The following is a 57522-nucleotide window of genomic DNA, read 5'->3' as shown; positions in this document are numbered from 1 at the left end:
ACTTACTTTGTAACGATCTTTTAAGCTAATGATAGTGCCGTCTGTTTTAAAAAAAAATCGCAAGTAGCACCAAAGTAACATGTCACATTCAGACACTGTCCTATGAGGAGACTTGCATCCTTGTTGAGAGCACAAGTCCTCCAAGGAAATTTCCTTGTACCCACACCCATGTGAAGCTGTGGCCGCCGATAAGCCAGGTACTGCCACTGTCTTCTTCTATGCTACAGGAACTGAAATCCAAGCCCAATGCATCAGTGACACTGGGACATGCCTTAATTGTTATGTCTGGCCATATACACTCTGCATATATCGACAGCTGAGTCTAGTGCCCACTGAGAAGTCATCGGCTCAAGTCAGTCAACTTTGTGGCATTGTCTTCCTGAATGGACAGGACTCTAATCAGCCATGACTCATGACTCTGGGTATGGTTGATCCGTTACACGGTGCTAGCTCGTCTATAGGAGACGATGGGGGTCAAGTGTGTACATACACAAGAAGATGGGCACAGGTGTGGTTCGGATCAAGCAATGACATCAATAACAGGGGCAGTGTTGCAAGTATGTAACACTGAAGTTTCAAGCCTTTAGCAACTTGGCACGTTCTGCTTTCCTTATCACTACTTGCCTGTTAGCCAAAAAAATGGAAGTAAAATGGAGAAGTGATACAGTACATTTTTGGTGCAAGTTTGGATCTTGTGATGGGCCAAGTGCGAATGAAAGAGGAGGATTATGTAAAGGGAAAGCGTTAGCTTTTTGTAGTTGCATGTTAGTTTGGTGTGAAAAGCTTTCTTTTCTTTTTTTTATAAGCTCTAGGAAGATTGGTGGAACAATTGCAAGCACTATCTTTTTTAGTGTTAAAGAATGTGTCCTCAATATCACGACTCACACAAACAACATGCTGCCCATAGGAAACGTTGCTACTCTGCGTAACAAATTAAGAAGGCGTAGAAGCCTTAATTTACCACTTCAATAGGGACTGAAGCACATGAGATATTTAGTTTCTGGCCAATTGACATCGAACCACTTCGTCAATTGTTTGTGCTCTCCGTAGTCCAAACCCATTGGTGGCATTGGGCTGTCATGTATGAATCTCAAGTCTACTGTTTGTGCTCTGCTTTTGGTCCACAGAATAGCATCCACAGAACTTATTATCACTAGTTTTACTTGATTTTTTTCGTGTCCATTTGCATTGTTGCAAGTTTGGAAATGGAGGAAGATGGCCAGGTGGGAGTGATGGATCCGAACAAGTAAAGGTGTGCTACCTTTTGGCACGTCGGAACTATTAATATTTTGTTTTGTTAAGTTGAAGATATCCTTGAATTTCTTTTCATCGGAGTTTGCAGGATTGGTAGTTCAAGATCGCAAGCGCTATTGATTTTCGGAGTGGTGAATGTATCTTCAGTGTCATGACTCATGAACAACCTAACGTATACACAATCGGGCACTAGAACCGGCACATTAGAACCGACAAATCTTCACCCGGTTGTATTGAGGCACCAGAACCGGTTCTTTGCTCCAAAGAGAAAAAAAAGGTTCTGCTACCGGTTGTTATCCTAAAACCCGTTCTGTTGCTAGGGCAACCACCGGTGCTAATAGTCCCACAGTAGAGCCGGTTGCCAAGCAAACGGTACCGGTAGGCCCACAGTAGAACCCGTTGCCAAGCAACCGGTACCGGTGCCCATACCTTCGGCCTGTTCGCTGGTTGGATTCTGGGTTGATTTGGGCTGGCTGGTGCTGGTTTGTTGTGAGAGGAAAACACTGTTGGCTGGCTGGTTTGGGCTGGCTGAAACCAACAAGCGAACAGGCTGCTTATCTCCGGTCTCCACCGTCCTTTGCTCGCCACAGACAACCTTATCTCCTTATCCTCTACTCCTCCGCGCTTGCTCCCTTCGCACCTCCCCTCGCGTGCCTCCTCCCCTCCCCGCACCTCTCCTCTGCGGCGCCTCCTTGCGCTGCCACCTCGCGCCGGCGGGGCCACGCCGCCTCCTCGGGCCGGTGGGCCGCGCCGCCTCCTCGGGCTGGCGTGCCACGCCACCGCGCCTCCTCATCACGCCGGCGGGGCCGCGCCGGTGGGCTGCGCCGCATCCTCGTTCCGGCGGGCCGTGCCGCTGCGCCGCTTCCTCACGCCGGCGGGGCCACGCCACCTCCTCGCGGCGGCGCTCGCAGCTCGCCTCTCGCCGCTCACGCCGCCGCCGCCATGCGTGTCTGCCTTTTTTTTTGTTTTTTTAATGAGCACCACTCCCGATTCCATAACCGACCCCTATAGAACCGGATGCTTACTCCCGGTTGCATATCCGGTTCTAGTGGGGGGTTAGAACCGGGAGTGGTGCTCACTTCTCTGGTAGTGAGAGCTCAGGTCAAATAGTCATTTAGTTTCACAGCTTCCCACAAACAAACTTTATAATTCCAACTAGGATGCACCAAATTAACATTTCATCACGTTCAGCGCGCCACTGTCCTACAGTGAGACTTGGTAGCAAAAGTCCTGCAAGGAAATTTCCTTGTAGCCATGTCCTTGTGAAGCTGTGGCCATTGTCTTCTCTGGTCCCACAAAAACATAAATCCGAGGCCAATGTATCACTGGCGCTGGTATTATATGAACTGTTAGACGTCTGTCCATACACGCTGCATATATCGACCAGCTGCAGTCCTGTGTCCAATCAGAAGGCACCCTCTTAGGTCAGTCAACTCATCACTCCTGATATTGTTTTGTTGCTTCGTATCTATCCACCGACCAGTTTGTGGCAGTGTCTTTCGCCGAGTCTTCTGGAATGGACTCTGATCTGGAGTTTGGTTTTTTTTCATCTGAAACATGGTGCTTGTGAGAGGACTACAGTACAAGTCGTTGGGCAGTCTAATAGGACACTGGAGAAACCTAATGACCGCGTAAATGTGGTTTGTGTACATATTAAAATAAATTGACCGTGCCTCTCCGTTTGCTCAGTGAAAAGAATAATGGGCCACAAAATTCAGAAAAAGACTTCATTTAGCCATTGATTTTGGTGGATCCTGATTAAGGCGTTGCAAATTATTATATCAGGAGAGCGTTGATCAATGCATAAGTAGAACATTCACTTACAGAAAAACCATCTATCATTGCAGTACCAAATTCAATTTAAAACAAATCCCTGCATGCAAAATCTTTTTCTAGTCGGCTACTGTTGGGACGGAGTTTTCGCGAATGCAAAGACATCATTTCATTCCATCCTTTTCGCCTCCCCCCCCCCCCCCCCCCCCCCCACTCTCGGCGGGGAGAGGGTCGCATATTTGTACAGGACGAGGGGTTAGAGGAAAACACCGTAACGCCCTCCTAGAAGTAAGGCATACTGTAACAGCCGAAGGGCAAATTGGTCAATAGGTTCCCCTTGCTAATTCTATATTATTATAGAGGGCCCCGACTAGTGGGGACCATGGCGAAGTGGATATGATCTTCGTCCTTGGTAGGGCGCTCTTGATGTCTTCGCGAGTCGACCCTCGTTGCAGCGCAGTAGTTGAATCCTTCGCCCAGTCTTGGAACTTGGTGTTCGCCTGGGACCCCAACCTCCTCCTTCGAGCAGGAGGCTTCGTCTTCGTGAAGCTCCTACCACGAAGTCTTGCCTCGTCTTTGGTCTGCTTCCCTTGCTTTACGTATGGCACAAAGGGCACAGTCTTTGGGGCTAGCCCCCAACAGCTAAATAATAATTTCCATATCAGCTAGATAACCACAGAGTTTCTTTTGACTGTAGCCGTCATTTCCCTATCGGCTATGGGGCATAGAAAAAAATTATTCCAAGGGTCCCACACCAACAGAATTTTACTTCTTTCCACGGTGATTGCAATAATTTTTTTTTGTCAGTTGAATATCATGTCAAAACAGGACCAGATCCGTCGAAATTGAAATATCATGTTGATTGAATATCAAGTTATCAACACGAAACTATTTTCTGACGATTGCCTGACAAACAAACATTTATTTCCTATCAAGCTAGCGCTATTGGTATTTCCTTTGCGGTCACCCACAGGAAAATAATCTCTGTTCGTTTCCTCTATTTTCCTGTCGGTTTTCCATCGAAATCATGTTCTCCAGTAGCGTGGGGAATTTTGAGGCGCATCGAGAAAAGAGGGTTCTCACAAAAACAAACAGAACAAGCAATTTGTGGTGCTCATGGGTTTTGGGGCAGGGGCTGGGGTGTTGATTATATGAACTAGATGAGTTTAAAACAGTCCTAGACCAAAAAAATTCCAGCAAGAACCAACGGAAATGTCCTCAATCGAAAAGATGCCGTGAACTTAAGAAAACGTGTGTATGTGGTTTTAGCTCATATGGAGGTCCAATCAACCCATGTTTGGGGCATCTCCAGACAAGTCCTAGCTCCAAAAAACACAGTCAAATCGAACCAAGAACTTTGCTCCAAATGAAGAACAAAAAGTTTGCTCCGAATAACAAAGAAACTAGGATGAGGGGAAGATGGAGCAAGGAAAACTTCAGTTAAATTATGAGGAATTCAACTATGCATCATAGGTTTAGTCACTTCCTCCCATCGTTCTACCTCTAACGACCAATACCATAGAACAGGGGATCTGTGCCGGCCCATCACTGCCGGTTCGGTTGGAGTCGGCAGGGACCGAAGCTCACTGCTGGGTCAATAGCCCAGGATCCCAACAATGATTGGGATCTTGTTGACCCGGCAGTGAAGGGGCCCTTTCATTGTCCGTTGGAGCCACCAACCGGCAATGGCCTATCATTGCCAGGCTAAGCCTCCACCCGGCAATGACAAGAGCATATCATTGTCAGTTTGTTTCTTTAACCGGCAATGATATGCGACCACTATAAAACCCCATGAATCTCCTTCTTCTTCCTCCAGCCGGCCCGAGCTAAACCCACCTCTCTCTCCATTGTTGTGGCCATTTTTCACCAAAACACTCATGGAATGGAGGGGCTTGTTTCTTGAAGGGTGGACCTTATCCACTTGCTTTAAGTTGGTTAGATGGTTCTTGATTCTCATTCATGTTGTTTATCTATTTTAGAGACCATTTTTGTGGAATTTTTCTTTGAAGCCAAAGGAATTTCGGTGAGTTTTGTTGTTTGAGGTTAGTACCTATCAACCTATTTAATTTGTAGCTAGTTTGCTTGTGTATATTGCTTAGATTCTCTAGTAAATAGTTGGTTATTTATTTTTCTTCCACTTTAAGTTTAATTTAGCATATATAGAATTGTTAATTAGTGCTAGTAACCCGTTTAATTTGAAGATTTTGTATCCTTGGTATCTTTAAATATTACATTGTTTTGTGACATTTTGATAAATTGGTTAAAATGTTTTATATTTGGTTTTATCTAGCTTTAATTCCACCATTTTAGGGTGCATAGAATTCCACTTTTAATGAAGGATATGTGCATACTTTTTAACAAATTTTTTTTTCTATGACGTGTCATAAATGTTTTATTCCTGTCACAGTGGATGTACGGTCTCGGCCTTTCAAACCTCGAATATGTGATGGGCCTCGAAACCTTTATCCAGGATACCATAGCTTATGGTGGTCGAAATCAACATGATGGAGAATATTTGTATGGCCCATGTGTTGATTGCAAGAACGAGAAGCAGTTTCACAACATCGAGCAGATAAGAAGTCACTTGATTAGAAGAGGCTTCAAGCAAAACTACGTGATATGGACCAAGCACGGGAAGAGGGTGGGAACATACCGGATGACGAATGTGGTGATTTCACGGCCGTGCATGAGGGAGACTCCCATCAGTCAGTCCAGGAAACAAGTGAGAACTGTGACGAGCTGGTGGTCAGCAGCGAAGTATTCAGGAATACGTTAGCTACCGACACCGTTATAGATGGCCTAGATCGGATGTTGCGTGATGTAGAGCCAGGGTTCCTTAGCCCTAGAAATCTTACAAAGCTCGAGCAGATGTGGAAGGATGCAAAAACACCTCTATATCGGATTTGTAAAGTGAGCAAATTGGAAGCTAACCTGAGACGCCTGGATATTAAAGCTGCTAGTGGTTTGTCGGACAAAGGCTTTGAGGACCTATTACATGTAGTGAAGAAACTGCTCCGTATCCCAAACAAGATAGTCGAGACCACTTACCAGGCCAAGCAAATGATCTGCCCACTCGGCCTGGAAGTTGACAAAATCCATGCTTGTCCCAAAGATTGCATATTGTACCATGGACAATACAAAAACCTGGATAAGTGTCCAAGGTGTAAAACTCTGCGGTACAAGTAAGAGAAGCTAGTGGACGGGAGTAGGACCAGAGGTGGCCCCGCTAAGGTCACGTGGTATTTCCCTATTTCCTCGCATTGAGAGGTTGTTTGGAAACGTAAAGATAGCCAAGCCGTTGAGGTGGCATGGGGAAGACTATAAGATTGATAACATGATCAGACACCCAACTGATGCCTCACAGTGGAGGACCATCAATTCTATGTTCAAGAAACATTTTGCCTCCGATGTAAGGAGTTTGAGGTTCAGTCTTAGTACAGACGGGATGAATCCTTTTAACATGGTTACCAACAATCACAGCACTTGGGCCATCACTCTTTGTATATACAACCTCCTGCCATGGCTTTGTATGAAGCGAACGTACATCATGATGCCGATATTGATCCTAGGGCCAAGACAACCCATTATTGACATTGACATTTATCTAGAACCCTGGTGATGATCTTATGACAATGTGGACGAAAGATGTTGAGTTGTGGGACGAGTACAAACGACAGTGCGTCCATGTAAAAGGCATGTCATTCACTACAATCAAGGACTTCCAAGGCCGTGGTAGTTTGGCTGGGCAACCTATGAAAGGATATAGTGGGTGAGTGGAGTGCTAGGACAAGACCGACGTAAGATTTTTGCAGAACAGTAGGAAGATGGTTTACATGGGTCATCATAGGTTCTTACCTATGAGGCACCCATAACGTAGGAACAAGAAATCATTTGATGGGACTATGGAAAATCATCCACCTCCACAGTACAAAGGTGGCAGGTAGATATTCCGGTTGGTAAGCAAACTCAATTTTTTCTATGGAAAGGGGGGAAGGAAGCATCATGGCACCTTCCGGTTTTTTGTTGGGAAGGGGGAGGTTTTATTCTTATTAAATGAGGTGCCACATCAGCAAATATGGTGACTTGATGATGTATTTACGAAGAGAGAGATGAGAGGAGTTTCATGGGGATGAAACTCCTGCTCACTGTTTCCAACACGTTGGAAGCAGCTGATTCGAGCCTACCATATTGGAAGCTACTGATTGTCCGGTACTCATTTGATGTTATGCACCTAACTAAAAGCATCTACGAGACCTTGCTCAGGCTCCTAATGGCACAGAAGGGAAGGGTTTCGGATTCACTTGAAACACGTCTAGACATGCAGGAGATGGGTGTCAGGAAGGAGCTGCATCCCATCCTTCTGGAGGATGGCAAGAAGAAACTCCCGGTCACATCATGGACCTTGGGAAAGGATGAGAAAATGAAGCTTCTTTCTTTCTTCCATGAACTGAAGGTGCCTATTGGTTACTGTGCAAACCCTAAGAGGCTAGTGAATATGAAAGAACAGAAATTCAACATAGGCCCCATGAAGGCCCACGACTGCCATGTCTTGATGACTGAACTGCTCCCGTTGCCCTTAGGGGCGTTCTCTTGGAGAAGGTCCGTGACCGAGTCATAAAGTTGTGCTCGTTCTTAAACGCAATCTCATGCAAGACCATTGATGTGAACATGCTGGCCAAGCTGCAAGAAGCCCTTGTCCATACTATGTGCAGGCTTGAGATGCATTTCCTGCCGACATTCTTCAACATGTCAGTCTATTTGCTCATTCACCTTGTCGACCAGATTAAAGCCATTGGTCCGACTTACCTGCATTAGATGTTTCCTTTTGAGAGGATGATGAGCGTATTGAGGTACATTTAAAACAGATTCAGGCATGAAGGGTGCATGGTTCAAGGATGGGCGACAGAGGAGGCTCTTGAGTTCTACATGTACTATCTAGATATCGATCAGCTCGGTGTCCCTATATCTCGTCACGAGAGAAGGCTACTTGGCAAAGGAACAATCGAGGAGAAATCTGTACTTGTCGCTGACCTTGCCACATTCACACAAGCCCATTTTACGGTTCTCCAACCGTCAACCGTTGTTTCTCCATACTTAGACAAGCACAAGCATGAATTGGAGACATAGCACCCAGGTATGTCAGCAGCTTGGAGCCCCGCCGCCACCCTCCCTTGCCAAGCCCGGAGCACGCCACCCTCGTTTGGAGCATTGTCGCTTGTGCCCTCGCCTAGAGGCCGCCGCCATCGCTCGGATCCTATCGCCCTCGCCCGGAGGTTGCCGCCTGGAGCCCGCCGCTGCCCTCGCCTGAAGCAATACTGCCCTCACCCTTGCCCTCACTCGGGAGCAGCACTGCCCACGCCCTCACCTGGAGCCCGACACCGCCCTCGCCCGGAGCAGCACCGCCCTCGCCCAGGAGCAGCGTTGCCCGCCGTCGCCCGCGCCCGTGCCCGAAGCCTGCCGTTGCCCTCGCCCGGAGCCCGCCGCCGCCCTCGCCTGGAGCAGCGCCACCCTCGCCTGGACCAACGCTGCCCGCCGCCGCCGCCGCCAAGTACTTAAAAATTGTTAGTATTTTTTAGAAATTGTTAGTATTTTTAGAAATGGTTAGTAATCTTGTTTAATATGAAATAGTTAGAAATTGCTAGTATATTTTGTAGAAATTGTTAGAATGTATATGTTAGAAATTGTTAGAATGTATATATTAGAATGTATTTGTTAGAATTTGTATTTAGAATGTATATGTTAGAATGCATATGTTAGAATGCATCTCTTATATGTATTTTGGAATGTATATGTTAGAATGTATATGTTATATGTATTTTGGAATGTATATGTCTTAATGCATCTTTTATATGTATTTTGGAATGTATATGTTAGAATGCATCTATTATATGTATTTTGGAATGTATATGTTACAATGTATCTTTTTAGATAAGGGAACAAAGTTCCAGCCTCTGCCATCCGAAAATGATACACAGCTGAGAGTCGTTGGTACAAAAGAATGCCATGAGGCATACACACCCAAGCATAAAACGAAACAGAGTTCAGCTCATCTAGTGAGCCCGGCGCCAAAACAGAAGCACTAAACACCTATACGGTTTGAGAAGTTCCAACCAAACTTCGCAAAGACGGACATAATCAGCGTCTCCCATCTTCTACAGCCTTCCTTGAATAGTGGACGTTCCTCCTCTTTATGCAGTATGGACCATTGACGGATCCAGTATGTCGCCCTGAAAATTACCTGCATGGAAGTATTAGCTTTAGCCTTGTTAAACTCCATATCATTCCTATTCAACCAAATGGCCCAACAGAGCGCAGTAGCTCCTAACAAGATTTGGTTTCGAAGCTTTAGTTCCAAACCATGTAGCCAAGAACCAAACAAATAAGCAAAGCTAGTAGGTGGTCGAATTCCAAAAGTGATATACACAGTGTTCCAAACAAAGCTCGCAAATTGGCAATCGAAAAACAAATGTTGAATAGTTTCATTAGTGTTATAGAAACAACATTTGATACTTCCTTGCCAGTTCCTCTTTGCTAAGTTATCTTTGGTAAGGGTTACTCCTTTTTTTAGATACCACAAGAAAATCTTAATTTTTAGCGGTATTTTTAGTTTCCAAAGAGGACTCTTGTCAGGGGCGATTCCGTGCCGAATGAAGCTTGTATACATGGACCGAGCCGTGAACAAGCCATTCTTAGTAAGTTCCCATCGAAACACATCTTGCCCGTTTGTGAGGCTGACTTGCACTACCTTTGAGACTAAATTGAACCAAGCAATCCGGTTTGCGTTAATCAAACCTCGTCTAAAAGATACATTAAGTGGTATAATGTATCTTGTGAGAAAATAAATACAAATTACTATAAATTTTGCATTGGGAATATTGATAGGGAAGACTTGATAAACAATGGGATGCTGCTACACCTCGCTTAGGAGGCAGCTGGACGTGAACGCACAAGCGCACACCGAACAGGCTGGTGATGTGCGCGAAGAAGAATGGACTCTGCTACTGGAGTAGAGGCCGAGGGAGAACTAAAAATTAGCTCGAGCACGTTTCTGAACCTCAAACAAGGCAACAAGGTAACCCCTGGTGTCATAAAATTCTCAGGCTTTGGCAAGCCCAGTCATCTGTGACATATATTGTCCTAACATTGCCTCCCAATTTGCAGTAGGAAATCCGGAATAAGGCAGAGACAAGCAGATCGGGCAACAGAACCGTCAAGCGTGGACGCAACATGATGCCAAAGGACTGGGAGCCCATCACGGAGATCGATGACTGCGGGGAGCCCATCCTGCCAATGGATTCCCTTGGCCCGTACAAGACGTCCATCGAGGTGCTCATCAAGGACAACATCCCCATAAAGTACAGGACATGGGTCGGGAAGGAGGAAACAGACGAATGGGTGGTCCCACGTGCACTCAAGGACACTTGCTGTGAAACGTTGTGCGTGAAGTTCATATGGCTCGAGGGTTACAATGAAGAGCCAGTTAAGAAGCGAGTGACGTCGATGTGGCAACTTCTTTCAAGAACTTCAAGGGGTCCTTGTATCGTGAGTACATCCGCAAAGACCGCAAGCCAGATTGAGAACTGTACCCACACCAGCAGCAATACTAGGATGACTTGAGGGCCTGGATGCTCTCACCCCTGGCACATCAGCTGAGTGAGAAGAATATGGTAAAGTCCAGGAAGAACCAGTTTCCCCAGAAGCTCGGCTCGCGTGGGTACGCACGAAAAGTCCCTAAATGGGAATGGAGAGCACATGAGCTGGACGAGAGAGGAGTGCAGGTTCAAACAGTAGCGTGGGACCTCTGATCAGAGCGGTTTGCGCTCGTGAGGGGTACCACCTATGCAAATGATGGATCTTTGTGCACCACTAGTGTAGACACGTAGACACTAAAGGAGGAGAAGGTTACGGCAGCACAAAAAGATGTCGTTGAAGGAAAGTTGAGGCCTCAACGGGAGAAAGATGTCCTCACCCATGCTCTCGGCAACAAGGAGCATCCCGGTCGTACGTGAGGGGCCGGTGTCATCCCCTGGAAGGTGGCATTCGAGGATGATGCAGACTCATACATGCCCCGCGAAAGGCGCAAGAAGGAGGAGCGAGAGGCTATAGCGAGAGAGTTCATAGAGATGGCTGCAAGAGTGACGCAAGAGGTCACCGAAAATCTTCATAGAGTGAGAGTTCAGGGCGTCTCAGGCCGGCGCAACTTAGGTGGGGACGCCAGCCACACGAACCAGCCAGTGTTGAAGGGCAGCAGCTGCGGATCCACGCCCCTGATGGGCGACGACGAGGCGAACACGTTGCACCCGGTGGACGAGATCACTGAGCCAACTCCCTGCAAGTTGTACGTGCAGCAGCAGTACTTCAATCTGAAGATCTGAAGGTGGCGTTAGGCCAAGTATACCCAATTGAAGAGGGGCTATTTTGCACAGATGACCACTACCCCGGGGATACGCCAAGGTCAGCATCAACAGCTTGGTGAAGAACAAATTCAAGATGATAGTGATTGACATGCCACGCTTGTGGCGAACAGGGGATGCTTGTGGCATGGCGCAAACGCTACATCAAGATTGGCGATGCGAGCTCATTAGAGGACGATGACGATGAGAAGGATGGAGGCTAATCATCGACACCTCCTAGGGATCCGACACCTTTCCCGTTGCTGCCACCATTAAGGGATCTGACACCTCTCCTGTCGTCACCACCAGCAAGGGATCGGACTCCATCGCCCCAGCCACCGCGGCCGCCACCACCGCGGCCGCCTGCAGCGCATTCGCAAGGTCTCTCATCAAGGTCAGGCTTGAATAAAAAGGTCGCCACCCTCAGTGAACAATGCTCCTCCAGCTCGTAAGAAAGCTATGGCAACAAAAAAGGCCGGTGGATGCGAGCATCACAATGAAAATGAAGAAGCGACTAGAGTTAGACCCACCGAGTAGGGTGCCCCAGGACAAACTCTATCAGACGCTACGAACCCTTGCCTTGCCACGTGTAGCACTCCAATTAGACTATGTTCGGACGGTGAAAAAGCAAGCACTATCAAAATGGTGGAGTTCACCTAGTGTTTTTAATTAATAATAAAACATTACCACTAGTCATAGCACATGGGAATCGTCACTAGGAGGCATTTGGTAGGGAAAGTTTATACTAAATGTTGAATGCTAAAATACTAGGAGAACCCCACATCATTAAGAGAAGTTGCAGATTCTGGTTGTGAAGTCTATAAGGATGTAAGCAAACAAAAGCATAAGGAAGTAGTAGATTAGCGACAGAACGCCCTAAAGGAAATGGGCTTGACAGAGGAGGAGTTGCTAGAGGTAGAGACTTCCCAAGGGGGCCATCCTATCGCATTCGCACCGCTCGCAAGGTAGTATCACATGGGGCAAGATCTCGTGGCACCAGAAGAGATGGCAAATCTGTCCACACAGATGAGGAACATGCACGAGTGGTACAAGACTCTAAGCGGCCGCGGAAACCTCATGTTCGGGGTCAGAGTACCTCCGGAAGTATACCTCTAGAAAGAAATTACAATGTGGATCGATTGGAAAGAACTCTTCCAAAAGCGCGCCCTCGATATCTGCATCAGCCTGTGGACAATGCAAGTGCCTATTTCACATATACTACGTCTTGTATGAAAGGGTAAACTTATTAACAGCCCCGTCTTTGTGCTTACATAGGTTCTAGTGGCTCCGTGTATCGAAGGTGCCTGATCAGCTAGCAGATGTAGCCTTCTTGGACCCCTATAGGTTTAAGGAAAATGCACTCACAGAAGTTGGTCCTCAGAAAAGACAGGGCCTATTGGAGGACTTGAAGAATATCTTCCTAGAGTATCAAAATAAAAGGTTCATACTTCTGGCCTACAACTGCAAGTATGTGTGCCCCTTTCCCTCGTGTCTTTCTTCCCTTCGCCAAGATATTTTGGTTTTCAATTAGGACTAATTTGGACCAAATGTTCGTCATTGCAGTTTTCATTACGTCGTCTTCGAAATTGTACTAGAATCTTGCCAGCTCTACATTTATGATTCGAAGAAGAAGGATATGAAGTTTGTCCAGCTCTTTATAGACTTTGTAAACGAGTAAGTATCCACAACTTGTATTATTTCGCATACATACGCTGCCTTTAATCTTGTTATGAATTACGTGCTTTATATTTTCATGCAGGGCCTTCCGTGAGTACCGTAAGAAGAGTAAAAGGCATAGACCTTTCAGGGGAGATTTCACAATTCATGAAGGGAGGACGCTACGACTGCTGGTCGCTAATGACCAGTGCGGGTTCTTTGCTATGTGGAAAATACACGAGAGCTCATTGGCACCGACAAAGGGCCTGGAGATAAACTGGTACGTATGCTTGCTATTCACTTTAAATTCGTGCTCAGACACTACTTTTTTGGGCTAATGATTCTTTATTTGCTACCTTTTAATTTATTTGCTACTATGACAGCGTGAACAGCTTGGCACCGACAACATAATGGAGTCGGAGATCATTGCAATACAAGATCAACTAGCAAGCTTCATAATGGATAAGTGCTTAATGGATACCGGAAGGTTCTATCTAATAGGACACTTGTCATCATCCTAATTCGATGTAACTTATTTGTAATACATTATTATTTTTTCATGTGGTGGATATTTGGACTCGATGTAATAAATATTGTAATATGTACTCTCGATGATCGTGAGATATATGTCGAGATATATTAACATTTGTAGTAATAAACGTACAACATTAAACTGTAACCCCAATTAAATAATCAATACAAAATATTACAAATAAAAAATGAAAAATGCATATCATTGTCGGGTGAGGCCTCAAATCGGCAATGACAGGCACACGATCATTGCCGGGTCGTGGGCGGACCCGGCAATGATGTTCAGCCCCTCATTGTTGGATCGTGATTATACCTGGCAATGATCATGTTCTGTCATTGCCGGTTCGCTTGCCCAGTAGTGACAGGCAGGCCTATCGCTGCCTTTTACCCTGTGTCAGAACCGAAACCAACAATATTGCCGGGTTTGGACCCGGCACAGAACCCTGTTCTGGGGTAGTGGATTAAAGACTTGCTTGGCTAACGATTTTTCAATTTCTCATGCCTTATCTCCAGTATAGCTTGGGGGCAGCAATCCCTTTTATTTATAAGGGCTATATTACACCTCCCATGAATACCCCATCACAAGAAACACGTCTACCACCCATCAATGACATATTTGTTCAAAATGCATGAAAGATACATCAAATGGCCATGGACCCTTCATGATATCGTTTTGTGTGATCTCTGTGACGATGCCATGCGCCATCTGCTTTGCCACCCCACTTTTGAGGTCGACACCAGAAAACCCTCGCTCCTGCGGGTTTCAGGCTGAAAGCGCCAAGCCCCACTTGGATACATGCATGAACCCTTTACGCACCCTTCAGAATGTCGACATGTGTCCTCCTAATCCTCAGCTTGGGCGATCACAGAGTTCATGCACTCCATCCCTGATTTGGTCCAAGCCTCGCCTTGACTTCAATCAACACCATCTTCATCATCACCATGGCATGTATTCTTGCTCATCTATGTACCCAAGTGTGAGCCGCCTATAGTCTAACCTTGGCCTTATTGGTACCTTGGGCCCAGGCCTTCGTGTCCATCGATCTTTCACCTCCATTTGTCCATCAGCATGAACACCTTGCTTGACCTTCCCCATCACTATCGACAACCTCGATGCATGCCAGCATCTGCACATTGACAAGCATAGAGACATGTTGCATCAGCACACACAAACAACATGTCTTGGTTAGTCAACAGTCACACAAGCATTGGGGGGATTGTTTCATTCATCAGCTTGAAGCACCATATATGATGTGGCAATCTTGGAAACAACCAAAGGACACTATGTATTGGAGCCTTCTGTTTCATTCACACCTCAAAACACTCACTCTAGACGATATGACACTCTTGGAAATAAAAGGTAAAAAAATTACACTAGGATTGTCCCAAGATAATAGATTCTCAACATCATTGAATCATGTTTGGCCCGAAACAATCTCATTTGAATTTTTTAGAACTAAATCAAATAAAAAAGACAAAATCACTAGTCATATAAGACCCAAAGCGCACCATGTCTAAGGTTCCTCTGGACTCTTCTTTGAAATGAAGCGAGGATGTGGTACGAAAAGTGTGTGTGTGTCTAAGGTCCCCCTGTCCTCTTTAAAAGGATGTGGTCCGAAAAGCCAGGGGATGACATACACACACACACACACGCTGAAAAACGAAGCAAGTGTAGCTGAAGTGGACGTACAAATTAAAAGGAATAAGCCAGAGGAGAAATAAACTCTGCTTTCCCGAAACAGAAAAGATCATCCCCTGGCAATGGCATTAACCTAGACCAAATGAACTCATCAAGTACGTACATTTGTATTTCATTATCAGGATCTGATTTATTTTTTGAGTGAGTGGTTTATGAATCAGTTCAGCACGCGCCCATCTATTTTCTTTATTAACTTAGGACCGAACAGTATCAGTTGCTTGTAATCTACAATTAAGTATAGTTTTTATGTAGTACTCAATACCTTTATGTGATGCTTTCGTCAGTGTCAATGAACTCCGATGGCTCTGACGTATATGTTTCATCCTTTGCTTGGCCGAAAGAAGGAAGCTGTGAGGGAGAGCAAAGAACATACCAAACCCTTCCCGAATGAAACACCATGAATCATCCATGTATTCCATTCCCATGCATGGTGGCCACTACTTCATTGATCTTAGCTTCTATATAAGAGTACGTGCCTATATGGATTATTAATAAATAACTTGTTATGAACCTCCTAGTACTTATTATCACCATATCGGTTAAGGCGCTAGCAAGCAAGCGCCCCGCCAGTCGGGATTGGTAATAATGTCCTTGAGCGATGATAAGGCGCCGGCTGCAGGTCCCGATCGTCCCCGTTGCATTCAGTTCTTCTATGTTTCCTGAACATCATTTCCAATAATGGTATTGATAACCTTCAAAAAAAGAATAATGGTATTGATCACTATACCTCTTCTATATATATGTTTCCTGATATGCATGGTTGCAGGGCCCAAAAAGGCAGTGCACTGCAACGACAAGGCGCCACTGGAGGCGAACTGGCAGCAAGTGCTGGTGGAGGTCGTGGACACGTCCTCCGCTAGTGAGCTCTCGGGGCTGGACCTCGTGGCTGTCCTGGACGTCAGCGGAAGCATGCATGGAAGGCGACAAGCTCAACAAGCTGAAGAGGGCCATGAATTTCGTGATCGGTAAGCTCGGCCCCATGGACCGCCTCTCCACCGTGCATGCGGGCGTACCACAGTAGTAATGCCATACCAGTGTATATAATGACGTACGTACACTGCTAGCTGGTTTGAACGGCCCTGTAGGTGCTGGAGTCGATCGTGAGCAAGAGCCAGTGGGGAACGTTCCATTACGTTAGCGACGACAGGAGCTTTACCGTGCGGTTCGCGGAGATCCTTGGTGGCCTCCTCAGCGTGGTGGTCCAGGACCTCAATCTCACCGTGTGGCAGCAGCTAGCCAGGCCACTCCACGATAGAGGCGAAGGAGGTGTACGCCGGGAGCTACGACCCGAAGGTGGGCGACAGCGCCGCCGGCTTGGTCACCGTCAGCTTTGGCGATCTCTTCAGCGGCGAAGCTCGGAAGGTCCTCGTCCGCGTCCTCCTCCCTGCCGTCCACAATGAGCACCGCGTGGCTGTCTTGCTCGCCCGATGCTCGTACAGGTACGGTGTGCACAAGTCCCAACGCAACTTGACCGATGACGCTAGCTAGCTCGTCTATATGGGATATGCATCGCTCTAATTAACAATGAATGAATCTTCAACACATTTCTCGTGCCTTGCAGAGTCCAAGGAGAAACTTTCTACTGCCCTCGTGGTCACCGGATGAGGTGGTGCTTTATGCGCCGCACCAGATCAGCCAGCCCGGGCGCCATGAACGCTGAGGTGGAGCAGGAGCTGGAGCGTATCAGATACGTCGACAAGATAGACGAGGCGATTGCAACTTGCAACTACGACAGCGCCCACAGAAAGCTCGGGGAGCACCAGAAGGTCCTCGAGGCTAAGCCGCCCAACCGCATGATACGCAGGCTCTGGGAGGAGCTGCAGCACCTCCTCAGCCTCAAGACCTGGGCAGCGCTCTTCGCCACCCTGCTGTCGTACAAGGTGTCGCACGACCGCCAGCGCGGCGGGCACTTCGCCACGCAGCGCATGCGCAGGTACGCGGGGCAGGCCGACGAGTTCGAAAAGGATCCCAGCAAGCCGCCGCCGCCGGAGGCCGACGACGTCAAGCAGGAGCGGGAGGAAGAAGAACAGGCCGCGACGAGGAAGAAACCAGTACCGGTGGCGGAGGCACGGGCGTGGGTGGTCTGGGGCGGATCACGAGAGCGTAGGAGCTCCGGGTGGTGGGCGTGGGCGACGGTGATCCTGTGCACCGTGCTGGCCATCGCCGTGATCGTGGCCGGCGCGGCGGTGTTCGCCGTGTACATGCTCTTCAAGCCCAAGATGCCGTACCTGGCAGTCTCCGACGCGCGGCTGGGGCTGCTGCAGTACGACCAGGGCGGCACAATCCAGTCCCTGCAGATGTCCATCACCTTCTCCCGCGTTGATCTCGCCCTGGGATTCAACGCCGTCGACGTCGCCCTCCTGTGTGCGGAACCCTTCGTGGTGGCGCGGGAGAGCTCCCTGCCGCTGCGGTACAACGTCGTTTCGGCGAGGCGGACGCTGAGGGGACGCAGGCTATGGATGCGGCGCCCAAGGCGAGCGTGGTGCCGTGCCATTCGACCTGTTGGGCATGTTAGAGATCGTAAACGTGTTATACTAGAGTTGTAACCGAACATATCTCATAGATAGATGGACTCCTATAGTTTGCTATAGATATAATAGAACTTAAGTTAGGAGTCCTAGTTTAAACTATCTATATCTGTAATTCTTGTTCTATATATATAAATATGCAACCTATGGTGAGCTAAGATAGGCAACCATAGTTACCCCATAATCTTTCATGGTATCAGAGCCGCCTCTTCCTAGAATAGATCTAAAAAAAATCCCGTCAACATATCCTCGTGACAAGGGGGCCGCGACGCTGCTCGTGACGCTCCTCCCGCGACGTCGCAACAGAAGGGCGCAACTCAAGATTGTGACGCTCCTCCTACACGACAAACAAGATGTCGTCGTCTTCTTCTCATGATGGAAGGCACCAATCCTCTCCTTTCGGACATCCGGTGTTGGACAAGCTTACACGGGATAACTTTGTCCTGTGGAAAACTCAGTTCCTGCCTGCTGTTCGAGGCACCATGGTGCTTGGGATTCTGGATGGAACTATCCCCGAGCCGCGACAAGTACTTGAAGCTGAAGTCGACGGCAAGAAGAAGGAAATTCCCAACCCAGAGCATGACTCATGGGTGGAAAAAGATCAACAGCTACTCAGCTACCTGGTGAATTCGGTCTCCAAGGAGGTCCTCGCCGGGATCACGACTGCAACAACCTCTGCGCAGGCATGGAAGGCGTTAGGGGCTATGTTTGCAGGACAATCAAGAGCACGGATTACAAATCTGCGCATGCAATTGGCCACCACCAAGAAGGGCAGTCTTACCACGACAGCCTACTTCAACAAGATGCAAAACATCAAGGATGAGCTCGCGTCAGCCGGCGTCGTCATCAACGATGATGAGGTGGTTGCTCACCTACTTAATGGTTTAGATTATGATTATCACCCCTTTGTTTCCTCTATGATGGGCCGGTCAGGAGACCTTTCACTTTCTGAATTATATTCGCTACTTATGGAGTACGATCTTCGGCTCGAGATGTATCAAGGAACCGATCAATTTCAGTCTTCAGCTAATATGGCATCCCGTGGTCGTGGAAGCCGTAGTCGCTCTGGTGGTCGACGTGGAGGTCGATCCAATTCAGGGCGTAATGGACAAAACAACAATCAGAATTTCACCAGTAATACTCAAGGCAACAGCTCGCAAGGCACAAAGAAGGTGCCGTGTCAAATCTGCAAGAAGACAAATCATGAAGCAAATCAATGCTATTTTCGCTATGAGGAAGACAACCAGTACCATGGGCGGCCAGCAGGAGCTTATGGTGTTGATACAAATTGGTATGTGGACAGCGGGGCCACTAACCATATCACCGGCGAACTTGACAAGATGACCGTCCGTGATAAATATAGTGGCAATGAACAAGTTCATAACGCCAGCGGCAAATGTATGAGTATTAGTAATATTGGGCATACAGTCTTTCATACCCCTTCCAGTAAACTTTATTTGAACAATATTCTTCATGTGCCCTCTTCTGCCAAAAGCCTTATTTCAGTTCATAAACTTGCCAAAGATAACAATGCTTTTCTTGAATTTCACCCTGATTTCTTTCTCGTTAAGGATCAGGAAACGAAGAGGACTTTACATCACGGTAGATGCAAAGGTGGCCTGTATCCTCTCATTCCATCAGAAGAAAAAATAGAGTCAAAGCATGAAGTTTTTGGAGTCCATGTCCCTTCTACATCGTTATGGCATAGTCGTCTAGGTCATCCTGCTACTCCCATAGTTCAGAAGATCCTTAGCTCAAATAAATTGCCGTGTGCTAGTTCCAAGAATGTTGAGTCAATTTGTGATTCGTGTCAAAGGGCCAAGAGCCATCAACTGCCTTATTCTGTTTCCAATAAAATTTCTAGTGCTCCTCTTGATCTGATTTATTCTGATGTGTGGGGGCCTGCGCCCATCTCTGTTGGGCGTTATAGCTATTATGTTAGCTTCATTGACGACTATAGAAAATACACTTGGATATATTTGTTGAAGCATAAATCTGATGTCTTTCGAATTTTCCAAGACTTTCAAAACTTAGTAGAAAGACAGTTCTCTAAGAAAATTCTTTGTGTTCAATCAGATTGGGGAGGCGAGTATGAAAAATTAAATTCCTTCTTCAAGCAAATTGGGATCACACACCGAGTGTCTTGTCCTCATGCTCATCAACAAAATGGTGTTGCTGAACGCAAACATAGACATATTGTTGAAGTTGGTTTAGCTCTCCTTGCTCATGCTTCCATGCCTTTAAAATTTTGGGATCAAGCTTTCCTTACAGCTACCTATCTCATTAATATTCTTCCCAGCAAGGTTATTGATTTTGAAATTCCTAGTACTCGTCTTTTTCATGATGCACCCGATTATAGCAATCTCCGTGTTTTTGGCTGCGCTTGTTGGCCCAATCTGTGGCCATATAATTCCAGGAAGTTATCTTTTCGATCCACTCAGTGTGGTTTCCTTGGCTATAGTTCCATGCACAAAGGTTTCAAGTGCCTCGATATCTCCACTGGACGCATTTACATCTCCCGTGATGTTGTTTTTGATGAAGCTGTGTTTCCCTTTTCAAAGCTCCATCCTAACGCCGGCCCCTCTCTTAGAAAAGAAATTGTCCTACTGCCTTCTTCCCTTCGAAATCTAGGGGATGATGACTGTGCTGCATCTGATATTACTAATACTACTGACGTACCTGCTGTTTCTAGTGAATCTTCAGAGAAAATTGTAGGTCCCATGCCTATGCTCCTAGCGCTATCAGCACAACGTGGCGCACATAGCCCAGGCTGCAGCTCCCAGGTGGAAACGCTATCTCCTCCTAGCTTGTCGAACGGTGTTGTTTCGCATGCTACATCGCATGGGGGAACAGCAGTCCAGCTGCCGACCGCTGTTGCTACGCCAGAAGACAACAGTGCGGCGACAGGAGGGGGTAATGCGGTGGTGTCTAAGTCTCCACCGCGGATGCTGCATGCGTCTGAGGAGTCTCCACCTGGGACACCGCTGCATGCTACAGCATCAGGTGCACATGCACCACCGCTGCAAGCTACAGCATCAGGTGCACATGAATTTGCGCCCGGATCTTCTACAACCTCTAGTTCTCTAGTAGCCACACCTGATCCCCCGCATCACCAAACACGGTTGCAAAGCGGTATTATCAAACCAAAGAAGCTATATGATGGTATGATTCGATATGGCATGTTTAGTGCTACTGGTGAACCTAATTTCATTGATGAAGCTATTTCAGATTCAAAGTGGCGTGATGCAATGGAAGTGGAATTTCAAGCTCTAGCTAAGAATAAAACTTGGCATCTCATTCCAAGAAAAACTAGACAGAATGTTATTGATTGCAAATGGGTTTTCAAAATCAAACGAAAAGCCGATGGGAGTATTGATAGATACAAAGCTCGATTAGTTGCCAAGGGATTCAAGCAACGCTATGGCATCGACTATGAAGACACTTTCAGCCCAGTTGTCAAGATAGCTACAGTTAGATTGGTACTCTCTATTGCAGTGTCAAGGGGATGGTGCCTCAGACAACTTGATGTGCAGAACACGTTCTTGAATGGTGTTCTGGAAGAGGAAGTTTATATGAAGCAGCCTCTGGGTTTTGAGGATACTAAAACACCAGGATATATATGTAAATTGGACAAGGCTATCTATGGGCTGAAGCAGGCGCCTAGGGCGTGGTACTCCAGGTTAAGTTCCAAATTAATCACTCTAGGTTTTGTGCCGTCAAAATTAGACATGTCTCTTTTTATATATCATAGGGGTGGTACAACTATTTATATGCTTATCTATGTTGATGATATTATTGTTACGAGCTCATCACCTGAAGCAGTGACAACTCTTCTCGCTGATTTAAAAGAAGACTTCGCACTAAAGGATCTTGGCAAATTACATTACTTCTTGGGTATAGAAGTTAAAGAAGATTTAGATAGCATAACTCTATCTCAAGCTAAGTATGCACAAGACTTGTTGAAGCGTGTTGGAATGCTCGGCTGCAAACCTTGCACGACTCCTTTATCTACATCTGAGAAGCTGTTGAGCTATGATGGTGTTCCTCTCAGTCCAGAAGATGCTACTCGCTACAGAAGTATAGTTGGTGCTCTTCAGTATTTGACAATTACACGACCAGATTTATCCTTTGCTGTCAACAGAGTATGCCAATTTCTTCACGCACCGACCTCTGTTCATTGGACTACAGTTAAAAGAATACTTAGATATGTACAACACACCATTGGACTCAGGATGCATATTCAAAAGGTATTGTCGTCATTCATCAGTGCCTTCTCAGATGCGGATTGGGCAGGTGATACAGATGATAGGCGTTCTACTGGAGGCTTCGCAATATTCTATGGAAGTAATCTTATATCATGGAGTGCTAGAAAACAGCCAACTGTTTCAAGATCTAGTACAGAAGCAGAATATAAAGCGATGGCTAATGCTACTGCAGAAATAATATGGCTTGAGCAACTGATGACCGAACTTGGGGTTAAAGTGCAGCGCACCTCAATTCTTTGGTGTGATAATCTTGGTGCAACATGCTTATCGGCTAATCCCGTGTTTCATGCTAGAGCAAAACATATTGAAATTGATTTTCACTTCGTACGTGAAAGAGTTATGAGAAAACAGCTACAAGTTCGGTTCATCTCTTCTGGAGATCAGTTGGTAGATGGATTTACAAAAGCCTTACCGGTTGCAAAGATGAATACATTTGTTTGCAATCTCAAACTTCAAGGTGGCTAGGAAAGTTTAGATTGAGCGGGAGTGTTAGAGATTGTAAACATGTTATACTAGAGTTGTAACCGAACATATCTCATAGATAGATGGACTCCTGTAGTTTGCTATAGATAGAATAGAACTTAAGTTAGGAGTCCTAGTTTAAACTATCTATATCTGTAATTCTTGTTCTATATATATAAACATGCAACCTATGGTGAGCTAAGATAGGCAACCATAGTTACCCCATAATCTTTCAGGGCAAGGCGCGCACTCGGTGGAAGGTGGGCGTCTTCGTCAGGCTCCGGTATTGGACGCGCATCTCGTGCCGCCTGCGCTTCTTCTTCCCTGGAAACGGCACCGTCGTGCCCATCGATCATGACAGATGCCGCTCCAGATAGCCGCCGGATTCAGTGCTGCTCCTCTGCTCATCCTGCATGTATCAAACAAAACAAAATATGCACATAACATGTCAATACATAGAGATGCTAGATTATGGGCGCCTGAAACTGTTAACTCGCGATCGGAGCCTTGACGATTTCTTCTTCCTAGAGCCGTCCGTCATCCTCCTAACTAGTTCATGAACCCTACCTCATGGACCGAGTGGGGGTCATGAAGGACCAGGTATAGGTATAGCCCTTCAGCAAGAGATCGACCACAACACCCAGCTGGCCTAGGTGAACTATGGAGTCACACTCTCCGTGCAAGGGAGTTTGAGCGATTATTTCGATAGCATCAGGTTCTTCCCCCACTAGGCTCTCAGCCAACCTCACGGGGCGGGGGGTGTAGGGGTTCATTTATCATGCCATGACCATCCTAATAAGAGTATTAAATAATAAAATAACGTTCTAAAAAACTCTTTTTTAGGTCAAATAAAATTTCCCAAGCATGTGTAGAGCTTTAGTGTTTTTCTCCTCTATCTTACAAATAATGAATAGTTGCTCTATTTATGTTTTGCAAATGCTTGTTATACAACTCAGTACTCTCTTAGAGTTTGGATACAATAGCACATTTTGGATCTCCACAATTAAGGTCTTAACTTTGTGGGTGCAAAAATAATGTTAAAGTTCCCCTATGGTTTATTTCCTAGCAAAGCCAAATACGTTACATTTCAAAACCTCCACAAATAGCCACTTTCGACTGCTCTGAGCCTTGCCAATTTTTGGGTCCATTAGACGGAATTCTGAGCACTCCTACACCCTTCTCCTTCGCATGGCCTTTGATTGCTAACCTTCCCTTTAGTCTGATCATGCTGTGAATTTACCCTGAATCCAGCATCCACTCATCTCAGATCCATTTAACTGCCACTTCCACATACAACCCAATGCCACCATATACACACCACGTATATGCCCAGTAATAAATGCTCATTTCTAAAGTCCTCGCAACTTGAAAATCAAGAAAATGTATTAGTCCTCCCTTCCTCTTAGTCCAAAAGAGAGAGAGAGAGAGAGGAAGAAAGAGGAGGACAAATACTTGTGCAAGTAAGGTCAAGACAGAGCAAACTAAATAAGGGCTAGTGCAAATAAAACCAACAACGAGTTCCATCTTGTCCCTCTTCCACCAAACACATCTTTCCAATGGTCAGGGTGTGCTCAGATGTTCCATCTTTTGAACCAATCTTTGATGACAAAATTAAGCAACCTAAGTCTGCCATACTCTACCCAACTTAAAGCTCCACATATCAGCCATAGAAGGTAGGAAGGTTGGCTATGCCATGGCTTGGTAAAACTTTGAGCTATTTGAGAGTACCATATGGGGACTTCGAGTTTTTCTTTTCAATTACTCTGTAAAACCTCCGAGACACCAATCTGAACAGTAGAGGGGAAAGTTCGAGCAACACCATACCAACACTCTGAGATAAGGAAAAAGCAATAAAGCCCCATAGCTATAAGCTATATACCCCAAAGCAGAATCTGAATTCTTGCTACTCTGCTTCAAATTTCTTCAAGAACATTGGTTTGTACATCAGGTATTTGGAAGACATGCTCATTGTAGCAACTCCTGATCCACCAATCCTAAGTCTTAACTTTGCTCGGGACAAGCAAAGATCTAAGCTTGGGGGGTGTTGGTGGCCATTATTTCCACATTTCGACCGCCAAATTCTCTGGAATAAAGAGGAGAAACAATAAGATTCCATGCAAATATTAGATTTCTAATGAAGTTCCACAAGTTTTGGTAAGTATTTGACTGCAGGAACAAAGTGGAGGAAATTGGGTCAAATTGGGGGCAAAACCCAGGCCGGCCGCCTAGCCTAGGCCGGCCGGCCTAGCCACCTCAGCCCCGTGCCACATCACTGATCCGAGGGAGAAAGCACACCCTCAAGGGATGCTAACCTTTGGATTAAGGTCGGTAACCCCCGGATGGTGAGAATGGTCTTACTTTGGATTCGATGTCAGAACAAGACCACACAAATGTCACCAACTTTCCATGTGGGTGTGCCATCCTGACCATCAAGGCGCTGAAGGAGGTGGATCGGAGGGCCAGGGATGAAGTCCCCAGGGTGGCTGGCCCCACCTAGGCTGGCCGGCCCCTTCGGCTGTTATACGGGCAAGATTCCTGGACCAGTACTTGGACAACCGCCTTTGGGGAGTGATCCTGAGCGTTGAAGGCCAAGTCAGTGGGATCCTATGGCCGGCCGGCCTCCCCCTAGGCCAACCAGCCCCACCTCATCGCCAACCATTGCAACCATCACGCCTTGATAGTTACTCCACCTGCAGCTATAAATAGGTCAGGGAACTCCACAGTAAACACACAGACTTGAGGAGCAAAGCATTCCGTCTTCCTTTAGTGAGTAGTATAGGCTGTTATGCTTATCCAATTGAAGTGAAAATTTTATGATAGACTCCAGTAGACATAAGGAGGTTACTGTAATTTTCTCAAATTTTTATGAGCTTAGGAAATATAGGTTGCTGTTCAAGCCTTGTTTAAAATAGAATTAATTAAGACTCCTTAATGCATGTTTAGTTAAAATGTGTTGCTTTGGTGTATCCTTGAAGCACTAAATAACCTGCTGGTTTGATTAACATATTAGTGATGTGTGTTGTGCATGCATGTCTTGTTTGTTATATGTTTTATTTTACCGGAGAGGGGATTTGCACCTACTCGGTAAAATAGAAATGAAATTGTTCATCTACATGCAATCATTCATGCTCATCATACCTCATTTCATCCTATGCACGATTTTTCATAATCACACATACCTATGCATCATATAGGATCATAGGAGGAAGTTCCAGTAGCAGTGCCAGAAGAGCAGGCGGGAGCAGATCCGTAGGAGATCCAGGCATAGGAGGTGCCCGAGGCCGAGGAACCCGGCGAGGAACTCTCGGAGTGCATGGACCACCAGCCTAACTCATTCAAAAAAGGCAAGCCCCGGAGCATTCTAAGTCTCCTACTTTATAAAACAATTAACTATATATAAGTTATATATATATTGTTGCATTAAGTTATAGGAGTTGAGTGAAACCGTTGATGCATGTATTATATCCTTGTCTACTTTAATATAACTTAGCCTGCTAGGTCTAGGACTGAGTTAAATGCTTAGCCCTGCTTAGACCGGTAGCAGTCGGTGATTTTCGATCACCGGCAATTATAGGTGGTTACCTGGATACTTAGCTATGGATGCTATCATGAAATAACCAAGTGTTAATAGATAAATGGAGATCGGGTGGAATAAGTAGTGGGCAACCAGACAGGGTTCTGGGGTGCTTGTAGTTTTCACCTGTGTCGGTTAAGGACCGATCGTTGCTTGTCCCTCTTGTCATATTGAAGGCATGCCTCACATTTAGCTGACCGAATAAGTCGTTTCGACCGCGAAGCCAGTGGCACTATTCGGGCCAGGATCTACATGGGTGCATGTATTGGTGCTGATGGGGGTATGACAGGGGCGCGAAGAGTGAGCCCAAGGGCAGGTGCAGCCTGATTCGTGGCAGTCGGGCGGTCCCTGGGTACTGCGGCTCCAGATTGTCCCACGATGTTTACCGAAATAGTATCATCGGTGACCTGTAGCTCACTTGATCAGTGAGTGTGGTTTGTGGGAGGAATAAATCACCAGCTGGTTAGGAATCGATTCGAATCGCCATCGCTCCTGGACAGTGAGCACTTGACTCGAGCTACGGCATCGTAGTAATGATGATGGAACATGGATGGTTATGTGGATTATGTTGGAAATGCTAAACCTGAGATGGTAACTTTGATGTTAATAGTTAATTAAGTGATTGCTTTAGCATAGGTGCTTACCTAGATTAACAGGTTATAACAAAGATGGTGCAAAAGTACTTAAAATGGTTTATTCATGATAACTTATGCTTTTCGCAAATGAGTCAAGCTAGCCCACTAAAAGAAAGCTTTGCATGCTCCTTGGTGCCACTTTATTTCTGTTTAAGACGGGTAACTCTGGCTGAGGACATTCTCGTACTCAGGGCTTTGTTCCCATTGTTGTTGCAGATGATCAGATGTACTATGGTTACTGCATCAACTATCTTTACCCAGCGATGGGCGACAACTAAGACTAAGGGCGTGGTCATTCCTTACGTCTCATCTACTGCTTTTGTGGGACTTGATCAGTATATGGCACTATATCTGAACTAAGTGTGCGTGTGTGGTTTCAAAAATATTTGCTTCCTCTACTTATTATGAACTTGGTTTGTAATAACTTTATGTTCTAAACTCCGATGTATTTGAAATGATGTTGTGAACTTTATGTAACATATGAATGGTGGCTGCTAAACTTGTATGATCTTGGCTTGTATGTTGGTTGGTTTAAAATCCTTCGTGATTTCACAGACTACCGGGTTTGTATGGACTCAAGTACGTTAATTTATCTGCGTCGGCAGGTGATTTTCTTACTTAAGCCTGTATAAATTGATCGGTTCTGCCACAGCTGGCATCGAAGCAAGGTTTAGCAGGTTACTGTTCATGTGTGTATTTAAAACAAAAGGGCTTTGTGTTACAAAACTAATTGCCAACTTATAGTTATATAGGTGTTTAAACCTCTGATTTAAAACTTAAGTGTGTGCCAGTGGTCATATCCTTTATGCCCAGTTAAGGACTCTAGGTGGCTTATTTAAGTACTGACTTAGGGGTTCTTACACCATATTTCTATTTCGTTGCTCATACGGCGTGCTATTGTATGGGCGCCATTCGCTTGAATGGTAATGTATGGATCAATTGCCTCTATGCCTCGGTAAGTGTGAGTTGTGAGAGCATGATCGGACACACAGCCGGTCCAGGGAAGTGCTTATATGGTGCTTGATTATTTACATGTTACACACATGTTTATATGACAGTGCCTCATGTGTGGGTTGTGCCGTCCGTTGAGGCTATGCCGTCAATAAGACGATGGTTTGGGTAGTAAGTGCTACATGTATGTATGTTGGGAATATGTATATGTGGGAGTACGTAGATTCTAAATTCCGCAATACATGATATACATATTTTTGTAAGTTTCTAAAATCATGATCTATCTGATAGTGTATTTGTTCACATAGGTTCTGTATGTTTTTAGGGTTGCTCTAATTATTTTAACATGCTTAATATTTGTTAAGACATAAACTTGTAGGAATTTTTGTGCTAAATCAGTGATAGTATTAACTCTAAAAATTTTATGGTAGGTTTATCATATGGTTAGGTGTCACTATAATTTTTGTAGCTGCAGAGTAATTAAATTGCTACGATAGCAAATGAGCCCTTGTTTGAATATATAGTAAATCAAATAAATGAAATAAAGAAACACCTTGGAATTGTATAACTAAAACACTTGTTCGGAAATGACGCCTTTCTCGACGATGTTGATACGTAGATTAGTACGTTAGTCATTAGAGCTAGCTTATTAGTTCATAGTATGTACTCTGTTTTAAGAGTTGTTGTTGCCTTGTTAATTAACTGTTGCATCATCACTGCATCGCATTGCATACCATAATAGGAATGTCGATGGATCGCGGAGTCATCGGGAGTTGCTGGAGATATGGTACTTTTGGAGATCGTGTCGCCACGATGGAAAGCTAACTTCTGATTAAATCTTACCCAGACAAGCCCCGGTGCATAACCCCTACTTTTCTGCACTTTATATTATGTTTGTGCATTAAATTTTGAGGAGTTGAATGAAAACCACATGCATATATATATATATATATATATATATATATATATATATATATATATATATATATATATATATATATATATATATATATATATATCCTTATCCCATGAGTCTTACTAGTATGACACGATCGTGTAGATTGCCATGCTATAGGACTCTTGTAGAAGTCGAGTGATTGCCTGTCATTCACGAGAGATAGGATTATCTATTATTGTTATTATTATCATATTACTATCACATGGAATATATATGGATAATAATTGGAGACCGGGCGGGACTGTACTTTGGATTTGGAATGGACTTGGCTAGGCAACTGAGCGAGGCTCTGATTGCACTTGTCCCGCCTGTGTCGTTTGAGGACCGTCCGTTGCTGTGGATGGTAGTCAGGTCACAGAGTTTTATCCTGATCACATACTTGTTTATGGGAGCGGGAAGACTTGTTACTCTCTTGTCATGGGTTCCGGCTCTTTCCGGACCGACTTTTAGAGGTGAATTTTTGGGTGGAGGTCTAAGCACCATGCTGAGTCCGGGACTCATGTGTGGGGGCTTAGAGTCCAAGTTTGGACGGGGACCTAGACCCTTGACAGGAGTGGAACGGGTTGGTCTTATTCGTGTCCGGGGTGCGGATGAGGCGTGTGTTTCGGGGTACCCAACTTGGATACATTCATTCACGAATCGCCGCGTGATGCGGTACGACTAGGCTATGGTCTAGTACCGTAGTAAGAACTGGAACTTGGAAGAGAATAAAATGGTTCTAATTGCTTACCACATGCTTGAAAATAGCATAGGTGCTTACCTAGAATGGTTAGATAAATGAACTGATCATGACTGCTAATAAAATAAAGCGGTCCTATCCAACTATAGATGAAGCGGTCCTATCCAATACGTTGCCTTCTTGCTGATTGAAGAGATGATATGCTGGGCTATGTGAATTGAACTCTACGTTCTTTGATTTGATATAGAGATGTTCTGTATAGTTTGACAAATTATTTTTGAGCAACATGTATGTAGTAACCATTTGATCAAATTTTCCTTCGGGCAACAATGTAATATCGACATCAAGATGATTGAGAATGTAGGGACGAGTAATTGTATGCATTGAGTTGCTTAGACAGAAATTTTTATCTTAAGTCCTATATTAGCTGTGTGCGTTAGGTTTGTAATCTTCAAACATTTCGGCTCTGCTTTGTACATCTATCCATAATTAATTGTGTTTTTTCAAAAACAAAAAAATTGCGGTGCTAGCCCCCGCGCAGGGGCGTGCCCTAATCACTAGTGGATCGTTACAAGGGACGAGGTAGCTGCTCTGCTCTGCTCGGTGGATCGTTATAAGGGACGAGGTAGCGTGCCCTGCCGGCTGCCGCTGTGATTTAGACTCGGTAGCCATTGAGGTCCACTAGCCAAGTCTCCAAGTCGAATTATTCCATGACAGAAAAAAAGAAATGATTATTCTGGATCGAAGAACTACTTTCCTTGCAGCTTGTCAACGGCGAGTAGAGCCAACTATTTAACTGCACACACGCACCGAGGCACGCAGGAGTTGCATTTGCTAGTCCTTTGCCACTTGAAGCCTCTTCTCTGGATCCATCGCGTCCTCACACTTTTCACTTCGGCCACCATCCAACCCAATCTATCCAAGGTACTCTGCTCTTTGAGCGAATTCCCCTGTCCATTTGGAGTCCAGAAACCAGACTAGCTTAGTTTCCAATCGAACAAATTATGGTTGTTTACTCCATCGACTATAAGAGTCATGTCCGGTTTTACTAAGAGTAGTAGCGTGTTATGAATTTTTGAGATGACATTCATGGTTGCCCAGTTCATGTCCCGAACTCTGACCCATGCTTATAGGAGCTAGAGGAGTGCACGTCTAGCCAGGCTATAGAGTCTAATACTAAGGGGCAATGCTATGGCACCCCTCTACTTTTTAGGAGGTCATTCCTCAAACAAATCTAAGTTGTTGAAATTTTTTATTTTTTGAATTAATCTATTAAATTAATTAACTTGGAAAAAGAAAAAATAATTACCTCCCCAATTCTTTTCTGAGCCACATGATCCTTTTTTTTTTTGGAGATATCTTTCCTTTTTAACTCTGATTGGAATAAGGATACGGAAATCAAGAATCTTGTAATTTCAGCTGTGGCCGGATGACGCCCGCCCGCCCGCAGCCCCGACCGGCTACTCGCAGCCCCGCGCGCCGCCCGCAAGCCGGCCCGCCGACGGACGCCGCCCACAGGCAGCCCCGCGCGCCGGCCACCGGACGCTAACATGCCAGCAAAAAACCACACGCTGCCCCGTCCGCACATGCAAATCAATTACTGCCACGTTGGCGCACATGCAAATCATATTCATGCAAATTCAAGTGTATTAAGTCACATATAAAATTACATGATAATCAAAATATATCAAGTCCAGCACAAGACGATTTTAAATCGGCCTTTTTAGCGGAACTTGTAAGGGCTTGCCAAGAAAATCCCCCACAACCCTTGAGGGTGGAGATTTCAATATACTGCAGAACAGCAGGGAGATTGATTTGACTGGTCGACAATTTACCTGGGATAACTCTCTACCAATTCCTACCTACGAGAAACTGGACCGAGTTTTAATGACAACGGAATGGGAATTAAAATTTCCTTTGGTCAATGTACAGGCCCTGGATAGGGGGGTGTCGAACCATACTCCTTTGCTTTTAGACACGGGCACACCAGCTTTTACAGGAAATGGAAAACAATTTAAGTTAGAACTTTCTTGGTTTCAACGAGACGATTTCTACGATCGTGTTGTACAAATTTGGAATAGACCAGTGAGAGGCAACAACCCATTACAAAAGTGGAACAAGTTGAGTGCCTTACGTAGACACCTAAGAGGCTGGGCTGCAAACATGGCAGGCCTGTATAAAACTCAAAAACAAAGTTTGCAAGCAACCATAAATCAACTTGATGTGGAGGCTGAGGTTAGGCACCTTTTTGAAGTAGAGCAAAATGATCTTGCTCTTGCCCGGGAACATCTAGCTCAGCTCCTTAGAGAAGAGGAAATAAAATATTTCCAAAGAGCCAAGGTCAAGGATGTTCTGCTAGGAGATAATAATACAAGGTACTTTTAACTTGTGGCCAATGGCAAACATAGAAGAAAACTAATTTTCTCTCTGGATCAAGATGAAGGAAAGATAGAGGGGCAACAAAATCTTAAAAATTACATTACCAATTTTTATAAAGAGCTATTTAGGCCACCTGAGGAGTCTCTGTGTGCCTTAGATAGCTCAAGATTTGGAAATATACCACAAGTTACAACGGAAGAAAATGATTTCCTAACCTCCCCTTTTACTGAAAAGGAAGACCGAGACACTATTTTTGCAATGGAACATAACAAGGCACCTAGTCCAGATGGTTTCCCAACTGAGTTCTATCAAAAGTTTTGGGACACCATTAAAGGAGACCTTATGCTAATGTTCCATGGTCTCCACAGCGGTGATCTACCATTGTTTAGCTTAAACTTTGGTATAATAACACTCATTCCAAAGGTTCTGGAGGACACTCGGATACAACAATTTCGACCTATTTGCCTCCTTAATGTTAGCTTCAAAATCTTCACTAAGGTGGCCACGAATCGCATCAATACGGTGGCTGACCATGTTATTAGTCCGACCCAATCGGCATTCATGGCAGGATGCAACATCCTTGAAGGAGTTGTTATCCTCCATGAGACGATTCATGAACTTCATCGAAAGAATTTAAATGGGATTATTTTCAAGATAGACTTTGAAAAGGCTTATGACAAGGTAAGATGACCTTTTCTATTCCAAACGTTACGTATGAAAGGCTTTTCTCCCAAATGGATCCAATGGGTGCAAACCTTCATATCGGGCGGCAGTGTAGTGATCAATGTAAATGATGAGGTTGGACATTTCTTCCAAACAAATAAAGAACTCGGACAAGGAGACCCTTTGTCGCCTCTTCTATTTAACATTGTAGCTGATATGTTGGCCATACTTATCAAGAGAGCAAATGAAGAGGCTCAGATAAGTGGTGTGGTGCACCATCTAGTAGATGGTGGTTTATCGGTACTACAATACGCTGAAGACACCATACTCTTTATGGAACATAATCTAGACCATGCCCGAAACATAATCTATTACATAGTCCCAAAAATACCCTCAGATATTTTGAGCGAACCACCTAACCGAAGGGGTATTGTGGCCCAACTCTGGAATATGCTGATCCGACGGCCACGCGCCCTCCATGACTTAGCTTCGCCTCGATGCAAGCCTTGTGATGGCGCCACATGTCGCCTCCGATTCCCGCCGGAACCGTCGCCCGGGTTTTGAGGCCCAAACCACCAAACCACCCGCAAGTAGCGTACTCCATACGCATCCCCCACGCTTCGACACGTGTCACCTCGTCCTCGACCGCCAAGTCCTCTTGAGCCTCCTCTCGACTCGCCCGACCGCTGTCATGACTCGGTCAACACGGTCACTCCTCCATGTACACTTGCGCTCGTCGATGTCCCCAGATATCAGCCATCGCGGCTGGTCACCCGGCCTCCTGGTCCCTCGGTCCAAGCCTAGCATCCGTCCTTCACCGCTCCCGGTCCATCGGCACAGACCCACATGACCTTCACCTTCGCCGTCAAACACCGCCTCCGAGCTCCACACCTGCGCACAACAAACCAAGAGACATGTTGCACAACCCAACTCACGCCACGGTTAGTTCACAAACTCAACCCGAAGCGCCAGCTCGTTGACAATCACTCATCACACAAAGAACCACAAGGGTGCATATCAACCTTGTGTTCTCAATCTCCCCCTTGATGAGTGCATTGTCAACACCAACACACAACAGCTGAGCAAAAGAAACAGAAGAAGAAAAAGAAAAGAGAACTCATCAAAATGACCAAAAGCCAATGAAAAGCAAAAAATGGGTTCATTTGAAATGAGCAAAACTTGGTCCCCAAAGACATGGGCAATGGCTCGACGCAACCAAGTAAAACACAGCTAGTCCTCAAGAAGAGGCAGAAAGGGCTCAACACCACTAGCAAAAGCTCGAAAACTGCTAGTCCCTCTAGAAGAGGCAAAGGCTCAACACAACTAGCAAAGCAACTCAAATGCAACTCCCCCTGAACAAATGCAGTCTCCCAAAAGTATGCATGCACTCAACTCTCTGGATTTGTGGATTGTGTGTTCTCTCCCCCTTGTTGGCACATGCACTTATCAAGATAGCTCGCCCCCTTGAAAACACAACAAGAGGCTGAAAGGCTGCAACTCCCCCTCAAGAGATGCTATGAATGCACATGAATGCAAGTACTTCAGGAGTATAGCAATCAGAAGGAAAAGATGCTCTAACGGGTGCTGTTATGTGAGTATAGCAACATACACAAGTGCTAGCAAATGCTCAAACTGATCAAGTGAAACGAAATATGAATGATAAGCATTTTTGAGCAATTTGAAGCATATAAAGAGAGAGTTCACCACCAAAATTAGCACATAGCAAGTATAAGCAGGAAATCAACCTGGTGCTAACAAATATATACAAGGTGAACTACCCCAAGCAGCGGTCACACATTATGTCAAAGACAAACCTAACACTTGTGTTTGATCAAAATTATCAAGATTTTGCAAGTTTCAATTTATCACAAGTATTAGTCAAACATGTGTGTGCGAGAGGTTGTAAGTACTATCAAGCCTAACTTTTCAACCATGCGGAGCCTATGTCAGAAACAATCAGGAGCTAAAGGCAATGGTTTTGGTCATCCACTACAAGGCTTAGGTTCATCCTAAGTGCAATAGGAAGCAGTCCCGATACCTTGATGTGAGACAGTACAGGCCCATCTCGATCTTTTCTCATCACTTAACTTAGATTTCAAATTTTAGCACAAGAGTATCCAAGTTGTCCAAGCAAGTGAATGACTCAAAGCAAGAGACATAGCAACCTAGCATATACATGAAAGCAGCAGGGATTTCAACATATCCTATACATGCTAGTTGCCAATCGCAGCGGTGAACAAAATTTTAGGTTTCATCACTTATTAACCATGTTCACAAGTTGTAAAAACAAGCTTAGCTCATAACATGTATCAGGTGATCAAAAAGAGCCTAAGCTAAAGCACCATCATGTACACACAGAACATACCAAAGAGAGCAAAGTTTCATTCTAATAGCTATATTCATGAAGCTCAAAATATGATCTATCATACATGATGCTATGCAATGCAAATATGATACAAAAACCAAAACAAAAACTATACAAGATCCAAAGCTTCCCTCCTCTAAAAAGGGAAGCACACCCCCAGATCCCCTCATAGCTAGGCAAAGGTTGCTTGATCTAGGGGTTTTGTGAGGATATCAGCAAGCTGTTTGGTGGTGTCTACATGGCAAAGATAAATATCCCCTTTCTCATAGTGGTCGCGTAGGAAATGAAAACAGATATCAATGTGCTTGGTTTTGGAATGTAGAACTGGGTTCTTTGCCACACTTATAGCACTGGTATTGTCACAAAAAAGTGGGACTCTCTCAAAGCTCAACCCAAAGTTTCTCAAGGTGTAAATCATCCAAAGCAACTGGGAGCAACAGCTAGCGGCAGCAACATATTCGGCTTCTGTGGTTGATTGGGCTACGCTAGTTTGCTTGTGAGAGGACTAAGAGACCAAAGAAGACCCCAAGAATTGACAAGTTCTAGAAGTTGACTTGCGATCCAAACAACACCCCACAAAATCCACATCAAAATAACCACAAAGCGAAAGGGTCAAAGAAGAGGAGTACCAAAGACCAAATTCAGGTGTGAAACGAAGGTACCTCATGATCTGTTTGACCGCCTACTTGTGGGAAGTGCGCAGTGAAGCTTGGAAATGAGTGCACAAACACACTGCAAACTGTATGTCTGGCCTCATCGCCATCAGGTACAGGAGTGAGCCAATCATGCTCCTGTACTCCTTCTGGTCCACTGGCTCACCGTCCTCATCGGTATCCAACGTCGTCGTGGTGGACATGGGCATCGAAAGAGGCTTGGCCTTGCCCATGTCAAACTTCTTCAAGATGTCCTTCGTGTACTTGCCTTGAAGCATGAACGTCCCATCCCGGGTCTGCTTGATTTGCAACCTGAGGAAGAAGTTGAGTTCTACCATCATGATCATCTCGAACTCCCTTCTCATTGTATCTGCAAACTTGGCAACCAAAGCATGAGATGAACCACCAAAGATGATATCATCCACGTATATCTGAACAATGAGAGTATCAATGCCTTGCTTGAGGAGAAAAAATGTTTTATCAACCGATCCCATTTTGAAACCCTTTGTAAGCAAAAACATTTTCAAATGCTCATACCAGGCTCTAGGGGCTTATTTCAAACCATACAAAGCTTTTTGGAGTTTAAACACATGGTTTGGAAACTTGGGATTTTCAAAGCTAGGGGGTTGCTTAACATAAACCTCTTCCTCTATGTACGCGTTCAAGAAAGCACTTTTGACATCCATTTGAAAAAGCTTAAAACCCTTTGAAGCAGCAAAGGCTAAAAGGATCCTAATGGCTTCTAAACGAGCAACAGGAGCAAAGATTTCCTCATAATCTATACCCTCCTTTTGATAAAAACCTTGGGCTACCAACCTAGCCTTGTTTCTTACTACCACCCCATCCTCACTCTGTTTGTTTTTGAAAACCCACTTGGTTCCTATGGGATGGCAGTCTTGTGGAGGTGGTACCAAAACTCAAACATGGTTTCTCTCAAAGTTTTCTAACTCCTCATGCATGACATTAACCCAATCAGGATCAGATAAAGCATGTCCAACATCCCGGGGTTCAAAAGAAGCAACAAATGCAGAATGAGCAAAGTGAGAGATTTGATATGACCTGGACCGCATGACTCGCTGGTCAATGTCGCCTAACATCTATTGAGGTGGATGGCGACACTGAATGTGCAGAGGTGCTTCCCTCGCTGAAGTCACCTCCCCCTCAACAACAGTTGGTGCTTTCTCAGGTGCAGCCGGCGCAAGCTGAGGAAGCTGCTCGAACGGTCCCCAAGTAGTGGAAGAAGAGGGGTCACGACTGTGAGCTGAAGTAGTCGTCGTAGGCTCGAGAGGGGCAGCCGGTGGAGTCGGCTCGGGATCATCCCAATCGGCATCTTCCTGCTCCTCCTCCACAAAGATGCTTTCAGCAAACTCCTTCTCACCTACACACTCAAAGACATGGGTTGTACAAGGCTTTGTTTCATCGAATGTGACCTCGTAGGTCTCCACGATGTGGTTAGTCTTAAGATTAAGTACTCGATAAGCTCTAGAATGAGAAGCATAACTAAGAAATATACCATCGGAAGACCTGGACTCAAACTTGTCCAAATTACCTTGTTTCAAGATGAAGCACTTGCATCCAAACACTCTGAAGTGGCTCACCTTGGGTGGACGTCCAAACTATAACTCATAAGAAGTTTTCTTCATGAAAGCTCGAAGGAAAATGCGATTTGAAACATGGCACGCGGTGTTGATCGCTTTGGCCCTATATCTTCTAGGAGTCCTGTGCTCATCGAGCATCGTCCTAGCCATTTCAACCAAAGTCCGATTTTTGCGCTCAACAACACCGTTTTGCTGAGGGACATAAGGCGAGGAAAATTGGTGTTCGAGACCCAAAGAAGCACAGAAGGTTTCAAACTAAGAGTTTTTGAACTCAGTGCCATTGTCGCTGCAGATAGCTCTTATGGCATTCTTAGGCATCTTAGTTTGCAACTGAAGAATCAAGTCTCGAACCAAAGAAAATGCCTCATCCTTAGCCTCCATAAAGAACACCCAAGAATACCTCGAAAAATCATCAACAACCACAAGCACGTACCACTTCCCACCCACCGAGCGTACCCTAGCTGGCCCAACAGTATCCATATGAAACAGCTCACCGGGTCGCTTTGTCATCACTTGGTTTACCGGGGGGGTGAGAAGCAACCACCATCTTACCATGACGACAAGGATGGCAAACCAAATCTTTCTCAAATTTCAATTTGAACAATCCTTGGATTAGACCAAGTGAGCTCAACCGAGCTAGTAGGTCAAAACTCAAGTGGCCTAGCCTCCTATGCCACTTCCAAAGCTCTGAGGAAGATCCAGCTACCAAACAGCAAGAAGAGCCAAAAGAGTGAGAAAAATCAGCTCAAAAGACATGGCCAAAAGGGGAAATCCGACAAACAAGATCCCCCTGAGAATCAAGAACTCGAGATAGGCCTTTCTTAAAGCGCACTTCAAAACCGTCCTCAAGGAGTTGTGAAACAGAAAGCAAATTAAAATGCAAATTAGAAACCAAAGCAACATCCTTGAGAACAAAACTCTCATTGACCCGAATGGTCCCACGAGATACCACCTTACCTTTGCTATTGTCCTTAAATGTGATGTACTCCTTATGCTGCATGGGGTCGAGGCTAGAGAACCACTTTGAGTTTCTGGTCATGGCATGAACATCCGGAATCCATGAGCCACGTGTTCTCTAGGCCTCCGTCCTGCTCAATAGAAAGGCAGAGGGTAAACAAATGGCACAACACTGGGGTTAGTAACCGTGAAGGATACCAGTGTTGAGTCATTTGCCCTAAAAAAGTATTAGGAAAAACACCAAACATACCATGTCCCATTTGAGGAAAGCGATCACCACGAGGGGGAAAATGTGGTCCGCTAGAGCTGTGGGACTGAAAGCCACCACCACGGGATCCATGGTCATATCGACCATGACCAGAACCCCGCCGGGCATGACCACCGCGTGGTTTCACAACCTGAGGCCTAGCACCTTGAGGCATTGCACCTCTTGGCCTAGCACTACACCTCTGAACAGGCGGCACATGTATGCCATGTGGAGGGCGATACATCTTCTGGTTGTTCAACTTGAACTCTCGCCACTCATCTCTCTTCCTCCTAAATCAAAACTCAACAAGGTGACCATCCCTATGGCAATACTCACAGTGATACCTCACCTCTCTCTTGGGTGGTGGTTGGTTCACTCTCTTGCGGGTATGGTTCACTCTTGGTGGTTGTTTGTCTCTAGGAAGGGGATCCTCAAAGATGTTTGGTAGAGTGTCAAGTGGGTTCCTGAGATGGTTGGGTTTTGGAATCCACACTTATTTCTGAGGTGGAGCTTTTGGAGGTTCTTCAAACACTCCATCTTTGATGGTAGGCTCAGTGGGCTTAGGTGGAGTAATCTTGATCAATTTGGGAGTTGTGGAAGGTTTCTCACTTGGTTTCAAGCCACTATGCTCACCAACCTTGCCATAGAGATTTTCACCCTTTTCACCTAAAGCAAAACCTACTCCCGGTCCATCAATTCCCCTCTTGAATTGGTTGACCATCATGCCCAACTGTGGCTCACTATAGGACACCTAGCTCAAGATGGTCCGAAGGTATGTGTTTTCTTCCTCGGTTCTCATCTTGTCGTGCCTGTAGGACTCAAGCTCTAGCTCTAAAGCCTCACAAAGAGAACACTTAGCAGCACCTGTGCTATCTGAACTGGTCTTCTCAAGCAAAGCGATCTTGGCAACCTTCTCTGCCAGCTCAGATTGCAAGCCCGAGCAGGACTTGCACGCACCCAACAAGACAGGCCTAGCCTTCACCTCCTCAAGCTCATCTAACAGAGAGTCATACTTGCTTTGCAAAGTTGCAAAGTTAGACATGTGGATGGCACAAGCATCGTACTCAACCTCCTCAGACACAACCACAGAGGACTTCACAGACTCAAGCTCCTTAAGCGCATCCTCTAGCTTGTCCTTATACTCCTTCCTCTCATGAGCAGTGCGCTTAAGCAACTTATCTTGGCTAAGCAAAGTAGCATTTAAAGTTTCAACCTCAACAGCAAGCTCGTCGGTGGTAAGTGATACCTAAGAAGCGTCGTTGTTGCTGAGAACCTCGTCCTTGCCGGTATCCACCTCGTCATCAAGCACCATGGTGCAAAAGCCTCCATGGGTGGAGTCAGCAAAGAAGTAGAGCCCGTTCAGCTTCTCATCGACCTTTCTCTCAGACTCATCATCGCTCGAAGATGAAGAAGCACGCTCGTCGCTAGAGTCATTGTCGAGGTCGCTGAGGGAAGCAAGGAAGGCGCACTGCTAGGCCTTGGCCTTCTTGAGGTACTTCTTCTTGAGCGCCTCCTTGTCGAATCCTCTCTTGGACTTGTACTTGCCAGAGGTGTACTCGCGCTTGTCCTTGCGCTTGCCAGTGTCCTGCTTGCCAGAGGAGTGCTTGTTCTTCTTGGGGTAGTTTGCGATGAAGTGGTCGGGGTCTCCACAGCTGTAGCATCCCTCCTTTGGACCACCGCGCCGGTGGTTCATGCGGCTGTTGTGGAATTGTGAGAACCAACTAATGATCAGTGCCAGCTCGTCGTCCCCAAGCACCTCCATCTGCTCCTCTGTAACTAAAACTAAAGAGGACAAAGAAAAAGCAGCTTGTGAAGGGTGAGCCAGAGAACTTGAACCACTAGTACCTGAGACCAAAGTCATGGTTGGTGCAGAAGGATTCTCGAGCTTGGCTCGAGTCTGGTGATCGATCTCGGTGGACTTGAGCTTGTTGAACAGCTCATCCACGTTGAGTGTCTCGTAGTTGGGTGACTCAATGATCGCAGAGACTTTCACTTCCCAAACCCTCCGATCTAGGGCGTGTAGTAACTTGATCATGATTGTCATAGGGTAGCTGCGGCTTATTTGCCCGCATCTTGTTCACAATTGACTAGAAGCGAGAAAACATAGAATCGATAGACTCTCCAGGCAACTGAACAAAGTTCTCGTACTCATGTCAGTACATCTCAAAGAGTCTGGTCTTGACCTGGGAAGTCCCCTCATGATACCGTTCAAGGGTCTACCAGATCCCTCGAGCCATAGCGAGGTGAGAAACACGATCAAACTCAAAAAGCGAAAGGCAAGAGAAAATTGCATTACGTGCCTTGCTATTGGCATCGTGCTAGTCAATCTGCTCCTGACAGATATGAGCAGCAAGAACAACGTAATTTGGATCCTCACAAATCTCCTAAGCCCGCGAGTTGATGCTCTGGAGATGCGCAGACATGCAAATCTTCCAATACGGGTAGTTTGTTCCATCAAAGAACGGTGGCTTGCTGGAACCGCGCTCCATGTCGCCTTCGTGGATCACGGACCGATTAAGGTGGAATGATCCTTAACCGGCTCCGATATCAATTGAAGGACCGAAAATAGCGACCAGAGTGGGGTGAATGAGAGCCTCAAATTTCTTTCGAAATATTCAGCCACTGTCCCAAAATCACTGCCAAACACGTAAAGCAATCACCGTGATATCCACGACCCAAATGAGTGGGTAGATGTTCCTTAGGAACATAGCAGGACATCACAAAGCAAATTGAGAACGAACCGGACGCAAAACAGCGACAAACCGCGCTCAGGCCCTCATACCGGACATGTCCAAGGTCTGCACCGGATGTAACAACCCGGGTTTTTGGAGAAGCCAAAAATACGAACTTTTAAAATTTTTCCTGCAATGTGTGAAGCATGTAGATGCTAGGTCAAACTAAGAACAATTTATAAATAAATTGTTGCAACCATGTAGAAATGCTCGTAGAGGTTTGCCGGTGTTCTTTAGTCGGTTTAGATTTTTGTGTTGGAGAGCACAATCCGTAGCAACTCTCTTGTCCAATCTCGCACCTCTTCCGAGTTCCTCCCGACCTTCCTCGAAATCCCTTCCAAAAATTCCATAAGCCATAATTCATAGGAGGGGGGGGGGGAATCCTTTTCTTTTCCCCTCAACCCCTCCTTGTTTCCTGCCTAGCTCATGCACAAACATATATGCATGCCACTGTGCTCATGTACTTATCACGTGAGCATCCTGCTACTTCTCTAGTTCTCCTAAAACTAGGAACACACAAGGTACATGCAAGCTGTAGGCAGCAACATGCACTGCCATGCTAGGCTCTACACGTGTATATACATGTATACATGCCAGTGCCTAATAGCAAGTACCGGAGCCCAGCTTCCTTCCCTGCATCCCGCGTACACAGCACGTGACGCCGAACTGCATGGCCCTGTTCCTTCACCCGTGGGTCCCGCACGTCAGCCGCACTACAGAAGGAACCGAAGCCTCCGTCTACCTTTTCTGTCCAGCGCTTTTCCTCTTTTCCGCTGGCGTCCAGAGCAAGGAAGCAGGCCACCGCGTCGCCCTCGGATGCTCCTTGCACCCCACCCTGGAGCCTATCTCGCGTGACGAGAGCCCAGCCGCGGACCCCGCCTGGAACGAACAGACCTGCCATGACGCCACCAGGACATGGACCCACATTGCAAGCCGTAGATGCCCTCGAACCGTACTGCAAGCTGGCGAGCCCGGCGCCCGTTCTGGAGCACTCCAGAAGCTTCCTAGCTCTGCTCACCTACCCCGCTTCGCGGATGGGCGCCACGCGTCCGGCCGCGGCGCCGCACCCCAAAGATCACCGCCACCCGTAGCAATGCCCTGGCCTCCGCGAACCCAGCCCGAGAGCTATAAGATCATGCCAGCCCGCCGCCTCGCCCTCACCCTTCCTCCAACAGCCGCCAGCGCGCCGCGGCAAAGGCCCGAGGAGCCGTTTGGGCTGACGCCACGCCCTGGCGGCAGGTGCACGACGCCGCCGTCGCCCGAAACCACCTTGCGCCAAGCTCGGTCATCTTGGGAGCCGCACGCTTGCACTGCGACGCCGCCACCGCGAGCCGTCGCCGAGCCGGAGCACCCCCGGCGTCGCCACCATCAACGCCACCATAGCCCGCTCTACGCTGCACCGACCTGTGCACCAAGGCGGAGCCACAGCACTACGACCGCGCCCTCCGGCCAGCCACCATGCTGCCTCCTCCTCGTCACAGTGCGACATCGCCCGTGCCTCGACGGTCTTCGATGAAGCCGCAACCGCCGTGGTCACGTCCTCGCCGTGCTGCACGTCAAGCCGCCGCCAGCCATCACCTCGTCGCCTCGCCACGGCAGCACCTCGCCCTGCACCGCCATCCTCTCCTCGCCGCTACCAACGGTGAGTCACTGCAATCCCTTGCTCACCGTGAATACCGAGCGCCGTGGTGCCGCGCGCTCCCATGCCGAGGGAAGCGAAGGCGGAGCTCTTCCGCTCCTGGACACTCACATCACGAGCACGCACGAGCAGTTGACCAGCCAAGCCAAATCGACATACGGCGTTGAAGAACGCCGGCGTGATCACCCTGACCGCCATGACCGTCATGGTCAAGACCATGCCCCGTCGACCATCACCGCTGTGTTCCGGCCGCCCTGAGATAGTAGGAGCAACGCGAGCCCCTGGACCAGCCCTGCCTCGACGTGAGACATACCGTGCGCTGGCTGGATGTCTGAGCCAAGCCCGGGAGCCGACGCCCATCCCCGCCTCGCCAGAGTCACGTGCTCCCATGTCGCCCCCGTAGCGGAGATGCCCCTGCCCTCTCCGGTCACCTCACGTCGTGAGGACGCGATGTCAAGAAACACCCTCGACGATGCCTCGTCGTTTGCCGCCACTGCCGCCGCTGGTCGCGAGCTCTTACACGCGCCCGCGCAGACCCGAGGCCCCATCTTTCCTAGTTGCCACGCCGTCGGCGAACCTCGTCGTGGACATGACCACGCACGCACACACAGACCCAAAGCCCGACCTTGGCCACGCTGGCGCTCATACACCAAGCAGTGTCACGGCGAGCCGAGCGCGCACAGTGTCCGTGCCCTCAGGCTCTTCGGTCAAGCACCGCTGGGCACGGTCGCGAGCTGCTCACCCGAGCCATCCCCGCCCGTCCAGGCCCTCGCGGTGTCGACAGCAAGCCACCACCATGCCCATGGCTGAAGCCGTCATCAGAGCACCATCGCTCGCCACGACTGCCGGTCGAGCGCACACGCACGGCAGCCAAGTGCCCGTGCACGCCGCGCTCTCTGAAGCCTCACCTTCCCAGACGCACCGAGCACCAAGCCGCCGGCCTGCTAGTAGCCACGGCCTCGCTACCAGTCGCTGCTCCAAGCCGATCCGCCACGCCGTGTTCCACCGCGCCGAGCACCTCGCCGTGGCAGTCAAGCCTCGCCTTTTCTCATCGCAGACGCCATCGTCCTCCCTGCCTATGCCGTCCTGACCTCGCCGTGCGACTGCATGACAGCGTGGCCATGGTGTCGACATGCCACGGCCACGACCGCGTCGCCATGAGCCACCGTCGCCTTCCTCTCCTTCGCCGAGCCACGCCAACCATGCTTCGCTGGCCTCTATGCCCCGCCTCTGTAGTACCCATCTCTAGGAGCTGCACCGCGTCGGGCTCCTTTACATGGTACCCGCACACCACCACGAGGGCTTCGACAGGGCGCGACACAGCGCTAACCGGCCACAGCAGAGCCCCGCGGCCACGACCACCGATGTTGTCCTCGACCATGAAGCCGACCACGACGTGCCCCTGCTTCGACACGGAACCACGACCGGAGCTGCGACCTCGACCTTATTGGCCTTGCTACCCTGCTACACCATGCTGGAGCGCCACCACTAGCCATGGCTGCGCCAAGCCTCAACCCCGTCTTGGCCACGGCAAGCATAAGCGCATACTACAATGCCTCGTCATCACTGAATCCATGCCACCGCAACGCTGTGCTCTGTCTCCTCGTTCGAGCCGTGGACGCGTACATGGTCGCCGTCCCGCAGCACCTCCCCGCTAATCCGTGCCTTGCCCGAACAGCCGGTGAGCCACCAACGCCTATAACCCTTGCCTTTCTTTTCCATGTTCTTTTCGTACTTGTTGACCTTGATCATCAATATCATTTATCTACACTGTTATTTGATCTATCAATATCCATTGCCTATACATGATCATGATCTTTATTTATTCTATGCCTGTGCCGTGCCTTCGTCGCCGGTCTATCTATCTTCTTGTGATTGCTATGGAGAAGTGCTACTCCACGTCGCGTCGTGTGTGGTCGGTTGTCGAGTCGTGGTTCGTTGTTGTGCCTTGTGGTCCTTCGTGGGTTGTTCATGTGTCTTATGTGGACCGTGCCTTCGAGCCGGTTGGGAAACGTTGTGTTCGTCCATCTCGGTCGTGGGTTTACCCCGCCGTGGCCGTGGTGCCGAGCATAACTCGTTCCCTTGTGTTTCGTTGTCTTCGTAGTGCCATGATCGAAAGCTCCTACCTATGTCCCTAGGATGCAGTCACCATGGACTTGATATCCTTATCGATGCGGTTCTCATCCGCACCATTCGAGCCCTGTGAGACCTAATCTAGTGGGATATGAGATAGGGGACGACAATCGTGGTACCAGCGGGAGCCAACTCGTGTAGGTACAGCTTGTAGCCGCGAGTTCACCTCGCCATGACCATCGGGCTCTACCTCTCCTTCTCTCGTTCTTGTCCTAACCACCTCGTATGTTTGTACCACCTCTACCACGGCGTTCCTTCAGGTCTAGCGATGATAACCACATCACTACAAGCCACAGGAATAGCCTTGTGCCGTTTAGTTGCATGGTTGTGATGCCCTATGAGTTGGTTTGGGTTGTGGATCGTGCCTCTTTTCGTCCAACTTTCGTCCGTTCCATGACAAGATGGTCGAAGGAGTGCGGGTTCCATTCTTTCTTCTTCCTCTCTTGTTCTAAATCCCCGTCGATCTAGTAAGATGTGGATTGAGCTTTTGGCTTGTTTGGTGTTTGTTGCTCTTTAGATTCCACTTCCCTGATTCCCGTCGTTGCCATGGCGAGTGGATCAGAGGAAGGTGAATCTTGTGTTCCCCTCTTTTGGTTCTCTCGTGCTTAAGCTCTTGTATGCTTGTACCTTCTTCGACCGTAGCATTTCTGTGGTTCTTGCGGTGACAACCGCACCGCTAAGAACCCTAGGGATGTCTTAGTGCATTTAGTGCACCTAGGTCGTGGTACCCTACAAGTAACTTGGACACTCGTGTTCTTTGTGTGTTGCTCCCCTCCAATGCCTCATCTCTTGCCATGGCGTGTGTATTGGAAGTAGACCGCCTCTCCTCTCTCTTCTCTTCTCTCCCCGTTCCACCCTCTCTTGGTTCTCGTCAAGTATAATGGTGTACGGATTGAGAGAGAACGGAACTTCTCCTACTCGTAGTCCTTTTGGTTCTCGACAGTCTCCATGGCGCAAGAATCGAAGACCGCGAGCTGTGGTGTTTGCTTGGAATGAGCTAGGGCCTATGCCATTTCTATTTAAGTTGTACCGGTCGACACGATCGACCCGGGAAGTACTGGCTAGGCTAAGACCTAAGTTTGTGCTTAGCAAATCACCACTTGCATTTCTTTGGCCTAGGAATCGGACATCCGCCGAGAGGGCTAAGTCATTTCCCCTTTTTGTGTTCTTCTGGTGTAGTTCTTCTACGCCTTGTTGCCTCTCTTTCCGCAGTCTTTCTAGGTTTAGTGGTCTGATAGCTCTTTCGCTTGTCGCTGTTTCGAGGTAGTCGCGTCAAGTATAGCGATGATCGGATCGGGACCGTTAGAGGAAGGACATGCGGGTGGAGGAAGTACCATGGAGGAGTATGACTACAAGTGCACCGAGGATCTCAGAAAAGACCTTTAACAGGTGTCCCACGTCCCACCCAACCTCGTAGAACCTATTAGACATGCTACAATGTAGATGCTAGTGCTTTACTTTTATGCAAATGAACTGTGATAGGTTGCATGGTAGATTGCTTGTGAGCCATTACCTTGTCGCAACCTATTCCCCTGCACACCCGCTGTTAGGCTAGACGCTCGCATTCTACTTACTGCTTTACTTTCACTACGCATTATACCTGTGATGTGATGCTTGGTGAAGGGATAACATGAGTGGATAAGGCACGTGGTGCCGATAACTTGGTAAAACTGGATAATGAACTTGGGGAGATCTTGGCGTGCGTCTTGGGTGTGTGGTGAGGGTTGAGTCTATCGGATAGGATCCTACGACGAGTCTTTGGGGCAAGTCATGCCGGTGGGGTGCGACCTGGGCATCCCTCGTGGGAGGTACCTGTGGCGGGTGCATGTGAGAGCAGACGGGGTGTTGGTTATCCCCGGTGGAGGTGCCGTCGAGGCACGGGGTGTTGGTTATCCCCGGTGGAGGTGCCGTCGAGGCACGGGGTGTTGGTTATCCCCTTGAGAAGATATCCTGTCCGGTCCCCCTAAGGACTGGTATGTCTTGAGAACCGGAATCATAGGACCCTTCGTGCACACCACTCGCTCCTGATGGGCGGGAGACGATTACCCGACTGACTAGGGCGGTGCCACTACTACTAGGTTGGAAGGTGATAGTGTAGGGAGGTACGGGCATGGGGGCCCACACCCTCCCAAGACAGCGTAGTGACCCTGGGGGCCCGGTACTACATCTCACAGTCTCAGCGTTTCGGTGGACTCCGGGGTGGCCCAGGGCTGAGTGGTAGGGTGGTACCGTACCAGTTGGGAGGCAGTCGGCATCAGCCTAGGCGGGGCACCGCCGATGATGGTGATCTTGTGGATTTCCAGGTGTACACGCTCTGCAGAGTCGATCAATCTATACGTATAGCCGCGTCCGCGGATATGGACATTCCTATGACCTACGCTTCACTTGACTAGCGAGAGGAGTCCTTTCTACCTTCCCCCTGGGTTTTGGTGTTGGATCCGGCTTTGGCCGTTGAGGCAAGGTACGAGTGGGAGTCGACCTTGCCGCCTAGAGAGTGAGAGTGTGGTGAGATGTGTGTGATGGGATGGGTGAACGTGTGGATGAGATGGGTTAAAACTTGATGAACTATTATTATAAAACCTTGTTGAACATGCATTGGGAAACCTACAGCCATATATAGGCTTTTTCATCTACCCTTGCATTCCACTTACCACAAAGCATACGCAAAAGCATAGGGTGGGAGACAGTGGCCAGTACAAATCGTACTGATAGATTTTGGACAGGTTTGGACGAAATCTACTAAGACCACGAGGACTTGGAATAGGAGTAGATGGTCTCGTGCCTACGCTCAAGTGTGGTTGAGAAGATGGAGTCTACGCCCGCTGACATTCTACGCCAACTCTGATGACTGCCGTAAAGGAGGAGCCTTCACCCGCTGATGCGCTACAACGACTCTGATGAAGATGTGTGTGCGTTTTCTCTAGATTAATCGATGTAATGGGTGTGCTAACCAGTGTTGTATAGCTTGTGTAAACTTGTAAATCTGCGATGTATGACTATGATATCAGCTGATAATTGATAATGAGATGGATTGCTTTCGTGATCTACTACATTATAAATCGTATCTGTGGATTTTCCCTTCGAGGAAAATCGAGATCGTTTCAGTTGGTATCAGAGCCATACTTGACCATAGGACGAGACCTTTAGTACCAAACACTAGTGTAGAAGCCAAACATTCTATCTGTAGTGGAGTCATAGCTACTAACACTTGATTCCCCGTCTCTACCTTGAATTCTACCACTAACTGACTGTCCCTGCCTTGACAAAGTTGACCACTAGGAAATGATTCCCCCATTATTGCCCACGTTAGAACGATAGATACGTGAGACTCAAAGGCTTAGGAGTCGCCTCAAGTCAACACTACACATATAGGAGTTGTAATGCTGCCTGATTGCCTGGATCTTATGCTGTTGAGTTTCTTTTGAATTTTATTATCTGAACGTAGGTTATAGAAGCTATTTTATTTACATGTGACTCCAGGACCCTGGCTAACCTAGCAGGCTATGAACCAAGACCGCCATATGACTAGACAAAACCTCTAGAGATCCTTGGACACCCCATACAAATTTGGATTGAGTTAACGAAGAAAACAAAAGGACGACAATTCCTTTTGCAAGGTTCCACAGAACAACTACCCTGACTGAGAAGCACCATGACAAGTATGGACTAAGGAAGCAACACCTTGCCTCTTCACCGACCGAGCAACACCTTAATCTCGAGGACGAGATTCCTGTAAGGAGGGTGGACTGTAACAACCCGGGTTTTTGGAGAAGCCAAAAATACGAACTTTTAAAATTTTTCCTGCAATGTGTGAAGCATGTAGATGCTAGGTCAAACTAAGAACAATTTATAAATAAATTGTTGCAACCATGTAGAAATGCTCGTAGAGGTTTGCCGGTGTTCTTTAGTCGGTTTAGATTTTTGTGTTGGAGAGCACAATCCGTAGCAACTCTCTTGTCCAATCTCGCACCTCTTCCGAGTTCCTCCCGACCTTCCTCGAAATCCCTTCCAAAAATTCCATAAGCCATAATTCATAGGAGGGGGGGGGAATCCTTTTCTTTTCCCCTCAACCCCTCCTTGTTTCCTGCCTAGCTCATGCACAAACATATATGCATGCCACTGTGCTCATGTACTTATCACGTGAGCATCCTGCTACTTCTCTAGTTCTCCTAAAACTAGGAACACACAAGGTACATGCAAGCTGTAGGCAGCAACATGCACTGCCATGCTAGGCTCTACACGTGTATATACATGTATACATGCCAGTGCCTAATAGCAAGTACCGGAGCCCAGCTTCCTTCCCTGCATCCCGCATACACAGCACGTGACGCCGAACTGCATGGCCCTGTTCCTTCACCCGTGGGTCCCGCACGTCAGCCGCACTACAGAAGGAACCGAAGCCTCCGTCTACCTTTTCTGTCCAGCGCTTTTCCTCTTTTCCGCTGGCGTCCAGAGCAAGGAAGCAGGCCACCGCGTCGCCCTCGGATGCTCCTTGCACCCCACCCTGGAGCCTGTCTCGCGTGACGAGAGCCCAGCCGCGGACCCCGCCTGGAACGAACAGACCTGCCACGACGCCACCAGGACATGGACCCGCATTGCAAGTCGTAGATGCCCTCGAACCGTACTGCAAGCTGGCGAGCCCGGCGCCCGTTCTGGAGCACTCCAGAAGCTTCCCAGCTCTGCTCACCTACCCCGCTTCGCGGATGGGCGCCACGCGTCCGGCCGGCCGCACCCCAAAGATCACCGCCGCCCGTAGCATGCCCCGGCCTCCGCGAACCCTAGCCCGAGAGCTATAAGAGCCATGCCCGCCGCCTCGCCCTCACCCTTCCTCCACACAACCGCCAGCGCGCCGCGGCAAAGGCCCGAGGAGCCGTTTGGGCTGACGCCACGCCCTGGCGACAGGTGCACGACGCCGCCGTCGCCACGAAACCACCTTGCGCCAAGCTCGGGTCATCTTGGAGCCGCACGCTTGCACTGCGACGCCGCCACCGCGAGCCGTCGCCGAGCCGGAGCACCCCCGGCGTCGCCACCATCAACGCCACCATAGCCCGCTCTACGCTGCACCGACCTGTGCACCAAGGCGGAGCCACAGCACTACGACCGCGCCCTCCGGCCAGCCACCATGCTGTCTCCTCCTCGTCACAGTGCGACATCGCCCGTGCCTCGACGGTCTTTGATGAAGCCGCAACCGCCGTGGTCACGTCCTCGCCGTGCTGCACGTCAAGCCGCCGCCAGCCGTCACCTCGTCGCCTCGCCACGGCAGCACCTCGCCCTGCACCGCCATCCTCTCCTCGCCGCTACCAACGGTGAGTCACTGCAATCCCTTGCTCACCATGAATACCGAGACCCGCCGTGGTGCCGCGCGCTCCCATGCCGAGGGGAAGCGAAGGCGGAGCTCTTCCGCTCCTGGACACTCACATCACGAGCATGCACGAGCAGTTGACCAGCCAAGCCAAATCGACATACGGCGTTGAAGAACGCCGGCGTGATCACCCTGACCGCCATGACCGTCATGGTCAAGACCATGCCCCGTCGACCATCACCGCTGTGTTCCGGCCGCCCTGAGATAGTAGGAGCAACGCGAGCCCCTGGACCAGCCCTGCCTCGACGTGAGACATACCGTGCGCTGGCTGGATGTCTGAGCCAAGCCCGGGAGCCGACGCCCATCCCCGCCTCGCCGGAGTCACGTGCTCCCATGTCGCCCCCGTAGCGGAGATGCCCCTGCCCTCTCCGGTCACCTCACGTCGTGAGGACACGATGTCAAGAAACACCCTCGACGATGCCTCGTCGTTTGCCGCCACTACCGCCGCTGGTCGCGAGCTCTTACACGCGCCCGCACAGACCCGAGGCCCCATCTTTCCTAGTTGCCACGCCGTCGGCGAACCTCGTCGTGGACATGACCACGCACGCACACACAGACCCAAAGCCCAACCTTGGCCACGCTGGCGCTCATACACCAAGTAGTGTCACGGCGAGCTGAGCGCGCACAGTGTCCGTGCCCTCAGGCTCTTCGATCAAGCACCGCTGGGCACGGTCGCGAGCTGCTCACCCGAGCCATCCCCGCACCGTCTAGGCCTCGCGGTGTCGACAGCAAGCCACCACCATGCCCATGGCTGAAGCCGTCATCAGAGCACCATCGCTCGCCACGGCTGCCGGTCGAGCGCACACGCACGGCAGCCAAGTGCCCGTGCACGCCGCGCTCTCTGAGCCTCACCTTCCCAGATGCACTGAGCACCAAGCCGCCGGCCTGCTAGTAGCCACGGCCTCGCTACCAGTCGCTGCTCCAAGCCGATCCGCCACGCCGTGTTCCACCGCGCCGAGCACCTCGCCGTGGCAGTCAAGCCTCGCCTTTTCTCATCGCAGACGCCATCGTCCTCCCTGCCTATGCCGTCCTGACCTCACCGTGCGACTGCATGACCAGCGTGGCCATGGCGTCGACATGCCACGGCCACGACCGCGTCGCCATGAGCCACCGTCGCCTTCCTCTCCTTCGCCAAGCCACGCCAACCATGCTTCGCTGGCCTCTATGCCCCGCCTCTGTAGTACCCATCTCTAGGAGCTGCACCGCGTCGGGCTCCTTTACATGGTACCGCACACCACCACGAGGGCTTCGACAGGGCGCGACACAGCGCTAACCGGCCACAGCAGAGCCCGCGGCCACGACCACCGATGCCGTCCTCGACCATGAAGCCGACCACGACGTGCCCCTGCTTCGACACGGAACCACGACCGGAGCTGCGACCTCGACCTTATTGGCCTTGCTACCCTGCTACACCATGCTGGAGCGCCACCACTAGCCATGGCTGCGCCAAGCCTCAACCCCGTCTTGGCCACGGCAAGCATAAGCGCATACTGCAATGCCTCGTCATCACTGAATCCATGCCACCGCAACGCTGTGCTCTGTCTCCTCATTCGAGCCGTGGACGCGTACATGGTCGCCGTCCCGCAGCACCTCCCCGCTAATCCGTGCCTTGCCCGAACAGCCGGTGAGCCACCAACGCCTATAACCCTTGCCTTTCTTTTCCATGTTCTTTTCGTACTTGTTGACCTTGATCATCAATATCATTTATCTACACTGTTATTTGATCTATCAATATCCATTGCCTATACATGATCATGATCTTTATTTATTCTATGCCTGTGCCGTGCCTTCGTCGCCGGTCTATCTATCTTCTTGTGATTGCTATGGAGAAGTGCTACTCCACGTCGCGTCGTGTGTGGTCGGTTGTCGAGTCGTGGTTCGTTGTTGTGCCTTGTGGTCCTTCGTGGGTTGTTCGTGTGTCTTATGTGGACCGTGCCTTCGAGCCGGTTGGGAAACGTTGTGTTCGTCCATCTCGGTCGTGGGTTTACCCCGCCGTGGCCGTGGTGCCGAGCATAACTCGTTCCCTTGTGTTTCGTTGTCTTCGTAGTGCCATGATCGAAAGCTCCTACCTACGTCCCTAGGATGCAGTCACCATGGACTTGATATCGTTATCGATGCGGTTCTCATCCGCACCATTCGAGCCCTGTGAGACCTAATCTAGTGGGATATGAGATAGGGGACGACAATCGTGGTACCAGCGGGAGCCAACTCGTGTAGGTACAGCTTGTAGCCGCGAGTTCACCTCGCCATGACCATCGGGCTCTACCTCTCCTTCTCTCGTTCTTGTCCTAACCACCTCGTATGTTTGTACCACCTCTACCACGGCGTTCCTTCAGGTCTAGCGATGACAACCACATCACTACGAGCCACAGGAATAGCCTTGTGCCGTTTAGTTGCACGGTTGTGATGCCCTATGAGTTGGTTTGGGTTGTGGATCGTGCCTCTTTTCGTCCAACTTTCGTCCGTTCCATGACAAGATGGTCGAAGGAGTGCGGGTTCCATTCTTTCTTCTTCCTCTCTTGTTCTAAATCCCCGTCGATCTAGTAAGATGTGGATTGAGCTTTTGGCTTGTTTGGTGTTTGTTGCTCTTTAGATTCCACTTCCCCGATTCCCGTCGTTGCCATGGCGAGTGGATCAGAGGAAGGTGAATCTTGTGTTCCCCTCTTTTGGTTCTCTCGTGCTTAAGCTCTTGTATGCTTGTACCTTCTTCGACCGTAGCATTTCTGTGGTTCTTGCGGTGACAACCGCACCGCTAAGAACCCTAGGGATGTCTTAGTGCATTTAGTGCACCTAGGTCGTGGTACCCTACAAGTAACTTGGACACTCGTGTTCTTTGTGTGTTGCTCCCCTCCAATGCCTCATCTCTTGCCATGGCGTGTGTATTGGAAGTAGACCGCCTCTCCTCTCTCTTCTCTTCTCTCCCCGTTCCACCCTCTCTTGGTTCTCGTCAAGTATAATGGTGTACGGATTGAGAGAGAACGGAACTTCTCCTACTCGTAGTCCTTTTGGTTCTCGACAGTCTCCATGGCGCAAGAATCGAAGACCGCGAGCTGTGGTGTTTGCTTGGAATGAGCTAGGGCCTATGCCATTTCTATTTAAGTTGTACCGGTCGACACGATCGACCCGGGAAGTACTGGCTAGGCTAAGACCTAAGTTTGTGCTTAGCAAATCACCACTTGCATTTCTTTGGCCTAGGAATCGGACATCCGCCGAGAGGGCTAAGTCATTTCCCCTTTTTGTGTTCTTCTGGTGTAGTTCTTCTACGCCTTGTTGCCTCTCTTTCCGCAGTCTTTCTAGGTTTAGTGGTCTGATAGCTCTTTCGCTTGTCGCTGTTTCGAGGTAGTCGCGTCAAGTATAGCGATGATCGGATCGGGACCGTTAGAGGAAGGACATGCGGGTGGAGGAAGTACCATGGAGGAGTATGACTACAAGTGCACCGAGGATCTCAGAAAAGACCTTTAACAGGTGTCCCACGTCCCACCCAACCTCGTAGAACCTATTAGACATGCTACAATGTAGATGCTAGTGCTTTACTTTTATGCAAATGAACTGTGATAGGTTGCATGGTAGATTGCTTGTGAGCCATTACCTTGTCGCAACCTATTCCCCTGCACACCCGCTGTTAGGCTAGACGCTCGCATTCTACTTACTGCTTTACTTTCACTACGCATTATACCTGTGATGTGATGCTTGGTGAAGGGATAACATGAGTGGATAAGGCACGTGGTGCCGATAACTTGGTAAAACTGGATAATGAACTTGGGGAGATCTTGGCGTGCGTCTTGGGTGTGTGGTGAGGGTTGAGTCTATCGGATAGGATCCTACGACGAGTCTTTGGGGCAAGTCATGCCGGTGGGGTGCGACCTGGGCATCCCTCGTGGGAGGTACCTGTGGCGGGTGCATGTGAGAGCAGACGGGGTGTTGGTTATCCCCGGTGGAGGTGCCGTCGAGGCACGGGGTGTTGGTTATCCCCGGTGGAGGTGCCGTCGAGGCACGGGGTGTTGGTTATCCCCTTGAGAAGATATCCTGTCCGGTCCCCCTAAGGACTGGTATGTCTTGAGAACCGGAATCATAGGACCCTTCGTGCACACCACTCGCTCCTGATGGGCGGGAGACGATTACCCGACTGACTAGGGCGGTGCCACTACTACTAGGTTGGAAGGTGATAGTGTAGGGAGGTACGGGCATGGGGGCCCACACCCTCCCAAGACAGCGTAGTGACCCTGGGGGCCCGGTACTACATCTCACAGTCTCAGCATTTCGGTGGACTCCGGGGTGGCCCAGGGCTGAGTGGTAGGGTGGTACCGTACCGGTTGGGAGGCAGTCGGCATCAGCCTAGGCGGGGCACCGCCGATGATGGTGATCTTGTGGATTTCCAGGTGTACACGCTCTGCAGAGTCGATCAATCTATACGTATAGCCGCGTCCGCGGATATGGACATTCCTATGACCTACGCTTCACTTGACTAGCGAGAGGAGTCCTTTCTACCTTCCCCCTGGGTTTTGGTGTTGGATCCGGCTTTGGCCGTTGAGGCAAGGTACGAGTGGGAGTCGACCTTGCCGCCTAGAGAGTGAGAGTGTGGTGAGATGTGTGTGATGGGATGGGTGAACGTGTGGATGAGATGGGTTAAAACTTGATGAACTATTATTATAAAACCTTGTTGAACATGCATTGGGAAACCTACAGCCATATATAGGCTTTTTCATCTACCCTTGCATTCCACTTACCACAAAGCATACGCAAAAGCATAGGGTGGGAGACAGTGGCCAGTACAAATCGTACTGATAGATTTTGGACAGGTTTGGACGAAATCTACTAAGACCACGAGGACTTGGAATAGGAGTAGATGGTCTCGTGCCTACGCTCAAGTGTGGTTGAGAAGATGGAGTCTACGCCCGCTGACATTCTACGCCAACTCTGATGACTGCCGTAAAGGAGGAGCCTTCACCCGCTGATGCGCTACAACGACTCTGATGAAGATGTGTGTGCGTTTTCTCTAGATTAATCGATGTAATGGGTGTGCTAACCAGTGTTGTATAGCTTGTGTAAACTTGTAAATCTGCGATGTATGACTATGATATCAGCTGATAATTGATAATGAGATGGATTGCTTTCGTGATCTACTACATTATAAATCGTATCTGTGGATTTTCCCTTCGAGGAAAATCGAGATCGTTTCACCGGACGTGTCCAGAAAACACGCAGAGAACAAGTGAAAACCTCAAAATCACAGCCCATACCGGACGTGTCTGGTTTGAACTGGACAGCACAGAGCGACTTTGGGAGAAAAATGGAAAACCCTATCAAACGGTGTCCAAAAATTATGAAATTTGAAACAAAGCTTCTAGACACCTTGAGGTAGCTCTCCACCAAATTTCAGCTCCAAACTCGAAAGTTTGACCTACCGACCATGTCTGGAATTCACACCGGACATGTCCGGTATGTACGAGCAGATTTCCGGAAAAATCGATTCCAAGTCCGAAACTCTACCAAATCAAATCCAACTATGACCAAATTTTAACCAGGTGATCACAAGGTAGTTGGAGGGCTATCTATGAAAGATCATTGCCCAAAACTTGGTAGAACTCTGGGAAAATCAGATCACACAAAAAACACTGGTTTTTCCTCCCCGAAACTTGAATCGCCCCGATCTATGAACTCGTGAGGATTTAGATAAATTCCTTCGGTGAAAGGGATCAACTCATGTCCTAGTTCATCTCAAATCAAAAGGAACGAATCAAAATGCCTTCAAAACGAAGAATCGAAGCAAGAACGAAAAATGGGAAAAACAAGGACGTGAAGAACATGAGGAGCACAACTCACGATCTGAATCCCGGAGGACAATAGGAGGTTAGGGCCTCCATTCCCACTCAAATCATAGGATTCGATTACACCGAGTAGCTAGATCATCTGTAGACCTCTTGAGAAGAACCTAGGGGAGGGGGAAACCTAAGGAGAAGAAATGAAAATGGCAAGAGGTAAGGGTGATTGGGACACCCTCATCCTTATTTATCAGGGCTATTACACAGTCCCAAAAATAATTTTGAGCGAACCACCTAACCGAAGGGGTATTGTGGCCCAACTCTGGAATATGTTGATCCGATGGCCACGCGCCCTCCATGACTTAGCTTCGTCTCGACGCAAGCCTTGTGATGGCGCCACGTGCCGCCTCCGATTCCCGCCGGAACCGCCGCCCGGGATTTGAGGCCCAAACCCGAAAACCGTCCAACCGGTGGTTTTGAGGCCCAAACCATCAAACCGCCCACAAGTAGCGTACTCCATACGCATCCCCCACGCTTCGACACGTGTCACCTCGTTCTCGACCGCCCAGCCGCCAAGTCCTCCTGAGCCTCCGCTCGACTCGTCCGACCGCCGTCTTGACTCGGTCAACACGGTCACTCCTCCATGTACACTTGCGCTCGTCGATGTCCCTAGATATCAGCCATCACGGCTGATCACCCGGCCTCCTGGTCCCTCGGTCCAAGCCCAGCATCCATCCTTCACCGCTCCCGGTCCATCGCTACGGACCCGCATGACCTTCACCTTCGCCGTCAACCACCGCCTCCGAGCTCCACACCTGCACACCACAAGCCAAGAGACATGTTGCACAACCCAACTCACGCCACGGTTAGCTCACAAACTCAACCTGAAGTGCTAGCTCGTTGACAATCACTTATCACACAAAGAACCACAAAGGTACATATCAACCTTGTTCTCAAAGTTCCTAGTCATTGGCTGCAATACGCTTGCATATATATGTATACAGACAATAACTTGACAGCATCTACGACGTGTGCATCATTGCGTGGGAGCACAGGGGTCCTGCTAAACAATTCATGTTGTGGAGTAGGCTGCTGCCAAAAAGCCATACCCACCAAAGGCTTAAAAGAATATAGCATAGATTTCGATAGTGCATACAGTTCTTCCGTTTTAACTAGTTCGTGGTTCAGTCCATGCAGCTATGCTGCGCTAGTGGAAGCAGACACATTCAATTTCAGTAGTGATTACATAACTACTATGAGATTTAACACGACCTCCGAGGGGCAGCATCCCCAGGTGCTGGACTCGGCAATTGGAAATGTAACATGCGAGACGGCCAAAAAAAACAAGACCACCTATGCATGCCGTGCCAGAAACAGCGAATGTGTGGATTCAACAAATGGCCTCGGGTATCGATGCAATTGCTCAGAAGGTTATGAAGGGAACCCTTATATTCATGGTGGACCTGGTGGTTGCACTGGATATATATATATATATATATATATATATATATATATATATATATATATATATATATATATATATATATATATATATATATATATATATATATATATATATATATGAAAATTATTTTCTACTCCCAGGTAGTAGTTACTTCCATGTGTATATCTGTAGATTTAGGGCGTATATGGCCCAGCGAAGTATATGTAGAT

At 48.1% G+C, this 57522-nt stretch overlaps 1 non-coding gene and 1 pseudogene across 1 annotated transcript; both read left to right on the top strand.

Annotated features, from left to right (window-relative positions):
• The first annotated feature begins 18676 nt into the window (after positions 1-18676).
• On the top strand, positions 18677-18815 carry LOC136468272 (small nucleolar RNA Z247). Its single transcript, XR_010761789.1, has one exon. It is a non-coding gene; the product is annotated as a small nucleolar RNA Z247 (small nucleolar RNA).
• A 32708-nt stretch (positions 18816-51523) lies between these two features.
• Positions 51524-57522, top strand: part of LOC136465001 (putative wall-associated receptor kinase-like 16) — an 8912-nt pseudogene continuing 2913 nt past the window's right edge.

Source organism: Miscanthus floridulus, chromosome 7, assembly GCF_019320115.1.
Source record: "Miscanthus floridulus cultivar M001 chromosome 7, ASM1932011v1, whole genome shotgun sequence".
NCBI lineage: Eukaryota > Viridiplantae > Streptophyta > Magnoliopsida > Poales > Poaceae > Miscanthus > Miscanthus floridulus.
This window is presented reverse-complemented; position numbering and strand designations above follow the sequence as displayed.